This window comes from Oncorhynchus tshawytscha, linkage group LG12 (genome assembly GCF_018296145.1).
Source record: "Oncorhynchus tshawytscha isolate Ot180627B linkage group LG12, Otsh_v2.0, whole genome shotgun sequence".
NCBI lineage: Eukaryota > Metazoa > Chordata > Actinopteri > Salmoniformes > Salmonidae > Oncorhynchus > Oncorhynchus tshawytscha.
Window position 1 is genome coordinate 25,793,220 of NC_056440.1, and position 72,089 is coordinate 25,865,308.

The 72,089-nt window shown below is 42.7% G+C and overlaps 1 protein-coding gene and 1 long non-coding RNA gene across 4 annotated transcripts; one reads left to right on the forward strand and one right to left on the reverse strand.

The window, feature by feature from the left end:
• Positions 1 to 20,907: 20,907 nt before the first annotated feature.
• LOC112263984 lies at positions 20,908 to 23,175 on the forward strand. 2 transcript variants are annotated; one of them, XR_002955571.2, is made up of 4 exons: positions 20,908 to 21,270; positions 21,800 to 21,894; positions 22,262 to 22,436; positions 22,587 to 23,175. It is a non-coding gene; the product is annotated as an uncharacterized LOC112263984 (long non-coding RNA). The 2 variants fall into 2 exon arrangements; XR_002955570.2 differs by having other exon boundaries at positions 22,335 to 22,436.
• A 7,101-nt stretch (positions 23,176 to 30,276) lies between these two features.
• LOC112262802 (leucyl-cystinyl aminopeptidase) lies at positions 30,277 to 55,388 on the reverse strand. 2 transcript variants are annotated; one of them, XM_024438573.2, is made up of 22 exons: positions 55,046 to 55,386; positions 47,415 to 47,509; positions 47,102 to 47,295; positions 46,844 to 46,955; positions 43,189 to 43,446; positions 42,691 to 42,881; positions 42,371 to 42,509; positions 42,058 to 42,192; positions 41,790 to 41,910; positions 41,323 to 41,474; positions 41,055 to 41,168; positions 40,829 to 40,966; positions 40,566 to 40,697; positions 40,119 to 40,279; positions 39,888 to 39,976; positions 37,588 to 37,771; positions 37,031 to 37,187; positions 36,738 to 36,922; positions 36,405 to 36,566; positions 35,829 to 35,969; positions 33,881 to 33,962; positions 30,277 to 33,774 (listed from the first exon to the last, which is right to left on the reverse strand). In XM_024438573.2, the coding sequence occupies exons 1-22, from the start codon at positions 55,065 to 55,067 to the stop codon at positions 33,643 to 33,645; spliced, it is 3,096 nt and encodes a 1,031-aa protein (XP_024294341.1). In that variant the 5' UTR covers positions 55,068 to 55,386; the 3' UTR covers positions 30,277 to 33,642. The 2 variants fall into 2 exon arrangements, with proteins under 2 accessions (XP_024294341.1, XP_024294342.1); XM_024438574.2 differs by lacking the exons at positions 30,277 to 33,774; positions 33,881 to 33,962; positions 35,829 to 35,969 and having other exon boundaries at positions 36,429 to 36,566; positions 36,734 to 36,922; positions 55,046 to 55,388.
• Positions 55,389 to 72,089: the final 16,701 nt, after the last annotated feature.

Consider the following 72,089-nt stretch of genomic DNA (forward strand, 5'->3'; position numbering starts at 1 on the left):
ACCCCCTCTCCCTCTCTCCCTCTCTCCCTTTCTTTTTCTCTTCCCCTCTCCCCTCTCTCCCTTTCTTTTTCTCTTCCCCTCTCTCCCTCTCTCCCTTTCTTTTTCTCTACCCCCTCTCCCACTCTCTCCCTCTCTCCCTTTCTTTTCTCTTCCCCTCTCCCCTCTCTCCCTTTCTTTTCTCTACCCCTCTCCCACTCTCTCCCTCTCTCCCTTTCTTTTTCTCTTCCCCTCTCCCACTCTCTCCCTTTCTTTTTCTCTTCCCCTCTCCCACTCTCTCCCTTTCTTTTTCTCTTCCCCTCTCTCCCTCTCTCCCTTTCTTTTTCTCTACCCCTCTCCCACTCTCTCCCTCTCTCCCTTTCTTTTTCTCTACCCCTCTCCCACTCTCCCCTCTCTCCCTCTCCCCCTTTCTTTTTCTCTATCTCTCTCACTCTCCCCTCTCTCCCTTTCTTTTTCTTCCTCCCTCTCCCACTCTCCCCTCTCTCCCTGACAGCTAACAGTTGGAGACGTGTGACGGGGCCACCGAACCATTTATGCCTGATTTATGCATGTGATTGTTGAGGAGGCTATGAAGCTTCTGTCTGTTGTTAAACACAGAGATTTATGTGTGTGTGTGTGCGTGCGTGTGTATGTGTTGACATTGTGACAAACTTTTGCTTCGCTCTGAGAAACGCTTGCTAATTTACTACACAGCACATCTGTCCCACTCGTGTGATCTCATGCAGAGCGGAGGTGTCAGTAAATCCATGACAAAGTCACACTCCACACTGGCTCACTCTGAACACACAGACAGACACTGTTTCAATGATGTGTGTGTGTATGTGTGTGTGTGTGTGTGTGTGTGTGTGTGTGTGTGTGACCCAGATTCCTATGGTCTATAGAGGCCTTTCCATCTTTTCACTTTTCATCATTCCCCCTCCTATTTTTCACCCCTCCACCATCTCCTCAAATGTATCTATCTCTTCTTATCTAATGTATCTATCTCTTCTTATCTAATGTATCTATCTCTTCTTATCTAATGTATCTATCTCTTCTTATCTAATGTATCTATCTCTTCTTATCTAATGTATCTATCTCTTCTTATCTAATGTATCTATCTCTTCTTATCTAATGTATCTATCTCTTCTTATCTAATGTATCTATCTCTTCTTATCTAATGTATCTATCTCTTCTTATCTAATGTATCTATCTCTTCCTTTCTTCCAATCATCTCCTTTCCTCTTCTTCCTTCTCTCTCTTTCTCCTCTCTTATTATTTCAATTTCTCTTCCTCTCCTCTAAAAAGCGTATATACCTCTTAGTGCCCTCTGGTTGTCCTGTTGTCTCTCTCTCTGTCTCTCTCTGTCTCTCTCTGTCTCTCTCTCTCTCTCTCTCTCTCTCTCTCTCTCTCTCTCTCTCTCATATTCATTCATCTTATTTCAGTCTTGCTGTTGGATCTTTATTTCAGACTAGTCTCTAGTCTGATATTGTCTCTAGTAGCAGCCTATTCTCTAGTCTAGTGTTGTCTCTAGTAGCAGTTTAGTCTCTACTAACAACCTAGTGTCATGATGTTGGCCTGATGAGAGAGGTTTATGACCCCCATAAATACCCCCCTGTGTTTCTCTCTCTTTACTCTATAGAGTTGACTCTTGAAAAGCCCTTTGTCTGCATAGAGATTCTGGGAACATCAAAAGGTGGGAAACGGAACCATATTTCGGTAATCCAACCAGTTGAAAATATGCATTGGTACTTAATGACTATGATGTCAGATCAGTTGGCGTCTGAGACATGATGACGGATGATAGGACAACATAAACTGTGTCTTGGAAAATCTACACATTCTAGTTATCAGATGCAGATGGAATTGTTGTGCAATTTTAAATGTTTAAATATGAAACTATTTGTGAAAAGATTAAATGTAATTTTTTGCTTCTTACTGAGACAACGGTTTGTCATAAGAACACCACTCTGTTTACTCAGAGGCCCCGCCCAAGTGAACAGACATGGGTTGTAAACTATGAAACAGGCCCTTCTTTTCACCACTATATAAACCCGTTTACGAAAAATTCAACTTCCTGTTCCAAGGATGTGAGGACTTGCGGTCCCCACGTTGAAAGGACAAAGACCACCTACAGAACTAAGCTAACCTCAGCGTGAGCTCTGCTTAGACGACAGGAACCTAATGAAGTTAGCATCGAATCTCAACGTGAAGTTGACGACCTACACGCCGGAAGGAGGAATTTCGACTATACCAGCCAGAATATAGCATGAGCATATAGCATGGCAACTTCGTATGAACTTTTAACTCTTATTCACTAAAGAAGTGAAACCCCACTAAACATGGGCTAGGAGAGGACGGACAGAGTATCCATTCTACCACGCTCCAGTTCACCACTAGACATTCTTCAGAGGACCAGAGATCCATGCTGGACCACCCCGCCTTCTATCTACGACCAATCTACTGAAGCGCAGCTCAGAGTAAATATTTATAACATTTTCCTTTTTCAAATGGGCGGTTATTGAGAATGCATAAGATACTGTATTTACGATAGCATAGCTACCTACGGCCCAATAGAGACACACAATCTTTTTGTTCCTCAGTCTTCCCGCATTTTCATTCAAAACCCAACCCCCTTTTTTTGTGTAACCAGCCATCATATCTGTTCCGTCCGCTAGGGACCTTTTCCTTTATGACATTATTTGTAATCAATGTATGATCCATTCTGTGTAGATGTAATTCTGTGTGATTATTTAGGTATTTAGTAAATAAATAATTAAACCAAATTTTGTATTGCTGATTCAACTTGTTAGCCGGTGTTTGTGAATATAACCAAGAATTTACAATTTTCAGATGAGACTGAATAAAGCGACGATTAAATATTGACTTCTACTGATGTAAAAGATTACTAGGTCTTTAAGAGTTTATTCGAAAGATAACAGCTCTATAAACGTTATTTCGTGTTGCCCCGACTTTCTAGTTAATTACATTTACACGATTAGCTTAATCAGGTAATAGTAATTACAGAGAAATTATTTTATAGAATAGCATGTCATATCACTTAATCCGGCACAAACAAACACACCACACTAGTCTCTAGTCTAGTCTCTAGTAGCAGCCTAGTATCTAGTCTAGTCTCTAGTAGCAGCCTAGTCTCTAGTCTAGTATTGTCTCTAGTAGCAGCCTAGTCTCTAGTCTGGTCTCTAGTAGCAGACTAGTCTCTAGTCTAGTCTCTAGTAGCAGCCTAGTCTCTAGTCTAGTATCTAGAAGCAGCCTAGTATCTAGTCTAGTCTCTAGTTGCAGCCTAGTCTCTAGTCTAGTCTCTAGTAGCAGCCTACTCTCTAGTCTAGTCTAGTAACAGCCTGGTTTCTAGTCTATTCTAGTCTCTAGTAGCAGCCTAGTCCCTAGTCTAGTCTTGTCTCTAGTAGCAGCTTAGTCTCTAGTCTAGTCTCTAGTAGCAGCTTAGTCCCTAGTCTCTAGTAACAGCTTAGTCTCTAGTCTTGTCTCTAGTAGCAGCCTACTCTCTTGTCTTGTCTGTAGTAGCAGCTTAGTCTCTAGTCTTGTCTTTAGTAGTAGTCTAGTCTCTAGTCTTTAGTAGCAGCTTTTAGTCTAGTCTAGTCTCTAGTAGCAGCCTAGTCTCTAGTCTAGTCTCTAGTAGCAGCATAGTCTCTAGTCTCTAGTAGCAGCCTAGTATCTAGTCTAGTCTCTAGTAGCAGCCTAGTATCTAGTCTAGTATTGTCTCTAGTAGCAGCCTAGTATCTAGTCTAGTATTGTCTCTAGTAGCAGCCTAGTATCTAGTCTAGTACTGCCTCTAGTAGCAGCCTAGTCTCTAGTCTCGAATTGTCTCTAGTAGCAGCCTAGTCTCTAGTCTAGAATTGTCTCTAGTAGCAGCCTAGTCTCTAGTCAGAATTGTCCCTAGTAGCAGCCTAGTCTCTAGTCTTCAGTAGCAGCCTAGTCTCTCGTCTAGTCTCGAGTAGCAGCCTAGTCTCTCGTCTAGTCTCGCGTAGCAGCCTAGTATGTAGTCTAGTCTCTAGTAGCAGCCTCGTCTCTAGTCTAGTATTGTCTCTAGTAGCAGCCTAGTCTCTAGTATAGTCTCTAGTAGCAGCCTACTCTCTAGTCTAGTCTCTAGTAACAGCTTGGTTTCTAGTCTATTCTTGTCTCTAGTAGCAGCCTAGTCTCTAGTCTAGTCTTGTCTCTAGTAGCAGCTTAGTCTCTCGTCTAGTCTCTAGTAGCAGCTTAGTCTCTAATCTAGTCTCTAGTAACAGCTTAGTCTCTAGTCTAGTCTCTAGTAGCAGCCTAGTCTCCAGTCTCTAGTAGCAGACTAGTATCTAGTCTAGTCTCTAGTAGCAGCCTAGTATCTAGTCTAGTATTGTCTCTAGTAGCAGCCTAGTATCTAGTCTAGTATTGTCTCTAGTAGCAGCCTAGTATCTAGTCTAGTATTGCCTCTAGTAGCAGCCTAGTCTCGCGTAGCAGTCTAGTATCTAGTCTACTCTCTAGTTTAGTATTGTCTCTAGTAGCAGCCTAGTCTCTAGTCTTCAGTAGCAGCCTAGTCTCTAGTCTAGTCTTCAGTAGCAGCCTAGTCTCTGGTCTAGTCTCGAGTAGCAGCCTAATCTCTAGTCTAGTATTGTCTCTAGTAGCAGCCTTATATCTAGTCTAGTCTCTAGTAGCTGCCTAGTCTTGAGCTTAGTAAAATAATACATAATTAATGCAACTGATGACCAGGTTTGATAGGTGGTTGCATGAATCATAGATCAGTCTTGTCCCAAAAGTGTGGTGTCTTTATACTACAGTCTGAGAGCCAATTATAAACAAACACACATCCACATGCAAATGAACACAAGCTACCAGGCTGGAGTGTGTGCGAAGTCCAGTTTATTAATTGAAATCTTTTGCTCCTCGCTCTTTGCTCTCAGTTCAATTCAAAGGGCTTTATTGGCATGGGAAACATATTTACATTGCTAAAGCAAGTGAAATACATAATAAGCTAAAGTGAACAATAAAATAAAAAATGAACAGTAAACATTACACTCACAAAAGTTCCAAAGGACTAGACATTTCAGATGGCATATTATTGCTATATACAGTGTTGTAACGATGTGCAAATAGTTCAAGTAGAAAAGGGAAAATTAATAAACATAAATATGGGTTGTATTTACAATGGTGTTTGTTCTAGTGGTTGCCATTTTCTTGTGGCAGCACATCACAAATCTTGCTGCTGTGATGGCACACTGTGGTATTTCACCTAGTAGATACATGTATGTGAGTTTATCAAAATGTAATTTGTTTTCTGTATATTTGTGGGTCTGTGTAATCTGAGGGAAATATGTGTCTCTTATATGGTCATACATTTGGCAGGAGGTTAGGAAGTAAAGCTCAGTTTCCACCTCAGTTTGTGGGCAGTGTGCACATAACCTGTCTTCTCTTGAGAGCCTGGTCTGCTAACGGCGGCCTTTCTCAATAACCAGGCTATATTCACTGAATCTGTACATAGTCAAAGCTTTCCTTAGTTTTGGGTCAGTCACAGTGGTCAGGTATTCTGCCACTATGTACACTCTGTTTTAAGGGCCAAATAGCATTCCAGTTTGCTCTGTTTTTTTTGTTATTTCTTTCAAACCTGTCAAGTAATTATCTTTTTGTTTTCTCATGGTTGGGTCTAACTGTGTTGCTATCCTGGGCCTTTGTTTGTGTGTGTGTGAACAGAGCCCCAGGACCAGCTTGCTTAGGGGACTCTTCTACAGGTTCATCTCTCTGTAGGTAATAGCTTTGTTATGGAAGGTTTGGGAATCGCTTCTTTTTAGGTGATTGTAGAATTTAACGTCTCTTTTCCGGAATTTGATCATTAGCGGGTATCGGCCTAATATTGCTCTGGGTGTATTATTTGGTGTTTTCCGTTGTACACTGAGGATATTTTTGCAGAATTCTGCATTCAATATGGTGTTCTTTGCATTTTGGGAATTCTTGGTTTTTGATGGCATAGAAGGCCCTTCTTGCCGTGTCTCTCAGATTGTTCACAGCTTTGTGGAAGTTACCTGTAGCGCTGATGTTTAGGCCAAGGTACGTATCGTTTTTTGTGTGCTCTAGGGCAATGGTGTCTAGATGGAATTTGTATTTGTGGTCCTGGTAACTGGACCATTTTTGGAACACCATTATTTTAACTTTCAGGGCCCAGGTCTGACAGAATCTGTGCAAAATATCTAGGTGCTGCTGTAGGCCCTCCTTGGTTGGGGACAGAAGCACCAGATCAACAGCAAACAGTGGACATTTGACTTCAGATTCTAGTAGGGTGAGGCCGGGTGCTGCAGACTGTTCCAGTGCCCTCACCAATTCATTGAAATATACAGTTGAAGTCGGAAGTTTATATACACCTTTGCCAAATACATTTAAACTCAGTTTTCACAATTCCTGACATTAATTCCTGACATTTAATCCTAGTAAGAATTCCTTGTTTTAGATCAGTTAGGATCATCACTTTATTTTAAGAATGTGAAGTGTCAGAATAATCGTAGAGAGAATGATTTATTTAAGCTTTTATTTCTTTCATCACATTCCCAGTGGGTCAGAAGTTTACATACACTCAATTAGCATTGCCTTAAACAATTTACACTTGGGTCAAACGTTTCGGGTAGCCTTCCGCAAGCTTCCCACAATAAGTTGGGTAATTGTTGGCCCATTCCTCCTGACAGAGCTCGAGTGTAACTGAGTCAGGTTTGTAGGCCTCCTTGCTCGCACACGCTTTTTCAGTTCTGCCCACAAATTTTCTATGGGATTGAGGTCAGGGCTTTGTGATGGCCACTCCAATACCTTGACTTTGTTGTCCTTAAGCCATTTTGCCACAACTTTGGAAGAATGCTTGGGGTCCTTGTCCATTTGGAAGACCCACCTGCGACTAAGCTTTAACTTCCTGACTGATGTCTTGAGATGTTGCTTCAATATATCCACATAATTTTCCTCCCTCATAAAGCCATCTATTTTGTGACGTGCACCAGTGCCTCCTGTAGCAAAGCACCCCTACAACATGATGCTGCAAACCCTATGCTTCACGGTTGGGATGGTGTTCTTCAGCTTGCAAGCCTCCCCCTTTTTCCTCCAAACATAACGATGTTCATTATTGCCAAACAGTTATATTTCTGTTTCATCAGACCAGAGGACATTTCTCCAAAAAGTATGATCTTTGTCCCCATGTGCAGTTGCAAACCGTAGTGTGGCTTTTTATGGTGGTTTTGGAGCAATGGCTTCTTCCTTGCTGAGCGGCCTTTCAGGTTAGGTCGATATAGGACTCATTTTACTGTGGATATAAATACTTTGTACCTGTTACCTACAGCATCTTCACAAGGTCCTTTGCTGTTGTTCTGGGATTGATTTGCACCTTTCGCACCAAAGTACGTTCATCTCTAGGAGACAGAACGCGTCTCCTTCCTGAGTGGTATGGTGGCTGCATGGTTCCATGGTGTTTATACTTGCGTACTATTGTTTGTACAGATGAACGTGGTATCTTCAGGCATTTGGAAATTGCTCCCAAGGATGAACCAGACTTGTGGAGGCCTCCAATTTTTTTCTGAGGTCTTGGCGGATTTCTTTTGATTTTCCCATGATGTCAAGCAAAGAGGCACTGAGTTTGAAGGTAGGCTTTGAAATACATCCACAGGTACACCTCCAATTGACTCAAATGATGTCAATTAGCCTATCAGAAGCTTCTAAAGCCATGACGTTATTTTCTGGAATTTTCCAAGCTGTTTAACGGCACAGTCAACTTAGTGTATGCAAACTTCTGACCCACAGGAATTGTGATACAGTGAATTATAAGTGAAATAATCTGTCTGTAAACAATTGTTGGAAAATTTGTTTCATGCACAAAGTAGATGTCCTAACCGATTTACCAAACTATAGTTTTTTAACAAGAAATTTGTGTCGTGGTTGAAAAACGAGTTTTAATGACTTCAACCTAAGTGTATGTAAACTTCAGACTTCAACTGTATGTTGAACAGGGTGGGGCTCAATTTGCATCCCTGTCTCACCACACGGCCTTTCAGAAAGGAATGTGTGTTTTTCCCCCCAATATTTTGCCAATGTTTGTGTACATATATTCTATAATGTTATGTTTTTTCCCCAACTCCACTATTCATCAATTTGTATACCAGACCCTCTTGCCAAATTGAGTCAAAAAGCTTTTTTGAAATCAATAAAGCATAAGAAGACTTTGCCTTTGTTTTGGTTTGGCTACTCGTCAATTAGGGTGAGCAGGGTGAATACATGGTCCGTCGTATGGTAATTTGGTAAAAAGCCAGTACATTGTTTTCACTGAAGAAATGTATGATTCTGCTGCTAATGATGATACAGAGGTGTTTCCCATGGTTGCTGTTAACACATATCCCACGTTAGTTATTGGGATCAAATTTGTCCTTGGGGTCAAATCAGTCCTTGGTTTTTATTTTTTGTATTTAACCTTTATTTAACTAGGCAAACCAGTTAAGAACAAATTCTTAGTTACAATGATGGAAGATGCCAGAGCTGAGGATAATGTTAAAAAGTTTAAGTATAGCCAATTTGTGGTCTGTATATTTTATCATTTCATTTAGGATACCATTAACACCACAGGCCTTTTTGGGTTGGAGTGTTTGTGTTTTGTCCTGTATTTCATTCAACGTAATTGGAGAATCCAGTGCGTTCTGGTAGTCTTTAATAGTTGATTCTAAAATTTGGATTTGATCATGTTTAAGTTTTTGTTCTTTGTTCTTTGTTATAGAGCCAAAAAGATTGGAGAAGGGGTTTATCCATACATCTTCATTTTGGATAGATAACTCTTCGTGTTGTTGTTTGTTTAGTGTGTTCAAATCTAACCCAGAAGGGTTAGAATCTAACCCAGAAGTGGTTAGATTCTATGGATTATTCAATTACATTGAGCTGATTTCTGACGTGCTGTTCCTTCTTTTTCCGTAGTGTATTTCTGTATTGTTTTAGTGATTCACCATAGTGAAGGCTCAGGTTCTCGCACTCTCTCTCTCTCTCTCTCTCTCTCTCTCTTTCTCTGGTCATTAGTTTATATCAATGCTCTCTCTGTAGTTGTATGTGTGTGTTTGTGTGCATAAATGTTTTGCCCAAATGACAAAATACTACATTATACTATGGTATAAATACTATAGTATTCACAGTACTGTTTTTCTGGACTTTACTGTAGTATTCACTGTTGTGTTTTGTAATGTGAGGACTAATGACTGCAAAACACTACAGTGAATACAGTAGTATTTACTGTAGTGTTGAGGACATTACTATAGTATAGTATTTACAGTTTACTATAGTATTAATTATGTTGTAAAGAAAACTGTAGTATATACTAGGTATTTATGTTTTATTACCTTTGACCTAGAAGTGGGAGCTTTTTCCTTGAGAAAACCTACTAGACATATACTAAAAGAGCAAATGTCCATAACCTGTAGGTAGGACTGCGGTCTAAACAGAAAGTTCAGAGCTTCTACTCTTTTCTATAACCTGTAGAGAACACAATATGTGGTCTATACTTGGCTTGTAGATTTCTCACTTATGAGTGGCACAAAATGGGATTTGGGTGAGGGGAACGGGCAGGGTATATGCTAATGAAATGCTGCAGTATTACTATGGTAAAAAAAAACATTGTGTTTTTGCAGACATGCAGTGTTTTTGCAGTCTGTAGTATACTGTTGAATTTACCCTAGTATTCTAAGGTATACTACAACATTTGATAGTAAGTTCTTCACATGATTGAGGGATACTACAGTGTGTATGTAGTATAGAATTCTACAGCTTACTATATACTTACATAGTAAGTACTGTTGTATTCTATAGTAAACTGTAGTGTTTTCAGTTAAAACAATTTTGATGCACACACACACACACACACACACACACACACACACACACACACACACACACACACACACACACACACACACACACACACACACACACACACACACACACACACACACACACACACACACACACACACACACACACACACACACACACACACACACACACACACACACACACACACACACACACACACACACACACACACACACAGGGATGTGATTGGGCGTCAGGCCAGAGTCTCTCTCCAGGAGAAGGAAAGTCACATTCCTGTGATCGGAAGTCATGAAGTATCAGGTTCCATAGACTGTTGCAGAACTCCCAGATGAACACACACACACATTTTTGGGTGCTTTCTTCTGTGGTTCCCCATTGCTCTATGTGTGTGTGTGTGTTTGCACATGTGCGAATCTGTGAATGGGCTTTTTTTTTAGTTTACAGGCTGTTCCTGTGTCAGTGCCTGACATAGAGAGAGATGAGTTGTGGAGGATTGTACAACAGGACAGAGAGCACAGGAGAAAACAACTGGTAGTGTTGAGTAACACGCCAGTCACCTGTCAGTACAGCAGAGGGCAGCATCACTCCTACCCAGACTACACTAGACTGTAGTGGACAAAACATGCCTCTAACACTAACCCCAAATATTCCCACTCTCACCTGGATATCTCCACATTTGAATTCCATACTGTCACTGTCCCTTGTCCACTAAAGCTTAACATTGTTGTCATTCATCGCCCACCAGAGTACATCAATGGAGCTTGACACCTTGATAAGCTAATTTCCTGACGATGGCTCACTGCTCTTCGTACTTAGTGACTTCAACATCCAGACGTCTGCTTTGATTCATTTATTTCCAACTCTCTCTTTCCACTCCTTGCCTCTTTTGAGCTCAACATTTCCCAGTCCCCTCCCATTCACAAGGCAGACAATATGCTTAGCCTCATCTTTACTAGAGGCTGTTCGACTACTAATCTCACTGCAACCCCACTCTAGGTCTCTGATCACTACTTTGTTTCCTTACTTTGTCTCCATTTCCTCCAACCCTGGCCACTCAGCCCCTGCCCAGATGGTCATGCAACCGTTGCAATCTTCGCTCTCTCTCTCCCACTACTCTCTTCTCTTCTATCTTATCATCTCTCCCTTCTGCTAAATCGTTCTCCTTCCTGTCTCCTGATTCTGCCTCTTCAACCCTAGTCTTCTCCCTTTCCGCATCCTGTCATTTCGCACTGTCCTCTTTTCTCCCAGCCGGCTCGGCCCTCCCCTCCCCTCCTGCTCCGTGGCTCTGACTCATTGCGAGCTTACAGAGAGGGGCTGCGGGTAGCTGAGCGAAAATGGAGGAAAACTAAACTTCCTGAGGACCGATCATCCTTCCACTCCCTCCTCTCTACCTTCTCTTCCTCTTTATCTGCTGCTGAAGCCACTTTCTATCACTCTAAATTCCAAGCTTCTGCCTGTAACCCTAGGAAACTCTTTCCCATCTTCTCATCCCTCTATCTTCCACCTCCTCCCACCTCCCTCTCTGTGGACCAATTTGTCAACAACTTTGAAAAGGAGACTGACAACGTCCACGTCTGTCTGTCCGTCCGTCCGTTCGTTCGTTCCTGGGTATTTATTGAGCTTGGGAGGATGGTCAGTCTGAAAAATAGACAATGGAGAGAGCCATAACATACCGTACACACACTGCTCTAGCCACATTCCATTCAGGCCATTCCTTATAAATTAATACAATCAAACATTATACAGCTGTGCAGTTGAAGTATTTTATTCAAACAAAAGTCAAATCTATAATAAAATACAATAGAAATAATAATTAAAAATGACTTAAAGAGATGTTAAAAACACAACATAGACACTACTGAATTCTGGCTAAAATAAAATGCTATAAAAGGAGCTGCTCACTGAATCTTCTTAAAATATTGTAGTTCAACAGCTGAAGTCAAATGGACACTCTCAGCAGCCATCAGTGTGCGTGTGAGAGATACATGGGCCAAGGTCAATCTCCGTGTAACACTGTGATAGGTGGAAGACAACGTCATAAGAAGAGAATTGCCTCAGAATAGAATCGAACAAAGACTATTTGGTGGGACAGCAGATGTATGACACTAGAACCTGCATCACAGATCATGACATCTCTATTCACCTCCTGTCATTGTTACGGTGAACAGGAGATTCTTTTCCCCTGTCATCCCGTCATCTGTGAAAGTGGGGTAGAGAAGGTAGAAAGTGATGTCATTTGGACCAGATGATGATCTTAATGTGTAGATAGTGCCACCAGATACCCCGTCAGATGACCTGATATCCACCCTCTCATGTGGTTTTGGATGTGAATTGAGCATTAGAAGAAGGCCCTCTTTTCATTATCAGGAAAAGGTGGCTCTCTGGCCCACTTAGATCGTCATCTGGTCAAAGGGACTTTTATCTCATCATTGCGTACAAATGACAGACTATTATGCTTGTCTCTATTATGTCTATCCCTATTTACTGTCTGCCTCTATCACATCATCGGGTCAAAATTACATGAATGACTTTCTACCTTGTCACTTCCACTAATAACAGGATGACAGGGCAAAAGAAGAAACATATCTGATCAGACAGACAGACGGACAGATCTTGGATAAACGTCCCAGCTATGACAATACTTACACTTGACATATGATTTGAGATAAGAATGAGAACATAATCAAATCAAATTGTATTTGTCACATGCGCCGAATACAACAGGTGTAGTAGACCTTACAGTGAAATGCTTAATTATAAGCCCTTAATCAACAATGCAGTTTAAGAAACATAAGTGTTAAGAAAGTATTTACTAAATAAACTGAAGTTTAAAAAAAAACATTTTTTAAAGAAGAAAAAAGTAGGGGGCAGTATTTTGACATCCGGATGAAAAGCGTGCCCAAAGTAAACTGTCTGTTACTCAGTCGTAGAAGCTAGGATATGCACACTCTAAAGTTTCTAAAACTGTTAAAATAGTCTGTGAGTACAACAGAACTGATTTGGCAGGCGAAACCCCGAGGACAAACCATCCAGGGGAGAAAAAAAATTGAGGTCATAGGATTTTCCAATTGTTTTCTATGGGACTCCCTTATGGTTAGGAACCTGGTTGCAGTTCCTATGGCTTCCACTAGATGTCAACAGTCTTTAGAAATTGTTCTATGTTTTTCTTTTGAGAAATGAAGAAGTAGTGCTATTCATTGTAAGTGTCACTCCAGGTGGACTCTTTTGGTGAGTGTGAACTGGAGCGCACTTCACGTCTTTATCCGGTATTAGAAACAGTTTATTCCGTCTTAAATTTGATCGATTATTTACGTTTTAGGGTCCCTGAGGTTAGATTAGGAACGTTGTTTGAAATGTTTGGACCAAGTTTACAGGTAATTTATTAGATAGTTTGTAGGCATGATGGGCGAGTTGAAACCGGTCTATTTCTTAATCAAACACGCCAAATAAATTGACATTTTTGGGACATAAAGAAGGACATTATCAAACAAAAGGACCATTTGTGATGTTTCTGGGACATTTTTCGGGTACCAACAGAAGAAGATCTGGCTAGGCCACTCCAGGACCTCGAGATGCTTCTTACGGAGCCACTCCTTAGTTGCCCTGGCTGTGTGTTTCGAGTCATTGTCATGCTGGAAGACCCAGCCACGACCCATCTTCAATGCTCTTACTGAGGGAAGGACGTTGTTGGCCAAGATTTCGTGATATATGGCCCCATCCATCCTCCCCTCAATACGATGCAGTCGTCCTGTCCTCTTTGCAGAAAAGCATCCCCAAAGAATGATGTTTCCACCTCCATGCTTCATGGTTGGGATGGTGTTCTTAGGGTTGTACTCATCCTTCTTCTTCCTCCAAACACGGCGAGTGGAGTTTAGACCAAAACGCTCTATTTTTGTCTCATCAGACCACATGACCTACTCCCATTCCTCCTCTTGATCATCCAGATGGTCATTGGCAAACTTCAGACGGGCCTGGACATGCTCTGGCTTGAGCAGGGGGACCTTGCGTGCGCTGCAGGATTTTAATCCATGACGGCGTAGTGTGTTACTAATGGTTTTCTTTGAGACTGTGGTCCCAGCTCTCTTCAGGTCATTGACCAGGTCCTGCTGTGTAGTTCTGGGCTGATCCCTCACCTTCCTCATGATCATTGATGCCCCACGAGGTGAGATCTTGCATGGAGCCCCAGACCGAGGGTAATTAACCGCCATCTTGAACTTCTTCCATTTTCTAATAATTTGGCCAACAGTTGTTGCCTTCTCACCGAGCTGCTTGCCTATTGTCCTGTAGCCCATCCCAGCCTTGTGCAGGTCTACAATTTTATCACTGATGACCTTACACAGCTCCCTGGTCTTGGCCATTGTGGAGAGGTTGGAGTCTGTTTTATTGAGTGTGTGGACAGGTGTCTTTTATACAGGTAACGAGTTCAAACAGGTGCAGTTAATACAGGTAATGATTGGAGAACATCAAATCAAATTTATTTATATAGCCCTTCGTACATCAGCTGATATCTCAAAGTGCTGTACAGAAACCCCGCCTAAAACCCCAAACAGCAAGCAATGCAGGTGTAGAAGCAAGGTGGCTAGGAAAAACTCCCTAGAAAGGCCAAAACCTAGGAAGAAACCTAGAGAGGAACCAGGCTATGTGGGGTGGCCAGTCCTCTTCTGGCTGTGCCGGGTGGAGATTATAACAGAACATGGCCAAGATGTTCAAATGTTCATAAATGACCAGCATGGCCCAATAATAATAAGGCAGAACAGTTGAAACTGGAGCAGCAGCACGGTCAGGTGGACTGGGGACAGCAAGGAGTCATCATGTCAGGTAGTTCTGGTGCATGGTCCTAGGGCTCAGGTCCTCCGAGAGAGAGAAAGAAAGAGAGAATTAGAGAGAGCATATGTGGGGTGGCCAGTCCTCTTCTAGCTGTGCCGGGTGGAGATTTTAACAGAACATGGCCAAGATGTTCAAATGTTCATAAATTACCAGCATGGTCGAATAATAATAAGGCAGAACAGTTGAAACTGGAGCAGCAGCACGGCCAGGTGGACTGGGGACAGCAAGGAGTCATCATGTCAGGTAGTCCTGGGGCATGGTCCTAGGGCTCAGGTCCTCCGAGAGAGAGAGAGAAAGAAAGAGAGAAGGAGAGAATTAGAGAACGCACACTTAGATTCACACAGGACACCGAATAGGACAGGAGAAGTACTCCAGATATAAAAAACTGACCCTAGCCCCCCGACACATAAACTACTGCAGCATAAATACTGGAGGCTGAGACAGGAGGGGTCAGGAGACACTGTGGCCCCATCCGAGGACATCCCCCGGACAGGGCCAAACAGGAAGGATATAATAGAACAGGAATGCTTCTTAAAGAAAAACGAACAGGTCTGTGAGAGCCGGAATTCTTACTGGTTGGTAGGTGATCAAATACCTATGTCATGCAATAAAATGCTAATTAATTACTTAAAAATCATACAATGTGATTTTCTGGATTTTTGTTTTAGATTCCGTCTCTCACCGTTGAAGTGTACCTATGATAGAAATGACAGACCTCTACATTCTTTGTAAGTAGGAAAACCTGCAAAGTCGGCAGTGTATCAAATACTTGTTCTCCCCACTGTACATGTTATTCAATCATAGCACACACACACACTGCTCGCGCGAGCCAACAAGCGTCTGCGTTGCCAGGTGCTAAAATAGAAGTTGCTTCTATTTGCGACACAGAACGCAATGCAAGTCCTGCCTCTCCCATCTCCTCATTGGCTTTAAGAAGCATATACCCACGTGCCATCTCCTCATTGGTTATACCCACGTGGGTGATTGAAAGATGAACTGAGGTCGGTTGTGGTAATGCACCTTATTATGAAAGTTAGTTGCCAATAGCCATATAAAGTCCATAGAAGAAGCCTGGAAGAAGGAGAGATGACTAGAAACGATTCGGCTGACCATTTCATGTGTGGATTAATTGTCCGAGTAGAGGATGTTGTGCATTTCAGGTAAAATAACAACTCAATGTTTATATCCCAGGACAAATTAGCTAGCAACAACAAGTTAGCTAGCTAAATAGCATAAATTAGCTAGCAACTGCAAGCTAGCCAGCTAAATGGCCATAAATGTTTAATGCTTTTCGACCTGTCCCCAAATTAATATAATTGGTTCAATTTGTTTTGATATTTCAACCTGCGTGGCGTGATCGTGTCTGGTGTGGGGGGACAAAATCAATTTGCGCAGGATGCACGCTCGCGTCCGGTTTGGGCATGGTGTGAGTTGCTATCGGAGGCATATTCTATGCTCTCACCTATCGGTTATCACCTGTGGTGAGTTCACACTACAATGCCTACCGTGTACCTCTTGTCTGTGTGTCATATGACCAATTAAAGGAGAGCGAGGAACAAAGAAGAGAGAAGGAAAAGTGGAGGGTGAAGGAGCAGGAGCTGATGGGTAACTCAACGACAGTCTCCAGATGTTTTACTATGAGATGTACAGTACATAAACTCAGCAGAAAAAGAAATGTCCCTTTTTCAGGACCCTGTCTTTCAAACATAATTAGTAAAAATCCAAAAAACTTCACAGATCTTCATTGTAAAGGGTTTAAACACGGTTTCCCATGTTTGTTCAATGACCCATAAACAACTCATGAACATGCACCTGTGGAACGGTCCTTAAGACACTAACAGCTTACAGACGGTAGGCAATTAAGGTCACAGTTATGAAAACTTAGGACACTAAAGAGGCATTTCTACTGACTCTGAAAAACGGCAAGAGAAAGATGCCCAGGGTCCCTGCTCACCTGCGGGAACATGCCTTAGGCATGCTGCAAGGAAGAATGAGGACTGCAGATGTGGCCAGGGCAATAAATTGCAAGGTCTGTACTGAGACACCGAAGACAGCGCTACAGGGAAACAGGACGGACAGCTGATCGTCCTCGCAGTGGCAGACCACGTGTAACAACACCTGCACAGGATCGGTACATCCGAACATCACACCTGCGGGACAGGTACAGTATGGCAACAACAACTGCCCGAGTTACACCAGGAACACACAATCCCTCCATCAGTGCTCAGACAATAGGCCGAGAGAGGCTGGACTGAGGGCTTTAGGCCTGTTGCAGGCTGGTCCTCACCAGACATCACCGGCAACAAAGTCACTTATGGGCATAAACCCACCGTCGCTGGACCAGACAGGACTTGCAAAAAGTGCTCTTCACTGAAGAGTCACGGTTTTGTCTCACCAGGGGTGATGGTCGGATTCGCATTTATCGTCGAAGGAATGAGCATTACACTGAGGCCTGTACTCTGGAGCGGGATCGTCATGGTCTGGGGCGGTGTGTCACAGCATCATCGGACTGAGCTTGTTGTCATTGCAGGCAATCTCCATGCTGTGCGTTACAGGGAAGATATCCTCCTCCCTCATGTGGTACCCTTCCTGCAGGCTCATCCTGACATGACTCTCCAGCATGACAATACCACCAGCCATACTGCTCTTCTGTGCATGATTTCCTGCAAGACAGGAATGTCAGTGTTCTGCCATGGCCAGTGAAGAGCCCGGATCTCAAACCCATTGAGCATGTCTGGGACCTGTTGGATTGGAGGGTGAGGGCTAGAGCCATTCCCCCCAGAAATGTCTGGGAACTTGCAGGCGCCTTGTTACCCCACTCTTCCACCATCTCACAGCAAGAACTAGCAAATCTGGTGCAGTCCATGAGGAGGAGATATACTGCAGTACTTTATGCAGCTGGTGGCCACACCAGATACTGACTGTTACTTTTGATTTTGACCCCCCCTTTGTTCCAGGACACATTATTCCATTTCTGTTAGTCACATGTCAAATCAAATGTATTTATATAGCCCTTCTTACATCAGCTGATTGCACAAATTGCTGTACAGAAACCCAGCCTAAAACCCCAAACAGCAAGCAATGCAGGTGTAGAAGCAAGGTGGCTAGGAAAAACTCCCTAGAAAGGCAATAAATCTAGGAAGAAGGAGGAACCAGGCTATGAGGGGTGGCCAGCTGTGCCAGGTGGAGATTATAACAGAACATTGCCAAGATGTTCAAATGTTCATAAATGACCAGCATGGTCAAATAATAATAATCACAGTAGTTGTCGAGGGTGCAACAAGTCAGCACCTCAGGAGTAAATGTTAGTTGGCTTTTTATAGCCGATCATTCAGAGTATCTCTACCGCTCCTGCTGTCTCTAGAGAGTTGAAAACAGCAGGTCTGGAACAAGTAGGACGTCCGGGGGAACAGGTCAGGGTTCCATGGCCGCAGGCAGAACAGTTGAAACTGGAGAAGCAGCACGGCCAGGTGGACTGGGGACAGCAAGGAGTCATCATGCCAGGTAGTCCTGAGGCATGGTCCTAGGGCTCAGGTTATCCAAGAGAGAGAAAGGGAGAATTAGAGGTTGAATTTAAGTATGCTCACAGGACACTGGAGAAGACAGGATAAATACTCCAGATATAACAGACTGACCCTAGCCCCCCGACACAAACTACTGCAGCATAAATACTGGGGGCTGAGACAGGAGGGGTCAGGAGACACTGTGGCCCCATCCGATGATACCCCCCGGACAGGGCCAAACAGGCGGGATATAACCCCACCCCCTTTGCCAAAGCACAGCCCCCACACCACTGGAGGGATATCTTCAACCACCAACTCACCATCCTGAGACAAGGCCGAGTATAGCCCACAAAGATCTCCGCCATGGCACAACCCAAGGGGGGGTGCCAACCCAGACAGGGAGACCACATCAGTGACTCAACCCACTCAAGTGACGCACCCCTCCTAGGGACGGCATGGAAGAGCACCAGTAAAGCCAGTGACTCAGCCCCTGTAATAGGGTTAGAGGTAGAGAATCCCAGTGGAGAAAGGGGAACCGGCCAGGCAGAGACAGCAAGGGTGGTTCGTTGCTCCAGAGCCTTTCTGTTCACCTTCACACTCCTGGGCCAGACTACACTCAATCATATGACCCACTTAAGAGATGAGTCTTCAGTAAAGACTTAAAGGTTGAGACCGAGTCTGCGTCTCTCACATGGGTAGGCTGACCATTCCATAAAAACTGAGCTCTATGGGAGAAAGCCCTGCCTCCAGCTGTTTGCTTAGAAATTCTAGGGACAATTAGAAGGCCTGCGTCTTGTGACCATAGTGTACGTGTAGGTATGTACGGCAGGACCAAATCAGAGAGATAGGTAGGAGCAAGCCCATGTAATGCTTTGTAGGTTAGCAGTAAAACCTTGAAACCAGCCCTTGCCAAGGAAGCCAGTGTAGGGAGGCTAGCACTGGAGGAATATGATCAATTTTTTTGGTTCTAGTAAGGATTCTATCAGCCGTATTTAGCACAACTGAAGTTTATTTAGTGCTTTATTGATAAGAGAATTATGTTCTCCAGGTACATCACCCAATTTAATTATATTACTCTGTCTGCAAACCAGAATTTGTAAGATCCTGGTCGAATGAAAACAGACAGAGGCCAGGTCTACCACAGTTAAATGTTTATTCACGGGAATGTTCTGAAGTCAAAAATACAAATCAATTCATTTTATACTGACTTCTCACACCCACACATACACACAAACAGATGCACATACACACATGCACACAAACAGACGCACATGCGTCCTGCTACACACACACGTCCTGCTACGCACACACTGTCTGTCTCACCCAGCCGACAGAGATAGTGACCTTGTCCTTGAGACGTACTCCACGTTCTCTCCCAAATCTCTAGTCAGGTCGGCACCAAGCTCAGACAGTCTGTGTTTAAAATACCATAAAGACATATTGTTTTACCCTAATTCTGACTCGGACTACAAATGTATTGATTATGATTTTATACATTCTAATCAATTCCATACAATTATATGTTTCAGGGCGGAATATTCTAATCATTCAATTAACAGACAATTCTCACCTATTCTGGGTAGCCGGAAAGTAGAGCATTGCAGTAGTCTAACCTAGAAGTAACAAAAGCATGGATACATTTTACTGCATCATTTTTGGACAGAAAGTTTCTGATTCTTGCAATGTTAAGTAGAAGGAAAAATCTGTCCTTGAAACAGTCTTGATATGTTCGTCAAAAGAGAGATCAGGGTCCAGAGTAATGCTGAGGTCCTTTACAGTGTTATTTGAGACGACTGTACAACCATCAAGATTAATTGTCAGATTCATCAGAAGATCTCTTTGTTTCTTGGGACCTAGAACAAGCACCTCTGTTTTGTCCGAGTTTAAAAGTAGAAAGTTTGCAGCCATCCACTTCCTTATGTCCGAAACACAGGCTTCTAGCAAGGGCAATTTTGGGGCTTCACCATGTTTCATTGAAATGTACAGCTGTGTGTCATCCGCATAGCAGTGAAAGTTAACATTATGTTTTTGAATGACATCCCCAAGAGGTAAAATATATAGTGAAAACAAGTGGTCCTAAAACGGAACCTTGAAGAACACGAAATGTACAGTTGATTTGTCAGAGGACAAACCATTCAGAGACAAACTGATGTCTTTCCAACAGATAAGATCAAAACCAGGCCAGAACTTGTCCGTGTAGACCAATTTGGGTTTCCAATCTCCAAAAGAATGTGGTGATCAATGGTATCAAAAGCAGCACTAAGGTCTATCAGCACGAGGACAGATGCAGAGCCTTGTTCTGATGCCATTAAAAGGTCATTTACCACCTTCACAAGTGCAGTCTCAGTGCTATGATGGGGTCTAAAACCAGACTGAAGGATTTTGTATACATTGTTTGTCTTCAGGAAGGCAGTGAGTTGCTGCGCAACAGCTTTTTCAAATTTTTTAGAGAGGAATGGAAGATTTGATATAGGCTGATTAGTTTTTTATATTTTCTGGGTCAAGGTTTGGCTTTTTCAAGAGAGGCTTTATTACTGCCACTTTTAGTGAGTTTGGTACACATCCGGTGGATAGAGAGCCGTTTATTATGTTCAACATAGGAGGGCCAAGCACAGGAAGCAGCTCTTTCAGTAGTTTAGTTGGAATAGGGTCCAGTATGCAGATTGAAGGTTTAGAGGCCATGATTATTTTCATCATTGTGTCAAGAGATATAGCACTAAAACACTTGAGTGTCTCCCTTGTTCCTAGGTCCTGGCAGAGTTGTGCAGACTCAGGACAACTGAGCTTTGGAGGAATACGCAGATTTAAAGAGGCATCCGTAATTTGCTTTCTAATGATCTTTCCTTCAAAGAAGTTCATGAATTTATTACTGAGAGAGATGATGTAGGCGATCATGGCCCGATCCATGTGGAACGAAGAGGACTGTAGTTCGAACACCAGAGACAACTGAGTGAGGAACCCCTTGCATCCTCCCAGGTGGCCGTCATACCGCTCGGGGGCTGGAATCTTGGGTTCCCGGTGCAGGTTCCCTGGAGGAACTACGACGACGCCTGTAGAACTGGGTGATGAGACTTGGACATCGGCTCCTCCTGGGTTGAGGTTGGACTGTGGTTGGAGGGAGTCGGTAAGTGCCGGGAGGGTCTCTGATATTTGGGAGAGTTGTTCTTGCTGCTGCCCCAGGGGCCTCATTTATAAAACAGACTTACAATCAGTTTTGAAGTATGACTTACGCTGAAAAACCATGTATAAGTAGCTATTTATAAAACCTTACTTTGACGTGGAATTGATCTTATTTGCAGTCTATACTTGACGTAAGTGACTTTCCTGCTGGTTATGTAGGGGTATTGCAGTTTGGGACGCATTTGCATCCAAGCCTGTGGTGAATTTAGCATTAGCTTTATGAACAATGTGTTAGGAATGATCCATTAAAGGTGTGAGGAATGAACTGCCAGATGCTAGGTGTTTTGAATTAAAAACAGGATGCGATGTTCTATAAATAGTGTGTCAAATTTGAAAAAATTAACCATGGCTGTTCTTGCATTATTGGAAGACATTGAAAACCGTGCTTTTAGAAGGGAGAGAGTTTTCAGAGACAGAAATTACTTTTTTTGCACATGATGATCCATGGCTTAAATCAATTTTGCGCACGGCAGAACAAGGTCAGTTGTGGAGCGCACCATCGGACTGCTGAAGGGCAGGTGGCGTTGCATTGATTCATCAGGTGGAAAACTCCTCTACAAACCAGAAGGTAACTTCATTTAATAAAAATACAAAACTTACATTTATTTTTAAAATGGGTCAACTTAAAGCAACATCCAACATTTTATATTTAGCATTTTATTGAAATTGCAAAGGTTCTGTCCCAGTAACTGAAAACAGTTTTTAATTTTCGCCCTAAGGTTACTGAGATGTACCCTTGAAGCAATGCTAGTGTAAACTAATGGAATCAGCTGATCTATAATTTCTACTACCATTGCAACAAAATGCAAACAGATTAAGGGGACATCTCAGTAACTGTAGTGCAGGTTTGTTTGACAAGAACATTGGTGTGCAATTTCAAACCTAAATATAAAATGTTGGCCTGTTTTAAGAATGGTTTCCCTCCCCAATCAAAGGTGATACGCATAATACTGGCATGTGGTGTGCTCCACAACATAGCCCTGAAGCATGGTATTGAAATGTATGCAGAGATTAGAATGGACCCCCAAGAGCCTCCTAACCCACCACCCAATGGAGCACCTGCCCCGGCTGATGCAGTGAGGAAGAGGCGGCAGCTCATAGAGATTGGTGGTAAGGACAATATACATAGCATAGTTGTTTTACATGTTGTGGAAAACATTCAACAATTGCATAATGTAAATGAATCAAAACCCTGCGTATTTTTCCGAGTTCAGTCACAATCTGCCGAACCAATGTGTTCAACTCGTTCTGGGTTTGCAGGATGAGGCGGTGAACTGTGGACTCAGACGTGGAAGCACCCTCACTCCTGGCACCTGCTGATTTGAAAACCTCACGCACTTTATCCCTGGGTGTAGGGTGCACGGGCTGCAATGCAGCTTCCCTTGGTGGAGGGGGCACGGGCTGCAATGCAGCTTCCCTTGGTGGAGGGGGCACGGGCTGCAATGCAGCTTCCCTTGGTGGAGGGGGCACGGGCTGCAATGCAGCTTCCCTTGGTGGAGGGGGCACCTTCTCTTCATTACATTCTCTTAATTACTTACCGTGATCCAGTCATGCAGTCGTGGGAGTTTTGCGCACCGACTTTCCGATGTTACTGCTAAAGATGTAAAAGTTGGTATTAAACCATATGAAAAATAAAAAACATAATAGAAGAAGCTCGCCTTTTTTTAAACATTCACTGTCGCGGTCAGATCATGTGCCAGTGTATGTGCTTTCTCCGATGCGCTGGTCTATTTGGGAGCGCTCCGCCGTGATCTCGTCTTCCAATAAGTTTGCTTTTCTCTTTTGGTCCATGGCTTTTCCATTGCTCATCCATATTTAAGTATACATATTCATTCCTTTACACTTGTATGTAAAAGGTAGTTGTTGTGAAATTGTTAGATATTACTGCATGGTCGGAACTAGAAGCACAGGCATTTCGCTACGCTCGCATTAACATCTGCTAACCATGTGTATGGGGCGGCAGGGTAGCCTAGTGGTTAGAGCGTTGGACTAGTAACCGGAAGGTTGCAAGTACAAATGTCGTTCTGCCCCTGAACAGGCAGTTAACCCATTGTTCCTAGACCGTCATTGAAAATAAGAATTTGTTCTTAACTGCCTGGTCAAATAAAGGGGGAAAAAAAATGTGACCAATAAAATTTGATTTGTGCTAGCACTCTAGACGGGGAAAATCGCTGATTGTAAGGCACGTTCAGGTGCCGTTAATTTGACATAGATTACAGGTGTGTAAATTACAAATGGGCTTTATAGAACCTGCGTAAACAAGTTTTTTTATGCTCTGTATCTTATGAATCAAACGTAAGCAGTTTAAGTTCAAGTATAAATCTAAGAACATTTTTATAAATGAGGCCCCAACAGTGCTCCTTGGTGGGTTACCACATTCTTGATCTGGGGGATCTCTGCTGGGTCCATGTTTGGGCAGAAGCTTGCTGTGACATGGTAAGGTTGGACCCAGGTGCAGAGAAGAGACCAGACGAGGAATCTGTGGTTAAGGATAAACAACACTTCATTGAGAAATGGTAGCCGCAGGATCACAGTACACTTAACCACAACGTCTCGAAACCTCACTCAGGAAACAACCACACACCGTAAACAATTCAAGCTTCTGCAAAGGACAACTGAAAACACACCTCTTTTAACAGGGAAATCGTAATGAGTAAATTGGACAAACCTGAGTGTCGTTAATGTCTCTCGGACAGTCTCTGGAATCCTCTGGTGACAGGTGGACCCATGACAGTGTGTCCAAACTTTTGACTGGTACTGTACATAAAATGTACTGTGTATTCAAAGTATATTTGTTTTGCTTTTTATCTAATATACTAAGAATATACTTAAGTACAAAAAAAGTGTCCCAATTTAGATGATTTAAACTGTATTTAATATACATACCAGCATGGCTAACACAGCATTCTACAGTGATACGCCATCCCATCAAAACACATCTCCAGGTTGTGTAAGGGATTTTTGACCAAGGAGAGTGAAAAGCAGACAAGGGCTCAGCATATGTGGGAATCCTTCAAGACTGTTGGAAAAATATTCCTCATGAAGCTGGTTGAGAGAATGCCAAGTGTGCAAGACAAAGGGTGGCTACTTTGAAGAATCTCAAATATAACATCTTTTTATTTATTTATCACACGATTCCATGTGTTATTTCATAGTTGATGTCTTTACTATGATTATACAATGTAGAAAATGGTAAAAATAAAGAAACGCTTCAATGAGTAGGCGCGTCCAAACTTTTGACTGGTACTGTATATTTCTCATGAGTTTGAAGTATACTGAAATGGTATTTAAACTAGAATTCCTGCATTTTCTTTACAAATAAAGTGTATTTATAATGTGTTTCAAGTATATTTTTTACAGATGGACTTCTTCTCATTAACCACATTTGATATTGTAATTAGCCATGTAAAGGATACCTTGATTGACCAAGGCATCTTCTCAGCCAATGTTAACATGCCTGATGAAAATAAAACCTAATATAACACAAAATGAAAGCATTTGCATTTTTGCGCAGTCCAGGCAGTGCTGAGAGGGATAGTTTGGCCTGCTATTTGTTCTGGTTCTGGTACCCAACAATTGTAGCGGCTATTTAAAAGTCAAATTTGATAACTGTGCACAAGTGGCATTTCACACTTTTGTTGTTCACAATAAATAGTGATAAATTAACTTGTAAATAAAAGCACAACATAATTTGGTTTGAATAAGCTAAATATGAGGAACAATATTATAAATCAAAACTTCAGCTGCAGAAAAGGATGCATCTTCAAGCTCTATCAAGATGTTGGGGATCATGGATAGACAGCCATTTTCAAGTCTTGCCAAAGATATTCAAGCAGATTTCAGTCAAAACTGTAACTTGGCCACTCGGGAACATTCACTGTCTTCTTGGTAAGCAACCAGTGTAGATTTGGCCTTGTGTTGTAGGTTATTGTCCTGCTGAAAGGTAAATTCCTCTCCAAGTGTCTGGTGTAAAGTAGACTGAAGTAGGTTTTCTCTAGGATTTTGCCTGTGCTTACAGTAGCTCCATCTCATTTCTTTATACGGTTTGGCCTACAAACTATTACGACCCCTCTATGGAAAGATGAGACTCATGAACACGATGGTATTCTCCGTTTTGCTCTACGACTGAAGTTGGTACAGTCGATCTGCCAACTTGTGTCTGTGCTGTCCGAACTGTTTGGGCTACATACTAATATGACCTCTGTGGAGAGGTGAGACGCTAACGAAACACATACATGTTTTGCTCACAGGCCTCACAAGACTCCTCTGAAGGTCCTCCAGTACCAGGTGAGAAAATGTATGGAAGTATACAGTGGGGCAAAAAAGTATTTAGTCAGCCACCAATTGTGCAAGTTCTCCCACTTAAAAAGATGAGAGCGGCCTGTAATTTTCATCATAGGTACCCTTCAACTATGACACACAAAATGAGGGGAAAAAATCCAGAAAATCACATTGTAGGATTTTTTATGAATTTATTTGCAAATTATGGTGGAAAATAAGTATTTGGTCAATAACAAAAGTCTCTCAATACTTTGTTATATACCCTTTGTTGGCAATGACAGAGGTCAAACGTTTTCTGTAAGTCTTCACAAGGTTTTCACACACTGTTGCTGGTATTTTGGCCCATTCCTCCATGCAGATCGATAGACAAATATTGGCAGTAAAAAGGCCTTACTGAAGATGCCACCTTACCAACAAGTCAGTTCATCAAATTTCTGCCCTGCGAGAGTTCCCCCAGTCAAGTGTAAGTGCTGTTATTATGAAGTGGAAATGTGTAGGAGAAACAACGGCTTAGCCGCAAAGTGGTAGGCCACACAAGCTCCCAGAATGGAACCACTGAGTAGTGAAGCATTTAAAAAAATCATCTGTTCTCGGTTGCAACAGTCACTACCGAGTTCCAAACTGCCTCTGGAAGCAACGTCAGGACAATAACTGTTTGTCAGGAGCTTCATGAAATGGTTTCCATGGCCAAGCAGCCTAAGATCACTACTTACAATGCCAAACGTCGGCTGGAGTGGTGTAAAGCTTGCCACCATTGGACTCTGGAGCAGCCTCTCTGGAGTGATGAATCACGCTTCACCGTCTGGCAGTCCGACAGACGAATCTGTGTTTGGCGGATGCCAGGAGAACGCTACCTGACCCAATGCATAGTTCCAACTGTAAAGTTTGGTGGAGGAGGAATAATGATCTGGGGCTGTTTCTCATGGTTCAGGCTAGGCCCGTAGTTACAGCGAAGAGAAATCTTAGTGCTACAGCATACAATACAATGACATTCTAGACGAGTTTGTGCTTCCAACTTTGTGGCAACAGTTTGGGGAAGGCCCTTCCCTGCACAAAGCGAGTTCCATACAGAAATAGTTTGTCGAGATCAGTTTGGAGGAATTTGATTGGCCTGCACAGAGCCATGACCTCATCCCCATCAAACATTTTGGGATTAATTGGAACACCAACTGCAAGCTAGGTCTAATCGCCCATCATCAGTGACCGACCTCACTAATGCTCGTGGCTGAATGGAAGCAAGTACGTGCAGAAATGTTCCAACATCTAGAGGAAAGCCTTCCCAGAAGTGTGGAGGCTGTTATAGCAGCAAAGGGAGGACCAACTCCATATTAATGCCCATGATTTTGGAATGAGATGTAAAGGCCCCAAAAATATTTAAGCCCATAACCATGTGTGTGAAGTGTATACTTTTGTTTCAAAGTAGATTTGTTTAAGACTATCAAAAAACACAGTGTGACCCTGATTTAGCCCACTGCAGTAAAATTTTAATACATCATCCACAGCATAATTATTAACTTGACCATGCTTAAAGAGATATTCAAATGTATGATTTGACATTGTCACCTATCTACCAATCAATGCCTTTCTTTGAGACTTTTGAAAGGCTCCCTGGTCTTTGAATCTGTGGTTGAAATACAATACTTGACTGAGGGACCTTATGGGTGATGTACAGTATGTATGGGGAACAGAGGAAGGGTTAGTCATTTAAAGTCATGCCAACCCCTATTATTTCACACAGAGTGAGCATGTAACATATGTGAGTTAAGACAAATTTGGCACCAAAACTCTTCCTAGAGCTGGCCACCTGGGGGAGAAGAGCCTTGGTCAGGAAGGTGAACAAGAACCCGATGGTCACTCTGACAGAGCTCCAGAGTTCCTCTGTGGAGATGGCAGAACCTTCCAGAAGGACAGCCATCTCTGCAGCACTCCAACAATCAGGCCTTTATGGTAGAGTTGCTAGACGGAAGCTACTCCTCAGTAAAAAGGCACATGACAGCCCGCTTGGAGTTTGCCAAAAGGCACCAAAGGTCTCAGACCATGAGAAACAAGATGCTCTGGTCTGATAAAGTATACAACTTAATATATTAAAATTTTTCATTTTTTAACTTGGGCTGCTATACAGTGGATATTACCACAGTTGTGTACTTTTATATTAGCTTGGTTTATATTCTGCTAAAATTATATATTTTTTAAAAAAGCTCAGAGTTGTTGCTCTTTGAAAATGCCACCATCATATCTCCACCACACTAGTCCTCATACACCATTGTCCCTGTTCCTAAGAACTCAAAGGTAACCTGCCTAAATGACATGGTCATGGCACACACAAACACCATCAACCTAGACACCCTGGACCCCAACAGATTTGTATACCGCCCCAGTTGATTTGCATACCGCCTCATCAGATCCACAGATGCTGAAATCTCTATTTCCCTACATACTGCTCTCTCCCACCTGGACAATAGGAATACCCACAGTATGTGAGAATGCTGTTGTTGCTGACTACAGCTCAGTATTCAACACCATAGTCCTCACCAAGCGCGGGACCCTGGGACTGAACTCCTCCCTCTGCAACTGGATCCTGGACTGTCTGGCGGGCCGCCTCCAAGTGGTGAGGGTAGATAACACATCTGCCACACTGACCTTCAACACAGTGGGCCCTCATGGGTGCGTGCTTAGTCCCCTCCTATACCTGCTCACTAGCAACTGCATGGCCATGCACGACACCAACACCATCATCAAGTTTGCTGACGACACGATGGCGATAGGCCTGATCATTGACAAAGATGAGACAGCTTACAGGGAGGTCGTCAGAGACCAGCAAAACAAAGGAGCTGATCGTGGACTACAGGAAAAGGAGGGGCAGGCACATCCCCATCCACATGGATAGGGCTGTAGTGGAGAGTCAAGAGCTTCAAGTTCCTCGTTGCCCACATCACCAAGGACTTAACATGGTCCTCTTACACTAGCACAGTTGTGAAGAAAGCGCTACAGCGCCTCTTTCCCCTCAGGAGGTTGAAAAGATTTGTCATGGTAGGGGTGTGGATCAGAAAACCAGTCAGTATCTGGTGTGACCATCATTTACATAATGCAGCGCGACATTTCCTTTGCAAAGAGTTGATCAGGCCATGCATTATCATGCTGAAACATGAGGTGATGGCGGCAGATGAATGGCACTACAATGGGCCTCAGGATCGCGTTACTGTATCTCTGTGCATTCAAATTGCCATAGATATAACACAATTGTGTTCATTATGCCTACCCATATTATAACCCACCGCCGCCACAGGGCACTCTGTTCACAACGTTGACATCAGCAAACCACTCGCCCACACAACGCCATACACCTGGTCTGCAGTTGTGAGATCAGTTGGACGTACTACAAAATTCTCTGGCAACAGCTCTGGTGGACATTCCTGCAGTCAGAATGCCAATTGCACGCTTCCTCAAAACTTGAGACATCTGTGGCATTGTGTTGTGTGACAAATCTGCACATTTTAGAGTGGCCTTTTGTCCCCAGCACAAGGAGCACCTGCGTAATGATCATGCTTTTTAATCAGCTGTTTGATATGCCATACCTGTCAGGTGGATGGATTATCTTGACAAATAAATGCTCACTAAGGAATGTAAACAAAATGTGTGCACAACATTTGAGAGAAATTAGCTTTTTGTGCGTACTGATAATATCTGGGATCTTTTATTTCAGCTCATGAAACACGGGACCAACACTTTACATTTTGCGTTTATATTTTTGTTCAGTGTATACAGTCCCATAGCCAGCGTACGACAGGAGTTGATTGGTGCACAAACATGAAATAAATAGTTTAAGGTTGTGTTTTCATACAATATATCTATGTTGTATTAAAATGTGCCCTCATCCATAGATATGAGGAACAAGGCTAAGGACAGCAAGGCCTCACTGGGAGAGGGAAAGAGCATCCTCTGGTGGTCTAGTTGTGCAATTAACCATACACAATCCAATAACAGAACACCAGCTCCAAAACATTTCTTAGAACTAAGATAGACCACAGCCTGTCATTACCAATGGGACAAATGAGTCATAGTGGGCAGAACAAGCAAGATGGTTATAGCCAAGAATGAGCTAGCGAGATCATTTTGGCGCATTCTAGCATATATTTGCATATTTCCGTTAGGGAACGCCTACTCTGATGTGCGAGTGTGCAATAACTAAATTCGTATTTGCACTCCTAAACAATACATTTTTTAATCAACTTTGGCAAAGGGTAAAGTCTACAAATCTTTATCCACTCTGTTCTGCACAGATTTTAGTTTTGGGAGCAGAAAACCGTATTGAGATCAAATGTTTCATTGATGACATCATTTGGTAGTGAGTGGGAAACCCCACACGGACGCTTCTGTTATACGTCCAGTGAAATATCTGTGTCATTGTTATATCTGTGCTAGCTCTGTATATTCTACATTACCTTTATATCAATCCAATGTATTTAGAAAGCCCTTCTTACATCAGCTGATGTCACAAAGTGCTGTACAGAAACTCAGCCTAAAACCCCAAATAGCAAGCAATGCAGGTGTAGAAGCACGGTGGCTAGGAAAAACTCCCTAGAAAGGCAGTACATTTGGGTAAGCCTCAAGCGAACACTAACTGCTGAACACAGACCACGCTTAGCACACAAATACAGAACAGCGAAAGTCCAGAAAACATTTTATTCGTCTTTTTTTTCATGACATGAAGAGCCTGACAATATTCAGCATCATTCAACCCCAGTGCAAAACAGTTTAAAATGATGAGCAACAATCGAGGTGGACTTGGCATAGGAATACACTGACAATTCTGCACCCAAGATAGATTTCATAATAGACATATCATAACGGCCAATACGACCTAGCTGTTCAAATGTTTTCAACATGACATCACAACATTCAGAGTGAGAAGTAAACCCTCCTTCAGATTGAGACAGTACCAAACAGGAGACATAGCTACAGACCTCTGAGGCTTTAGATTAGAAGAGAAGCTACATTAGAAGCTCAGATATTCATTTGTCATGTTGTTATGTAATAGAAGAGCTCCTTGAGGACATTCAGTGGTTGCCAACATCTGAGCCAATGCTGCTGCAGCAGAGAGGAGGTAGTTACCTCTAGACCAGTGGAGGCTGCTGAGGAGAGGACGGCTCAAAATAATGGTTGGTACGGAGGAATTGGAATGGCATCAAAACACATGGAAGCTGTGTTCGATACATTTGATACCATTATTCTGGTCCAGCCATTACCAGAAGCCCGTCCTCCTCATTTAACTGTGCCCTAGACACTGATCCAAGGTCAGTTTTATATTTGATTAAGGTCTGAATTGTTGTGTAACTGATCATAGATCTGTTCCTACAGGGAACTTCTACCCAGAGTCAGACGGAAGGCTGATACAATCATCTTCTACCCAGAGTCAGACGGGAGGCTGATACAATCATCTTCCACACAGAGTTGAAAACAACAGGGCTACAATAGACATCGGAGTACCATAGAGCTCGCACATAGTGAGACAACGTAACCTAGCCCACTAAGCCAGGCTAACCAACGACAGAAGACTGTTGGACTACAGACACAGCTAAAACTGCACTACCCAGGTCTACAGACGCAACACTGTTAGGTCACTCACTAAACTCCTTAAATGGAAAAGACAGAAACAATCAGGCAACCCTGTACTTTAAAAACTTACATTATTATTTAAAGAAGTTGTTGATTTCATTATTACCACCATTTAAATTGAAAAGAACCATGGTGCAGCCACCCAACCCTAATATGGATCTACAGTTAGCTGTGTTTCATACAAGATCCTGAGCCCTTGAAGTGACCTCACATTCATCAGTACACTTTGTTCTTTAGTAAAAACAAAACCATTAAAAGAATTTGACCAGGACTCATACATCTGAGGCATCACACTACACACCATATATACAACCAAAACCAAACATCAAAAACGAAAGAAAAAATCTGCACGCACAGAAAACATGATCAAAAAGCAACGTAAGGATAGTAGTAGCATTACATCTTCACAAGCATTTGTGAGAGTGAAATATTCTGGACACAGATTGCAAGGGAAAAGCGGAAAGCGGTCTTAACTATACTCCTTCAATCTGAATAAAGTTAGACAGCAGGCCAGTTACTGAAACCATTGTTAGATAAACATGAATGTATGACATTAACTGTCAAAATATAACAATGACAGTTACTTCAACAGAAGTGCCGGGGTGTTTAGTTCACCCAACGTTTACACCAGGGGGGCTCAAACTCTTGGGCTTGGTGTACCAAAATATATTCTGAGTGATGAGCTGCAGCCCAAAAAAAGAAATCATTTATTTAGAAATATTTTTAAAAAGGTAAACAATAGCTTTTTAGGTTCTTGAAACATGAATCAAATCGTAGCCGTATAACTTGACACCTAACAACACATTCTGATTGCCAATATTTTAAAGCAGATTTTCAGCAATTCAACATTACTAATTTCATGTGATTGTACACATTTTTCCATGGGATGGTGAGACATTTTGCCACATTTAATGCTAATTCCCTGCAGTTCTACACAGTCTGCTATGGCTTATGCCATGTTCCTATGATATCTGTGAGAGTGAATAACAAAATTAAACGAGGGGCCCCCTGGAGGTCAGGGCCCCTGGGCCTTGGATGCCCAGTCAGTAATTCGGCTATGATTACTACAAGGTTTAGATAGCTGGCTAGACTAACTTACCTAGCAATCGATGTTAGCTGACATGGGCTAGTTGATTGACTGTCAGTGACTGACATAACGAGAGGAAAACTGCTGAGGCACTACCAAATTTTGAAATGACACATTATGTATTCTACTATGGTATCTCGTAACAGTAAGTTGTGAACCCGACTGACTTCCTAAAAAAGGAAGTCAGTCGGGGGCCCCCTAGTGGTCCTTGCGGGCCAAACCAAACGTTGTCCCCTGGTTTATACCAACAGACCAAAACACTTCTTGAGGTCTAACTAACAGACCGACAGTGGTAGAAATGTGGTAGAGTTTCACTTTGGGAGCATTTAAACCAGGTGTCTCAAACTCATTTTACCCTGAGGGCCACATTCGCTCTTTAAAAACAAATACTTAAAAAGTGCCAAAATCTGCAAAAAAAAAATAGTCCTCTATCCATTATTTTGAGAATTTTTGATGCTCCCCGACTGTCTAGTTTTCATTTCTGTTATTATTAGTGAGCTGGACAGTCAATAAACGCTATAAATATAGCGCCATTAGCATTTTTACAGTTTCAATTTGGTTTTAGTCATTTTTAGTCCCACATTTTTGGGGGGACACCACTGATCTAAACAGTAAGGTATTTTTCTTCAACATATACACGTTCTGGCTGTAGCCTGCTGAGCGTGTCTACTGTACACTGTCACCTAACCCCTTTGTATTGTGCGTCAGCTCTGTAGCCTTACTCTGGCCTTCAACAGACATTCTCCCCCTCCCCCAGACAGTAGGACAGTCATGTGGAGGCTGGAGTTGGGGCCAGGGCCTGAGAGAGCACAATTAGTCACTGAGCCATGAGAGTTTCACAGGTGACACATACTGATGACATGTTGCCAGCGCTGATTACACAGCATGTTCTCTTCCTGTATTCCTTGTCCTTTCTCAGGTGGATGCTACAGCACTAGGGGGTGGTGGAAGGGGTGAGTTGCCTCCATACAATGTGAAGCACGTTGAGTTTGAAAGATAGACACTCTGTTGTGTGTCCAGGCATGCTGTTGTGTTGAAAGCGGTGTGAAGGTTTGGTCGACAGCATAGAGAGAGAGGAGTTAGAGTCTGATTGATACGGGGTCAGATACACAATCTCTAGAGCAACCCTGAGCTGGCTACTACAACTCATAGGACCCTGTTCCCTATATAGTGAACTACTCTTGATCATAGTGAAAAAATAAAGTAGCCACTATATGGGGAATATGATGTCATTTGAGACACAAGCCCTACTATAGTGCAAACACGGTGGTTGCCATGGCAACATGCCCCTCGGAGCAGGTTGCCGGGAGTGACAGTTGCCAAGCAGCCATGTTAGAGCCATATTCTGAGTGTTGGGAGGTTCCTGTCCATCCAGAGCTGGTTCAGTCTGATGGTCTCTAAAGCCTCCTGGACGCTACGCATCTGAGACCCCCGCTCCTTCAGATTGGAGAAGAAACCCTGGACCTACACACACACACACAGTTGACATGACAGAAGACCAACATGCACTAGGCATCTGATACACAGACACATGATATAGAGTCGGCATGGTTCTGAGGTGTAAGCTCACCTCCTCCAGGTGTGTCTGAGTGGAGAACTGGGAGGTAGTGGACTTGATTATGCTTTGGATGGGATAGGACCCCACTGGGAACCTACACACACAGCCAATCAAAAACAGGCCATTACTTCACAACAGCCAATAGAAACTAGCCACTTCTCCACAAGAGCCAATTGAAACAGGCCCACTGATATTGATTGGGAAACTATTGTTTTTGGGCCCATTGTTCTGTCGGTTGATGCTGTAAGTATGTAAATGTGCACTGACTATACCAAACATTAGGAACACCTTCCTAATATTGAGTTGCCCCCCCTTTTGCCCCCAGAACAGCCTCCATTCATCAGGGCATGGACTCTACAAGGTGGCGAAAGCGTTCCACAGGGATGCTGGCCAATGTTGTCTCCAATGCTTCCCATAGTTGTGTCAACTTGGCTGGATGTCCTTTGGGTGGTGGACCATTCTTGATACACACAGGAAGCTGTTGAGCATACTCTGTCCCAGATGCATATTATTATTAGTATGGGATAGAAAACACTCTGAAGTTTCTAAAACTGTTTGAATGATGTCCGTGAGTATAACAGAACTCAGGCGAAAACCTGAGAAAAATCAAACCAGGAAGTGGGAAATCTAAGGTTTGTAGTTTTTCAACTCATTCCCCATTGAAGATACAGGGTGATATTAGTTATGTTTTACTTCCCAAGGCTTCCACTAGATGTCAACAGTATTTACAAACTGTTTTGGTGATTCTACTCTAAAGGAGGGGCTCATAAGAGCTTTTTGAGTGAGTGGTCTGTCAGAGTGTCACAGCCTCGGTCTGGCGCGCTCACGTGAAAGGTAGCTACGTTCCACTTCATTTGTACAAACATTAATGAAGTTTTATGTTAAAAACATCCTAAAGATTGATTCCATACTTAGGTTGGCATGTTTCTACGGGCTGTAACGGAACTTTTTGAACTTTTCGTCCGATGTTTGACGCGACCTGAATGCGCTTTTGGATTTGTTTACAAAGCGCCCGAACAAAATAAGATATTTGGATATAACTGATGGACATTATCGAACAAATAAAACATTTATGGTGTAACTGGGATTCCTGGGAGTGCATTCTGATGAAGATCATCAAAGGTAAGTGAATATTAAAAATGCCATTTCTGAGTAATGTTGACTACCCAATATGGCGGGTATCTTTTTGTCTGCTTTGTTGTCTCAAGGCTGTACTCAGATTATTGCATGGTTTGCTTTCTCCGTTAAAGTTTTAAAAAAATCTGACACAGCGATTGCATTAAGGAGAAGTTTATCTAAAGTTCCATGTATAATAGTCGTATCTTTATCAATGTTTAAATTGATGTGGCTCTCTGCAATATCACTGTGTGTTTTAGAACTACTGAACGTAACGCGCCAATGTAAACTCAGATTTTTTTATATAAATATGAACTTTATCAAACAAAACATACATGTATTGTGTAACATGAAGTCCTATGAGTGTCATCTGATGAAGATCAAAGGTTAGTGATGAATTTTATCTCTTTCTGCTTTTTGTGACTTTCTTTGGCTGGAAAAATGGCTGTGTTTTTCTGTGGCTTGGTGGTGACCTAACATAATCGTTTGTGGTGCTTTCGCTGTAAATCCTTTTTGAAATCAGACACTGTGGCTGGATTAACGAGAATTCTATCTTTAAAATGGTGTAAAATACTTGTATGCTTGAGGAATTTTAATTAAGAGATTGTCATTTTGAATTTGGCGCCCTGCACTTTCACTGGCTGTTGCGGGGGGTGTTCCACTAGTCCTAGACAGGTTAACCGGTCTCCTCCTCTTCATCAACACGTATTGAAGTGGATTTAACAAGTGACATTAAAAAGGGATCATAGCTTTCACCTGGTCAGTCTGTCATGGAACAAGCAGGTGTTCTTAATGTTTTGTACACTCAGTGTATAATTGCTCTTATGAATAAGGTGGCACTCACTTCTCTATGATCCTGTCCCAGTTCTCTTTGACAAAGTCCCAGACGAGCAAGTGGCCAGCGAAGCCGTCACTCATGGTGCTGATGACCAATGGCAGCTCCTGGGTCTGGATAATCCCTCCCTCGAGCCCCGTGCTCAGAATCCTGAAGGAGGAGGTGTTTAGAGTGATGCAGAGACACACACCATAGGCCGCTACAAACATATCTGGGCACAGCTTAGGCACATTATACATTTTAGTCATTTAGCAGACACTCTTATCCAGAGCGACATAGTTAGTCCATTCATCCTAAGATAAGTGGTTGTCCCACCTACCTATCTCAGTCATAGTAAGTGCACTTTTTCCCCAATAAAGTAGCTATCAGTAAAGTCAGATCTAGTAAGGGAGCAAAAAGTGAAGTGCGAATGTTAGTTCACGAAAGCCTCGGGCATGAGGGGGTGCGAGGAGGGGGTGCGAGAAGAGGGGAGAGGGTATTTAAAATACTCCTTGAAGAGGTAGGGTTTCAGATGTTTTCAGGAAGATGGGAAGGGACTCTTCTGTCCTAGCTTCAGGGGGAAGATCAGCTTGAGTACACCCTTACCATACGATGCTTTGTGGGTCCTGTGTGGAGGCCAGGGCCTGCAGTATCTTGCGTTTCTCAGAGTCATATGTGGTGGAACTGTATGCCTCCATGAGAGAAAGCCATCTGAGGTCAGACTGGGCCGCTGTAGAGAACACCACTCGCTGCAAATCACCTGGGATCCTGGAGGAGACAACAGAGCACCACAAGATCACTATAGAATAGATATCTAGCTTTACTACGGATGAAGGACCATGGCGGCCAAAAAACTTAAAAGTATATATATTTTTAAACCAGCAAAAATATATATATTCTTTATTATAAACTCTAAAGTCAATTGGTGTGTGTACCTACGGTTTGGTTTGGTTGGAGTTGGTCCACTGGTCGAAGAGGGCGGTGGCCTGGTCAGTACAGTTCTGCCGTCCCAGACTACAGGCCATCTCTAGCAGGACTGACCTCAGCTCCTGTTTGGACACACTCTCCTCCTCTCCCCAGTCCTGACTGTCCATCAGTTGGCCAAAATGACCCCAAATGTACACCTGAAACACACATTACAAAGTGAAAGCACAGTCAGTGTGTCCCAAATGGTGAGACTAGGCTCCAAAACAAGGTACCTGACAATCTAGTGTGTGTGTGTGTGCATTTACTTTCATGCGGGCCACCAGTCTTTGCTCCTGTCTCTTGTCCAGTAGTCTGTAGACAGAGCTGAGCTGTGACAGGGCCTCTGTCAGAGGAGCAGTCTCAGTCTCATTGGTGGCATAGTCCAACAGATTTAAAACTTGACGGAAGGACACACGACCCAGTCTGATGAGGGGAAGAGAAAAATAGACAATAGATCTGAATGAATTCTGTCTATTTGTGTCTGTGGAACTAAAATGCAGACATTCACGCAATTGTACAAGTCCAGGCAGAGTATTAAGACAGGCCTCCAATTATGACTTCTTTTTTTAAAAAGTGGACATTGCTGTTAAAATAATGTGTTCTCAGTCATCCTACCTGGTAAAATGAGGTTAAAAATAGATGAATCTATGTATAATCTATTTATAACCTTATTTTACCAGGTAGGTTGACTCAGAATATTATTTTTTACAGCATCGACCACATAAAGAAAAATGAATCGAGTCTTTCTGAGAGACAGACATCCATCTCCCAGCTACTATGATCATTGAGCGTACCATGCCACAGTACAAACACACACACTGACCTGGACAGGGCAAAGATGTTGTGTATGAGTGAAGCGCGGTCGTGGGGTGTGAGTGTGTTGATATCAGTCTTAAGAGCATCTATGAGAGTGGCCCAGCCCTCGTCTCCATAGTGAACTATATAGAAGCCCGTGTTCATGTAGTTGAACTTCAGCCACTTCACACTGTCCGACACATTCAGAGTCGCTAATTGGAAACACATAATAATGCACTTAGACACATGGTCATGCTTTTACCTAGAACCTCAGCGCATACAACCAGCAGGCTACTATATACAGTGCCTTCGGAAAGTATTCAGACCCCTTGACTTTTTACACATTTTCTTACGTTACAGCCTTATTTTAAAACGGATTATTACATTTTTTATTAAATCCTCAGCAATCTACACACAATACCCCATAATGAGAAAGTGAAAACAGGATCAAGACATTTTAGCAAATGTATTAAAAATAAAAAAACAGAAATACCTTATTTACATAAGTATTCAGACCATTTGCTATGAGACTTGAAATTGAGCTCAGGTGCATCCTGTTTCCATTGATCATCCTTGAGATGTTTCTACAACTTGATTGGAGTCCACCTGTGGTAAATTCAATTGATTGGACATGATTTGGAAAGGCACACACCTGTCTATATAAGGTCCCACAGTTGACAGTGCATGTCAGAACAAAAACCAAGCCATGAGGTCGAAGGAATTGTCTATACAGATCTGAGACAGGATTGTGTCAAGGCACAGATCTGGGAAAGGTAACCAAAAAATGTCTGCAGCATTGAAGATTCTGAAGAACACAGTGGCCTCCATCATTCTTAAATTGAAGATGTTTGGAACCACCAAGAATCTTCCTAGAGTTAGCCGCTAGGCCAAACTGAGCAATTAGGGGAGAAGGGCCTTGGTCAAGGAGGTGACCAAGAACCTGATAGAGCTCCAGGGTTTCTCTGTAGAGATGGGAGAACCTTCCAGAAGGACAACCATCTCTGCAGCACTCCAACAATTTTGGATGCAGTCTATCACAGTGCCATCCGTTTTGTCACCAAAGCCCCATATACTACCCACCATTGCGACCTGTACGCTCTCGTTGGTTGGCCCTCGCTTCATACTCGTCGCCAAACCCACTGGCTCCATGTCATCTACAAGACCCTGCTAGGTAAAGTCCCCCCTTATCTCAGCTCGCTGGTCACCATAGCATCACCCACCTGTAGCACGCGCTCCAGCAGGTATAGCTCTCTGGTCACCCCCAAAACCAATTCTTTCTTTGGCCGCCTCTCCTTCCAGTTCTCTGCTGCCAATGACTGGAACGAACTACAAAAATCTCAAACTGGAAACACTCATCTCCCTCACTAGCTTTAAGCACCAGCTGTCAGAGCAGCTCACAGATTACTGCACCTGTACATAGCCCACCTATAATTTAGCCCAAACAACTACCTCTTTCCCTACTGTATTTATTTTAATTTTATTTTTTTATTTTGCTCCTTTGCACCCCATTATTTTTATTTCTACTTTGCACATTCTTCCACTGCAAATCTACCATTCCAGTGTTTTACTTGCTATATTGTATTTACTTTGCCACCATGGCCTTTTTTTGCCTTTACCTCCCTTCTCACCTCATTTGCTCACATCGTATATAGACTTGTTTCTACTGTATTATTGACTGTATGTTTGTTTTACTCCATGTGTAACTCTGTGTCGTATGTGTCGAACTGCTTTGCTTTATCTTGGCCAGGTCGCAATTGTAAATGAGAACTTGTTCTCAACTTGCCTACCTGGTTAAATAAAAGGTAAAATGTTTTTTTTTTTAAATCAGACCTTTATGGTAGAATGGCCAGATGGAAGCCACTCCTCAGTAAAAGGCACATGACAGCCCACTAGGAGTTTGCCATGAGGCACCTAAAGACTCTCAGACGATGAGGAACAAAATTCGATGCCGTGATCGCTGCCAAAGGTGCTTCAACAAAGTACTAAGTAAAGGGTCTGAATACTTATGCAATAAATTGGGGGTTAAATAAATTGGCAACAATTTTGTTTTTGCTTTGTCATTATGGTGTATTGTGTGTAGATTGACGAGGGGACAAAAACAATTAATTCCATTTTAGAATGAGGCTGAAACGTAACAAAATGTGGAAAAAGTCAAGGGGTCTGAATACTTTCTGAATGCACTGTATAAATATGTATCACAAGCAATTAAAATCATAAAGGCTTGCTTGAATTAGACAATTCATGAAGTTAGTCAAGATCACTGACAACTACAGAGCTGAATGTACAGAGTTTTACCGGTCTTATTATTTTCCAGGCCTTATTATTTACCTGTCTTATTTCTCAGCGTGAAGATCTGTCTGCAGGAAGGGGCAGAGCTACAGCTGTCATTCACATACGTCACGGGGATATGCCACAGGCTGAGGAGAACACAAAGAAAGGTTGGTCTGAATGTGTGTGTGTGTGTATGTGTGAGAGAGTGTGTGATTGAGAGCGAGTGTGTGAGAGAGCGAGTGCGTGAGAGTGTGTGAATGTGTGTGTGCATGTGCGTGCATGTCTCACTTAGAGGTGTGTGTGGCGTTGTCTGCGGAGAGCAGGAAGTGTTCCTGCGTGAGCGTCACGTGACCACCCTTGCGGCTGACGGTGACTAATGGGAAGCCGTTTTGCAGCGTCCATGTTCTCATCATGTCTGACACACTCTCCTGCTGGGGAAGCATCTGGGCCTGCAGCATCCAGAACCAACAAACAGCAATAATAAATATAAAGAATCTACTAATTTGACTACTCATCACCATGGGAGAGAGATGGAGTATCAGCATCAGTAGTACTAATACAACAGACGCCCACTTAATACAACAGACAAGACACACACACTTAATACACAGCCAGGGTGACCATTGTGAAAAGAGGAAGGATATGGCGGCAGATTTTACAGCCGCAAAATAAGGAACCTGTGAAAATAACTAATCAGGAAACGGAGATAGAGTGTCTCAGACAGACCACACCTACCTGGGTGAGACTGTTCCAGAGATCTTCAGTAACAGTGTTAGATCCTCTGTATTTATCCAGGTATTTTATGAGTCCTTTCCTGAACTGACCGTCTGGCAGAGTGGTTTTCAACATCAGCAGGAGGGAAGCACCCTAGAGACAGACACACATGGACAGACAGTCACAGACAGACACATTACTGATGTGACTACAGCACCAATATCCTTCGCTCTACTAATCAATAAAATGTTAAGCACATTTGTGAGTAAAGCTCAAGACTGTACCTTCTCATAGGTGACAGAGTCAAACATCTCAGACACCTGCTCAGGTGTGGTCACCTGGGACGACACTGACACTGGGTGGGAGGAGTTTAAAGAATCTTTGGCCAAGGCCTTAAAGCGCACCCCCAGGAACACATTGCCCTGGAGACAGAGAAGAAGGATCATCAATCCACGGTTATCTAAACCTACACTGACACAGCACCTGCATGTGTGACCTGGTGCTGCTTACTAGGTCCAGCTGTGGGAACTCTGTCATTAGGGACGTGTACTGCCAGTAGGTGGCGAAGCCTTCGTTCAGCCACAGGTCATTCCACCAACGCATCGTCACCAGGTTCCCAAACCACTGACACACAACATTACAACGGAATTAGAACAGTTTTATGACCAAACATCAAAACAGCATTAAGACTGCTGAGATACATACACATATGTTCCATCACCTTATAGTAGCCTACACACACACACACACCAGACAAACACATCAGACAAACACACACCTGGTGAGCGAGCTCGTGGGCTACGACGTTAGCGATGAGTTGTTTGTCGAGAGGAGAGGACTGGTTTCCCACCAGCAGGCTGGTCTCTCTAAAGGTGATCAGACCCCAGTTCTCCATCGCCCCTGCCAGAAAGTCTGGGATAGCAACCAGGTCTGGAGGAGGTGGAGAGAAGGAAGGAAGAGTAGAGAGAGAGGGACGGAAAGGTGGAGGGGTAAATACCAAGGCATATTTTGTGTCTCATTATCGAAAATATTACACTTTTCTCACACATTTTCAAATGAATCTACAATACAAGTCAAGGATTCTGAATACATTCAGAAAGTATTCAGAACCCTTGACTTTTTACACATTTTGTTACATTACAGCCTTAATCCAAAATGGATTTTTTTTAAAATTTTATCCCTAATCGATGGGTTTATTGTGTGAAGGCTGAGTGTCTGTGTGTTGTGTCTTGAGTCACCTCCCACCTAGTTTCCTCAGAGGGTAGTCAATGTGAAAGAAGGTGTTGTAGAAGTGCAGCAGCGTGGAGGCTGTGTCCAGAGCATAGTGTGTGTGTTCCTTCTTCTCTGGCACAGAGTACACTGACACCTAGAACACACACACACCATAGAAATGGAATAAATACATTAGATCCCAAAATAGGGGGATAGGCACAGAGTAGACAGTTGCATTCCAGTGTTTTGCAGGTCATATAAATAGTGTGAATAGATTGTGAGGCAGCGATTCTGTACGTACCAGTGTATTGGAGACGTTTCTAGTAATGCTGGTGAAGTTGGCTACGATGAAGGCCACCAGGTAGGTGCTCATATTAACGCCAGTCTGCTCAAACTCATCCTCCAATAGGCCGCTGGGTAATGTAGTCGTCTTAGCCTGGGGAACACAACAACAGTTATATTAACAGGTTATTTAATCACTGGCATTCTTCATGTCAAGTGTCTCCAGTAATCACTTGATATCACGTATTTGATTTTGTAATGTATTGATGCAGGTTTACCACTTAAAAATACACTGGTGCAGGCAAACTCTCAAGCACACACACACACAGTACCTGGGGCATGTTGGACAGAGTGATGTATCCAGGCTCCCTTGTGATCCTGACCAGGAAAGTGGCTTTAAAAGCCGGCTCGTCAAAACAGGGGAAGGCCTTCCTGGCTGCCTGGGGCTCAAACTGGGTGGCAGCTAGGACCCTGAGGAGACGGTGACCAGAGTCACACACAGAGAGGCTCAAACTGGAGTTGTAGTTTACTACGTCAACAAACATTGTCAAGTTTACACACTATTACAGAATGCATCTCACTGCATTCACCTGGAGTTATGTTATTTTTAGAGCAAACTTTAGTACATAGTTTTAAAAATAATTTTGCTTACCTCTTGGCTCCAGTCTTGTCGTTGTAGGAGCTGTTGTAGAAGCCGTCATAGGTGTGTGAGAGGTTGGCTGCGTAGTCCAACGTTAACACACACACCTGGCCTACCTTCAGATCCTCTAGGAAGCTGACAGCTATCTGCTGCCATGGTTTATACTCCAACACCTTCACCTCAACACTCTTATCCTCTCCAACCTGGAAGGGTTATATTAAAAACAGCATTTAATAAGGTAAAACATTATCTAATAAATCATTACTGAGCAAGGAAAACATCACCATCTAGGGAAAACATCACCATCTAGGGAAAACCTCATTATCGAGGTAAAACAATTTATCTTCACAGGGGAAGCAAATCTTACTCTCTCTACACTGCTAGTGAGACAGTTACACACTGTGCATTAATATCAGAATAATTACAGTCAAAAATCGAAACCTATAAAGATTTATTTCTCTTCATATTATTTTCGAGTAAATAGCAATGGCACGGCTGATCATAGACTACCTGGAAGGTTGCCTTGGTGATAATGAGTTCAGAGCTGTGCAGAACTATGCGCTTGGTGTCGTGTAGTATTGTCATGTTGATGACAGTGCGGCCAGTGAAGGTCATGGAAGTCAGGTTAGGGGTCAAGGAGAGGTCATAGTTCACAGGCCGTACACTGGCTGGGAGTCGGATCTCATTCCAGGGAAACAGCTCCCCATTGGTGCTGTTAGGATAGGATGGCTCCATAGGAGTGGAGGAGTTAGCCTTACCACAGCCAGCCTGGGGAGAAAGAGGATCAACACAGTGAATATACACAGTTACTTCAGAAAGTATTTGTTGTGTTACAGCCTGCATTTTAAATTGATTCAATTGACAATGTGTGTCACTGCACTACACACACACACAATACCCCAGAATGTCAAAGTGGAATTATGTTTTTCAATTTTTTTACAAATTCATTCAAAATTAAAGCTGAAATGTTTTGAGTCAGTAAGTATTCAGCCCCTTCGTTATGGCAAGTCTAAATAAGTTCAGGAGTAAACGTGCTTAACAAGTCACATACCGTATTAAGATGCATGGACTCACTCTGTGTGAAATAATTGTGTTTAACATGGTTTTTGAATGACTACCTCAACTCTGTACCCCACACATACACTTATCTGTAAGGTCCCTCAGTCGAACAGTGAATTTCAAGAACAGATTCAACTACAAAGACCTGGGAGGATTTCCAATGCCTCGCAAAGAAGGGCACCTTCTAGGTGGGAAAAATAAAAAGAAGCAGACATTGAATATTCCTTTGATCATGGTGAAGTTAATAATTACACTTTGATGGTGTATCATTACACCCAGCCACTATACAGATACAGGAGTCCTTCCTAACTCAGTTACCAGAGAGGAAGGAAACCGCTCAGGGATTACACCATGAGACCAATGGTGACTTTATAAACAGGTACAGTGTTTAATGGCTGTGATAGGTGAACACTTAAGATGGATCATTAACATTGTAGTTACTCTAAAATACTAACCTAAATTACAGAGTGAAAAGAAGGAAGCCTGACCAGAATATAAATATTCTAAAACATGCATCCTAAGGCACTAAAGTAAAAGTGCAAAAACTTGGCAAAGAAATTAACTTTATGTCCAGAATACAAAGCATTATGTTTGGGGCAAATCCTACACATCACTGAGTACCACTCTTCATATGTTCAAGCATGTTGGTGGCTTCATCTTGTTATGGGTATGCATGTCATCGGAAAGTACTAGGAAGTTTTTTGGGGATAAAAATAAACGGAATAGAGCACAGGCACAACCTTAAAGAAAAACTTGGTTCAGTCTGCTTTCCAACAGACACTGGGAGATACATTCTCCTTTCAGCAGGACAATAACCTAAAACAGGGTTTGAATAATTTGTGAATAATTTGCAAATAATGTACAATCCAGGTGTGCAAAGCTCTTAGAGACTTACCCAGAAAGACTCACAGCTGTAATCACTGCCAAAGGTGATTCTAACATGTATTAATTCAGTGGAGTAAATACTTAGGGAAATGTGATGTCTGTATTTAATTTTTTGATAAATTTGTAAAATTTCTAAAAACTTGTTTTCCCTTGTCATTCTGGGGTATTGTGTGTAGATGCGTGAGGAAAAAAAATACATGTTTGAAATCAAATTATATTTATCAAATGCGCCGAATACAACTGGTATAGACTTGACAATGAAATGCTTGCTTACGAACCTTCCCCAACAATGCAAAAATAATCAAAAATAAAATAGTAACGAACACGAGAGGAATAAAATAAAATACACAAGAATGGAGCTATATACAGGGAGTACCAGTACCAGATCAATGTGCAGAGGTACGAGGCAATTTAATGCATTTTAAATTCAGGCTGTAACACAACAAAATGTGGAATAAGTCCAGATGTATGAATACTTTCTGAAGGCACCGTGTATACAGTTGAAGTCTGAAGTTTAAATACACTTAGGATGGAGTCATTAACACTCGTTTGTCAACCACTCCACAAAAGTCTTGTTAACAAACTATAGTTTTGGCAAGTCGGTTAGAACATTACTTTGTGCACGACACAAGTCATTTTTCCAACAATTGTTGACAGACAGATTATTTCACTTAATCACAATTCCAGTGGGTCAGAAGTTTACATACACTAAATTCACTATGCATTTAAACAGCTTGGAAAAATCCAGAAAATAACATCATGGCTTTAGAAGCTTCTGATAGGCTAATTGACATCATTGGAGTCAATTGGAGGTGTACCTGTGGATGTATTTCAAGGCATACCTTCAAACCTCAGTGCCTCTTTGCTTGACATCATGGGAAAATCAAAAGAAATCAGCCAAGACCTCAGAAAAAAAATTAGGGACCTCCCCAAGTCTGGTTCATCCTTGGGAGCAATTTCCAAATGCCTGAAGGTTCCACGTTCATCTGTACAAACAATAGTACGCAAGTATAAACACCATGGTACCACCAGCCATCATACCGCTCAGGAAGGAGACACGTTCTGTCTCCTAGAGATGAACGTACTTTGGTGGGAAAGTGCAAATCGATCCCAGAACAGCAGATGATGCTGGAGGAAACAAGTACAAAAGTATCTATAGCCACAGTAAAACGAGTCCTATATCGACATAACCTGAAAGGCCGCTCAGCAAGGAAGAAGCCACCACTTCAAAAACCCCATAAAAAGACAGACGGTTTGCAACTGCACATGGGGACAAAGATCACTCTTTTTGGAGAAATGTCCTCTGGTCTGATGAAACAAAAATAGAACTGTTTGGCCATAATGACCATCGTTATGTTTGGAGGAAAAAGGGGGAGGCTTGCAAGCTGAAAAACACCATCCCAACCGTGAAGCACGGGGGTGGCAGCATCATGGGTGCTTTGCTGCAGGAGGGACTGGTGCACGTCACAAAATAGATGGCATCATGAGGCAGGAAAAGTATGTGGATATATTGAAACAACATCAAGACATCAGTCAGGAAGTTAAAGCTTGGTCGCAAATGGGTCTTCCAAATGGACATTAACCACAAACATACTTCCAAAGTTGTGGCAAAATGGCTTAAGGACAACAAAGTCAAGGTATTGGAGTGGCCATCACAAAGCCCTGACCTCAATCCTATAGAAAATGTGTGGGCAGACCTGAAAAAGCGTGTGTGAGCAAGGAGGCCTACAAACCTGACTCAGTAACACCAGCTCTGTCAGGTGGAATGGGCCAAAATTCATCCAACTTATTGTGGAAAGCTTGTGGAAGGCTACCCGAAACGTTTGACCCAAGTTAAACAATTTAAAGGCAATGCTACCAAATACTAATTCAGTGTATGTAAACTTATGACCCACTGGGAATGTGATGAAAGAAATAAAAGCTGAAATAAATAATTCTCTCTACTATTATTCTGACATTTCACATTCTTAAAATAAAGTGGTGATCCTAACTGACCCAAGACAGGGTATTTTTACTAGGATTAAATGTCAGGAGTTGTGAAAATGTATTTGGCTAAATGTATTTGGCTAAGGTGTATGTAAACTTCCGACTTCAACTGTATACACATACCATCTTGCCCTTTTGGCACTGGTACCACTTCCCGTACCTGTGGAGGCCAATGCAGGAGCCACACACTTTTCACATACACAAACCCCCGACACTCCAACACACACACCCCTACCTTAGTGAAGGTACAGCCAGGCAGGAAGTAGAGAGCCATCGCCATGGATGCGACCAGTACCAAGATGAACACGCCCACCACCAGCATACGAGCCGAGGGGCAGGAACATAACCTGGCCAAAAAACAAAAAACAGTATTTACAAATCTATAACTATAATATTACTGTTTATGTTTGTTTTTAAATTTACTGTAAAGTGTACTGGGATGTTTAAATTCACTTTAAATAAAGTTTGATTGGGTTTGAAAAGTAAAAATGACCTGGGTGGAGCCTGTCTGTTGTAAGGGGAGGAGCTAGGATTGTGGGTGGAGCTTCTGTTAATGAAGGACATGCCGAGTAGGCGGGCTGACGACTCATAGTCCTCCTCCTCATCGTCCAGGTCGTTCTCTCCCAGACCTCGCACCAGCAGACGGGAGCTACGGGGCTCGTACACCACCTCATCTGGTTCCAACGCCTGGAGGGAGGTGGAAGAGGGGGGACAATGTGAAAATCTGGAAAAAGTCAAACAGTTAGAAGAGACGATACAACTGATGGGTGGATGGGTTAATGTCAGTGCTGTATAGTATGTATTACCGGGAAGGCTGTAGAGTCTTTAGCCAGGTCCACCACGTCAGGTTCCTCCTCAAACATACTGTTCTCTATCATGTTCCTGGGCAGGGATGCTCGCTCTGGTTACACAAATAAACAAAAAGGTTAACACACACACATGTTCAATAAAGTGTGTGTGTGTGGCTCCATTTCTATTGATTATCCCCTGTGTCTCTACAGACAAACGCTCAACTCTCTAATTCAAAAATAACAACAGTTGTCAAACTGTATAAAATGTCCCATTCTCTCCTGTAATAAGAGCAAGTATTCTGAAGTCCCAGCGTGTGTGTGAATAGTGGGTGTACCGTGTAGGCTAAGTGAAGAGCAAGAACAAAGCCATCTCATACACCTAGTACGTTCGTTCCATTGTGTTTTCCATTGTGAGAAAGCGTGCGTGTTGGTAGGGCTGAGCTGCCTACACCAAGTTAACAAGAGAATGAAGCCATCAGTTTCCCCTAATCCTTCCTGCAGCAGACATAGTTCTGATTCAGAGGTCAACTGGTCTGCAGCACTGCAGACAGTCTTGCTCCTAATAATATGGAGCTGAATATCTTTCCTATGTAAATAATACTCAGATCAAAAGAAGAACCATAACAACCTTAGATTTTTCTGACTCACACCAACCCGACAGACCTAATGCCATGTTAGAACAACTAGTATTATAGTGTCAAATGAGGTGTTCTATAAATATGGTATCTGTTATTCAGACCAAAATGACAGCACCTCAAACTGAAACAGCAAGGGCTGTAACGGAAGCAGCAGTGAAATGGAAAGTGTCAGCAGCAGCTCACCACACTTTTCCTGTTTTCACCAAACATACACAGACATATGTTTATCCTATAGCCTACACCACTTAGCTAGAGCCACGCAGACCTGAAGTTTGAGGCCAGTGCAGGGTATATAAGGCCAAGTAGGTGAAGCTGTGTTTGAGTGAAAACAACCTGACTGTCTGTCAGCTGAACAAGGCATAACCTCTGGACATTTCAGCTCCATACATAGGCCTACTAGTGCACTCACAATGTCCAGGACAGGACTCCCCCCATCAGTTAGGCTTTTCACGAAGGCCTTGTGCATTCTGAATTGCGGCAGGCTAGGCTAATGAAATAACATACTTGGAATATTTTTCAAATAGTCAATTAAGCTTTAATGAAAAAGCCCCCACAGAGAAAGACAGCTGTGTCTATTGACTAGTAGTGTGTGTGTCTGTGTTCTAATCCGAAAAGACAGAAGTCCTTTATTTGCTCTAATAAAGCTGTTGAGCCATAAACCAGACAGCACAGAACTAGAGCAGGAAAGTACAGTCAGTGCTACTGAGCCGACAGAAAGAACCTTCTGGTCCTTATTTAAGCACACACACACACACACACACACAGCCAAAGACACGACAGGTGTGTGTGTGTGTGTGTGTGTATGTCGGATTAAGTGATATGACATGCTATTCTATAAAATAATTTCTCCTTCATTAATATTACCTGATTGAGCTAATCATGTAAATGTAATTAACTAGAGAGTTGGGGCACCACTAAATAATATTTATAGAGCTGTTATCTTCCGAATAAACTCTTAAAGACCTAGTAATATTTTACATTAATAGCAGTCAATATTAATCGTAATCTTAATTCAGTCTCATCTGAAAGTTGTAAATTCTTGGTTATCTGCACGAACCCTGGCTAACAAGTTGAATCAGCAATACAAAATTGGGTTTAATTATTTATTTACTAAATACCTAACTAATCACACAGAATTACACAAACATATTTAAATCAAAACTTGATTACAAATGACGTCATAAAGGAAAACGTCCCTAGCGGGCGGAACAGATATGACAGCTGGTTACACAAAAGAAAAGGGCTGGGTTTGAGTGAAAGAGCGGGAAGACTGAGGAACAAAGGGCGAATCTGTGCTATCGTAAATACAGTATCTTATGCATTCTAAATTACCACCCATTTGGAAAAGGAAAATGCAATAATTATTTACTCTGAGCTGCGCTTCGGTAGGTTGGTGTTAGATGGAAGGCCGTGTTGCCAAACCGAGTCCTTTGTCCTTTGAAGAATGTCTCTGGTGGTCAATTGGATATGTTATAGTAACATCGTTGTGTGATGGATAGGATACTCTGTCTGTTCCTTCCTAACCCTCATTTGCAGCGGCTGTTGCTAACTCAACGGCTAGGAGGTATCACTTCTGTAGTGAATAAGAGTTCAAAGTTCATACCATTCGCAACCAAAGCTCATGCTGATGTTGGCTTCGTTCTGTAGTTATTATCTGAACCATTCTGACATCGGACAGTCGTCCTCACATCCTCGGAACAGGAGGTTATATTGTCGTCAAGGCTTTATATAGGAAGAGAGGGGAGGGCGTGTTTGAATTTTGTATAGCCCATGTCCCTTCACAGGGGCGGGCCACTGATTGAGCAGAGCCCTACCTTATGAAAACCCAAATCTCACATTTTAGAAGCTAAAATCACATTTCATCCCATCACGAATAATTTCATATTCAAACATTTAAATTGAATAACAATTCCATGTGAATCCGATAACTCTGATGTGTAGACTTTCCACTGTAGAGTTTATGTCATCTTATCATTGATGAGAATGTCTCAGATGACAACCGAACTGACATCATATTCATTAAGTACCACCGCATATGTTGAATTGGTCGGATTACCAGAATATAGTTAATTTCCCCCCACCTTCTGATGTTCCCAGAATCTCTCTGTTAACCAAGGGTTTTGCAAATGTAACATCAGTAGGGTAGAGAGAGGAAAAAGGGGGGGAAAGAGATATTTATGACTGTCATAAACCTACCCCCAGGCCAATGTCATGACACACCACAGAGATGGGATAAGGAGCCCAATCAAATGTACAGGCCTGAACAAGTAACCAGTTGACTGAATTAAGAGGAAAATAAAATATGATTGAGTTGTGTAGGATAAACTCAACTGTGACATAATGGAGCCTGCCTTCTCGGGTGTGTCACTTGCAGTTGCTAGTGCGTATGTTGAACAGGGCTTGGCGTGTCTCCAACAGCTCGATGTGCTTTTAGAACAGATAAACAAATGCACTAAGCTAAAACAGTCACAGACTGTCAATAACACTACACACTGCTTGGCCTAGGCTGGCCTGAGTAACCAAAACAAGAGGAGATAGCATCTTTGAGTAGCAGAAAATTGTGGACTACATATCCAATTCTGACTAATTTGATCAATGATTGTTGTTATTTACAGGAGATACATGTAACATCTCCACCTGCAACTAACACCAAATGTCTATTACATTTCACAGGGATAGACATTAAGGTCTGAGAAAGGCACTTGCCCATGAGGCGAGTCAGAAGTATTTTTGGGACAAAGATTAAGATCGCCTGCCCAAAAATGCTATTTTCACCTACACACAGGAGAGGAACCAGAAAGACCAAACTACTGGAATTATTTGCATTTTGTTGTTATCAGTGAGCGATAGCAGTAGTAGCAAAGGAATAGAAATCCACAAGAGTAAAAGAGATTTTAGAATGCTGGCACACATACAACGGTCCTCTGATGACGACTGGAAGAAAAAAAACCATCCAGCTTGCATCACATTAGAAATAAACTCAACTCAGACAGGCTTTACCTTGGCATATAACCCAGTGGGCTAAACCAATCTGAGTTGTGTTTCCTCACTTTCCTGAGTAGTAGGGTTTAATATTTTCCTGGTATTTTACAAATGTTCCATGCATCCCGAGAATAAATCCCCTTTCACCCGGGATAAACCGGTATTTTCAGCCAAAATCGTTAGTGTCATTCTAAAGCATATAAATATGTCTGGATTTCATTAGAGCTTTGATCGGCATGAAAATTAAAGTCTGATGCTACCTGAGCCATTCATAAAATACATTTTATGACCCCTACATTAAATACATTTTATGAGCCCAAGCCCAAATGATTGTGCCATCATTCAATACGTCACCTATGATATGATATATAGGATACCACACATTACGCACAACAGAAAAACATAAAAGCCCATAGATGTAGCTATGCTCTCTTGGGTAAATAAATTAAACAAGTTCCAGGAGGCTAATCTTTTTTGGTCTGGACTGTATTACGTTACTGTATTATACAAACTGGAATTACGCACGTCATTCAGACCATGAAGCTGGGAGAGAACATGCGATGCTGGTACAGGATATGCAGCCTACAAAGTTAGCATTGTAGGCTAGCGAATTTGATTAGAATTTAGAAATATAATAGGGCCTATTTAAAAAAAATTATAATAAGAATTAAGTATTAGTAGGTTTGGGGTCACTTAGAGATGTCCTTGTTTTTGAAAGAAAAGCACATTTTTTGTCCATTAAAATAACATCAAATTGATCAGAAATACAATGTAGACATTGTTAATGTTGTAAATGACTATTGTAGCTGGAAACAGCTGATGTTTTTATGGAATATAGGCCCATTATCAGCAACCATCACTCCTGTGTTCCAATGGCACGTTGTGTTAGCTAATCCAAGTTTATCATTTTAAAAGGCTAATTGATCATTAGAAAACCATTTTGCAATTACCTTAGCACAGCTGAAAACTGTCGTGCTGATTAAAGTCTTCTTTAGACTAGTTGAGTATCTGGAGCATCAGCATTTGTGGGTTCGATTACAGGCTCAAAATGGCCAGAAACAAAGAGCTTTCTTCTGAAACTCGTCAGTCTATTCTTGTTCTGAGAAATGAAGGCTATTTCATGCGAGAAATTGCCAAGAAACTGAAGATCTCGTACAACGTTGTGTACTACTCCCTTCACAGAACAGCGCAAACTGGCTCTAACCAGAATAGAAAGAGGAGTGGGAGGCCCCGGTGCACAACTGAGCAAGAGGACAAGTAGATTAGAGTGTCTAGTTTGAGAAACAGATGCCTCACAAGTCCTCAACTGGCAGCTTCATTAAATAGTACCCGCAAAACACCAGTCTCAACAGTGAAGAGGCGACTCTGGGATGCTGGCCTTCTAGGCAGAGTTGCAAAGAAAAAGCCATATCTCAGACTGTCCAATAAAAATAAAAGATTAAGATGGACAAAAGAACAGACACTGGACAGAGGAACTCTGCCTAGAAGGCCAGCATGCCGGTATCGCCTCTTCACTGTTGACGTTGAGACGGGTACTATTTAATGCAGGACTGATTCACTTCATTGAATATATCTATTGTTCCCTGGACAGCAAATAGATGGCATTATAGCACAGCTGTTTACCAGAAAGGCCGAAATGGAACGCAACTGCTCAGCTATGGCGACTGACACATATCAGTTTGCTACTAGCTAATTTTGCAGTCTGGTCGACATGGATCATTGTAAATTTTTTTTTACTTAAATCTATTGACAATGAAAATGAGGGGGAAGAGCTGGAGAACAACGTGACAGCTATGATAAAACAACCACCAGAAAATCACAGGGGGGATAACGGGGGGGAAACGCAGCTAGCTAATGTGGCTCCGGTGGCTAAAAGAAGGATACGGTCGATTCAAGAACACAGAAAGTTCCAAGAGAAATGTACAACAAAAATCTTCTGTCCTGCATGGTGGGACTAGCTCACTTTGTCTTATTTGCCAGAAGGCAGTCAATTGTTTTAAACGAGCAAATTTATAGCGACATTTCCAGTCACACCATGACAAAAAATATCTGCCACAAAGCAACCTCCGAAACAACAAGCGCTACTCAAAGGACAAAAACAAATAAACAGATCTAACGCTGTTGCATAGAAAACGACAGAGGCAGCACATGAGATTGCTAGGATACTCGAAGAAACAAGGTGGCCTTCACAGACACGACAATGTAAAATAATGTTTTTTGGCCTCAGCCTAAATATTGTACGCTGATTTCACAAACAGGGAAGCTATTTTAAAGCAAATTAAGGGACTGCAACTCTGCAAGAGAGAGGATATTCCCGTTTCATTGAATCATTCATCAGGAAGCACTTGTGGCTAAACTCAAAGTGTGACGCACAGAATTTGATGCAGCAAATTTGATGCAGCAAATTTGTGCGCGTGGTGAACATTATTATTGCGAGGGCACTGAATCACCGGCAATTCTGCCAGTTGCTGGAGGAAACCCAGACAGAATACAGCGACATATTTTATAATGCGGTGATATGGCTGTCTGGTGGCAGAGTTTTGGAAAGATTTTCCCTCAAATCCGTGAATTTGTTGCAAGCAATGCCAGAGGAGCCTGAGCTGGATGATCCACAGTGGATATTAAAGCTGGCTTTTTGAACTGACTTCACCTGAACAATGAATCCCCAACTCCAAGGGAAAGCTAAACTATGCAGAATGCTGCGTGTGATCATAGCAATTCAAAATAAAATCCCCACACAGTTCATACCTGACAAGACTATTTCTTAATTTCCCATTACTCAGAGCAGTCACCACATCCGACCCAGACATACTGCAACATTTTAGCTATGATGCATTTGTGCATGTGTTGGAAGAGTTGGAGTTTGAGTCTAGATTCAAAGATAACGTCATTAAGAACCCATTTCATGTGCCAGTGTCATCTCTGACCCCAGTCATTACAGCCCTCTGTCCTGACCGTGCTGGACTAGAGAGTGAGATAGTGTCATCTCTGACCCCAGTCATTACAGCCCTCTGTCCTGACCGTGCTGGACTAGAGAGTGAGATAGTGTCATCTCTGACCCCAGTCATCACAGCCCTCTGTCCTGACCGTGCTGGACTAGAGAGTGAGATAGTGGAGGCCAATGACACATTACAAGGTGAACTAAGATCAGATGTTTCTGGGGCCTTGTGTCAGACTCATAGTATCCACGTCTGAAGCAGTGTGTGCAAAGGGTGACAATTTTTGTCAGCACTTATTCATGTGAAACAACATTTTCAACAATGAACATTGTGAAATAAAAACATAAAAACAGACTGGCCAATGCATACCTGGTTTGCCTCGCAAGGATAGCAACAACAGACTATACATTTAGAATGAATTCAGTCAAGGAGCAGAAGGGACATTTTCACTCATCCAACTTATGGGTCTTATACACGTGATGTAGCCTATTTGGTGTGTGTATGTTTATATTTACATGTGCTCAATTTCTCTGAATTTGCTCTGAATTGATCATTGTTAATATTGGAAATAGAAGTACAACAAATGAAAGATGTGTGCAGCCCTCTGAATGATTGTCTCAACCCCAAGTAGCCCCCTTACAAAACAATTGTGAGCAACACTGCTTTAATGGGTTAAATATATAGGCCCTCGGCTGAAAAGAGTCAAAAGTTAACTCTGAGCTCAGCCTGACTGGGGAATGTGTCCCCAAGTGAATGTCACACTGAGAATTAAAGCTACAGATCACAGTCTACTCAGGCAAACTCTGTCAGAGATACACTGGCTATTTTAATTTAGCTGTACTCCAAGGCCTAGTCATGTTTCTATCAGCTAACGTACCCATCATTACAAGTGTATGAATGCTGATTAGTTCGACCCAAAACTGCTGCCTGGCTGTCAACAGCCTGACACTTGTTGACTTGGAACGTTATGTAGGTAACCGTCCGCAAGCTAAAATGCTAGTTAGCCAACTAACTAACGTTACTACAGAAATTGTGGCTGGCTGGAAATTATGGGGAGCAGCTAGGAAGCGTCATCATTATTCCTTACCACTGTCAAATGGGTCCTCCATGACAAGATATCTGAAAGAGCCGAGCTGTCCTCACTTCTGGCTGGCTGGCTGAGCTATCAGCCCCGATCAGTCCACTGTGTTGCTGCAGTCTGTGGGCTAACTTGGCTGGTAGCTACGTATGACACACTAGCTAACTGCCACAAACACGGTTGGTGAAGTTATTAGTGTGTGCGATCAAATTAATTAAATATGATCAACCATCCAAACGACATTCTGTCACCAAACTGTTCGCCATGCATTTAAATTACTGCTTCCTTCCTTCGTCTCCGCCCGGCAATGACTGTAGGGAAGAGAGGCCCAACTCAGCGGAAAATCTGTCTCCCTCCAGCAGGTGGCGTTGTTTTGCCCACCAAGCAAGGGAGTTTTTGTATAGAGAACAATGAGAGTGTCGACTTTGGTCAAAAACAAAACATTGTGGCTTATTTCATACGTGAGGTTTAGTTGATCGAATATACGTTTCGTAATGCTTAAATTCGTACGAGTGTACTGACAATTCTGAGCAAAAACACTATATCGGAGTTGTTTGGAGATGGCTAGGCATATTCTAGGGCTCCTGAGCGGTGCAGTGGTCGAAGGCACTGCATCTCAGTGCACGAGGTGTCACTACAGTCCTCGGTTCAAATTCAGGCTGTATTATATCTGGCCGTTATTGGGAGTCCAATAGGGCGGTGCATTATTGGCCCAGGTTTGGCCGGGGTAGGCCGTCATTGTAAATAATGATTTGTTTCCTAACTGACTTGCCTAGTTAAATAAAAATGTATAATAATTCATGGCATGAGGAAAGTAGCATCGCATCTCTCTCCATTGAATACATGCGATTGACGTCAACAACCCTCATTGAATATTCAATAAATATTACAATAATATGCTGCTTTGTGAACAACTCCTGTTGTTTGAGCAGAGAGACATGTAATCTTGTCAGTTTATCCATACTCTCTATCTTTCTCAATTTCAATATAAGGGGCTTTATTGGCATGGGAAACATATGTTAACATTGCCAAAGCAAGTGAAACAAAAGTAAAAACTAAATGTAAAAAAGATTACAGTAAACATTACACTCAGAAAAGTTCCAAACAAATAAAGACGTTTCAAATGTCATACTAAGTCTATATACAGTGTTGTAATGATGTGCAAATAGTGAAAGTACAAAAGGGAAACTAAATAAACATAAATATGGGTTGTATTTACAATGGTGTCTGTTCTTCAGTGGTTGCCCTTTTCTTGTGGCAACAGGTCACAAATCTTGCTGCTAAAAATGGCACACTGTCGTATTTCACCCAAAAGAAATGGGAGTTTATCAACATTTGATTTGTTTTCGAATTCTTTGTGGGCTTGTGTAATCTGAGGGAAATATTTGTCTCTATTATGGTCATACATTTGGCAGGAGGGTAGGAAGTGCAGCTCAGTTTCCACCTCATTTTGTGGGCAATGTGTTTGTATTTTGTTATGGATACCCATGGCAGCAGCTACTCTTTCTGGGGTCCGGCAAAATGTACGCAGTTATACAATTTTAATGCATGTGTCTGTGCCTATGTTTGCATTGCTTCACAGTCCCCGCTGTTCCATAAGGTGTGTTTTAATCTGTTTTTTAAATCTGATTCTACTGCATCAGTTACCTGTAGTTACCTGTAGTAGTCATGACTCTATGTAGTACTGTGTGCCTCCCATAGTCTGTTCTGGACTTGGGGACTGTGAAGAGACCTCTGGTGGTATGTCTTGTGGGGTATGCATGGGTGTCTGAGCTGTGTGGTAGTCATTTAAATAGACAGCTCGGTACTTTAAACATATCAATATCTCTCGTAAATACAAGTAGTGATGAAGTCAATCTCTCCTCCACTTTGAACCAGGAGAGATTGACATGCATATAATTCATGTTTGTGCTATGTGTACATCCAAGGGCCAGCCGTGCTGCCCTGTTCTGAGCCCAAAACTTTGTGGCACCTGACCACACGACTGAACAGTGGTCCAGGTGTGACAGAACTAGAGCCTGTATAACCTGCATTGTTGATAGTGCTGTTAAGAAGGTAGAGCAGGGCTTTATTATGGACAGACTTCTCCCCATCTTAGCTACTGTTGTATCAATATGTTTTGACCATGCGCATATCCTGTCTTCTCTTGAGAGAGGTCTGCCTACGGAGGCCTTTCTCAATAGCAAGGCTATTCTCACTAAGTCTGTACATAGTCAACGCTTTCCTTACGTTTGGGTCAGTCACAATGGTGAGGTAATCTGCCACTCTGTACTCTGTGTTTAGGGCCAAATAGCATTCTAGTTTGCTTCTTTTTTTTAAAAATTCTAGTTATCTTTTTGTTTTCTCATAATTTGGTTGGGTCTAATTGTGTTGCTGTCCTGGGGCTCTGTAGGGACTGACGAGCGGCTCTGGAGCGTCCGGACTGGAGGGAGGCTCTGGAGCGTCCGGACTGGAGGGAGACTCTGGAGCGTCCGGCCTGGAGGGAGACTCTGGAGCGTCCGGACTGGAGGGAGACTCTGGAGCATCCGGACTGGAGGGAGACTCTGGAGCGTCCGGACTGGAGGGAGACTCTGGAGCGTCCGGACTGGAGGGAGACTCTGGAGCGTCCGGACTGGAGGGAGGCTCTGGAGGGTCCGGACTGGAGGGAGGCTCTGGCAGATCCGGACTGGAGGGACACACAGGAGACTTGGTTCTTAGAACAGGCACAGTGCTCACCAGGCTGGAGAGATCTACTGGAGGCCTGGTCCTTGGAGGAGGCACAGGATAGACCGGTCCGTGGAGGCGCACTGGAGGTCTCGAACTAAGGGCCTGAACAACCCGTCCTGGCTGGATGTTGATTTTAGCCCGGCACTTGCATGGCGCAGGCACAGGACACACTGGGCTATGCAGACCCACGGGAGACACAGTGCTTAGGGCTGGTGCCATATAACACGGACCGAGGAGACGCACTGGAGACCAGATACGCTGAGCTGGCTTCATCCCTCCTGGCTCGATGCCCACTCTAGCCCGGCCTACCTGGCCTACCTGACAGAAAACAACTACCCACAACTCAAGGGCGAAACCAGGCTGCCTAAGTATGGTTCTCAATCAGAGACAACGATTGACAGCTGCCTCTGATTGGGAACCATACCAGGCCAAACACATAGAAATACAAACATAGAATTACAACATAGAATGCCCACCCCAACTCACACCCTGACCAACTAAAATAAAGACATAAAAAAGGAACTAAGGTCAGAACGTGACAGGGGTCTGTTTGTGTTTGTGAACAGAGCCCCAGGACCAGCTTGCTTAGGGGACCCTTCTCCAGGCTCATCTCTCTGTAGGTGATGGCTTTGTTATGGAAGGTTTGGGAATCACTTCCCTTTAGGTGGTTGTAGAATTGAACTGTTTTTTTCTGGATTTTGATCATTAGCGGCTATTGGCCTAATTCTGCTCTGCATGCATTATTTTGTGTTTTACATTCTACACAGAGGATATTTTTGCAGAATTCTGCATATAGTCTCAATTTGGTGTTTGTACGATTTTGTGAATTCTTCGTTGGTGAGCGGACCCCAGACCTCACAAGCATAAAGGGAAATGGGTTCTATAACTGACTCAAGTATTTTTATCAAGATCCTAATTGATATTTAGAATGTTATGTTCCTTTCGATGGCATAGAACGCCCTTCTTGCCTTTTCTCTCAGATTGTTAACAGCTTTGTGGAAATTATCTCTGGCGCTGATGTTTAGGATGAGGTATGTATAGTTTCTCGTGTGCTCTAGGGCAACTGTGTCTAGATGGAATTTGTATTTGTGGTCGTGGAAACTGAACCTTTTTTGGAACACCATTATTTTAGTCTTACTGAGATTTACTGCCAGGGCCCAGGTCTGGCAGAATCTGTGCAGAAGGTCTAGGTGCTGCTGTGGGCCCTCCTTGGTTGGGGACAGAAGCACCAGATCATCAGCAAACAGTAGACATTTGACTTCAGATTATAGTAGGGTGAGGCCGGGTGCTGCAGACTGTTCTAGTGCCCTCCCCAATTTGTTGACATGTACAGTGGGGCAAAAAAGTATTTAGCCAGCCACCAATTGTGCAAGTTCTCCCACTTAAAAAGATGAGAGAGGCCTGTAATTTTCATCATAGGTACACACAAAAAATCCAGAAAATCACATTGTAGGATTTTTTATGAATTTATTTGCAAATTATGGTGGAAAATAAGTATTTGGTCAATAACAAAAGTTTATCTCAATACTTTGTTATATACCCTTTGTTGGCAATGACAGAGGTCAAACGTTTTCTGTAAGTCTTCACAAGGTTTTCACACACTGTTGCTGGTATTTTGGCCCATTCCTCCATGCAGATCTCCTCTAGAGCAGTGATGTTTTGGGGCTGTTGCTGGGCAACACAGACTTTCAACTCCCTCCAAAGATTTTCTATGGGGTTGAGATCTGGAGACTGGCTAGGCCACTCCAGGACCTTGAAATGCGTCTTACGAAGCCACTCCTTCGTTGCCCGGGCGGTGTGTTTTGGATCATTGTCATGCTGAAAGACCCAGCCACGTTTCATCTTCAATGCCCTTGCTGATGGAAGGAGGTTTTCACTAAAAATCTCACGATACATGGACCCATTCATTCTTTCCTTTACATGGATCAGTCGTCCTGGTCCCTTTGCAGAAAAACAGCCCCAAAGCATGATGTTTCCACCCCCATGCTTCACAGTAGGTATGGTGTTCTTTGGAGACAACTCAGCATTATTTGTCCTCCAAACATGACGAGTTGAGTTTTTACCAAAAAGTTATATTTTGGTTTCATCTGACCAAATGACATTCTCCCAATCTTCTTCTGGATCATCCAAATGCTCTCTAGCAAACTTCAGACGGGCCTGGATATGTACTGGCTTAAGCAGGGGGACACGTCTGGCACTGCAGGATTTGAGTCCCTGGCGGCGTAGTGTGTAACTGATGGTAGGCTTTGTTACTTTGGTCCCAGCTCTCTACAGGTCATTCACTAGGTCCCCCCGTGTGGTTCTGGGATTTTTGCTCACCGTTCTTGTGATCATTTTGACCCCATGGGGTGAGATCTTGCATGGAGCCCCAGATCGAGGGAGATTATCAGTGGTCTTGTATGTCTTCCATTTCCTAATATTTGCTCCCACAGTTGATTTCTTCAAACCAAGCTGCTTACCCATTGCAGATTCAGTCTTCCCAGCCTGGTGCAGGTCTACAATTTTGTTTCTGGTGTCCTTTGACAGCTCTTTGGTCTTGGCCATAGTGGAGTTTGGAGTGTGACTGTTTGAGGTTGTGGACAGGTGTCTTTTATACTGATAACAAGTTCAAACAGGTGCCATTAATACAGGTAACGAGTGGAGGACAGAGGAGCCTCTTAAAGAAGAAGTTACAGGTCTGTGAGAGCCAGAAATCTTGCTTGTTTGTAGGTGACCAAATACTTATTTTCCACCATAATTTGCAAATAAATTCATTAAAAATCCTACAATGTGATTTTCTGGATTTTTTTCTTCTCATTTTGTCTGTCATAGTTGAAGTGTACCTATGATGAAAATTACAGGCCTCTCTCATCTTTTTAAGTGGGAGAACTTGCACAATTGGTGGCTGACTAAATACTTTTTTGCCCCACTGTATGTAGAAGAGGGTGGGGCTCAAGCTGCATCCCTGTCTCACCCCACGGCTGTCACGCCCTGATCTGTTTCACCTGTCCTTGTACTTGTCTCCACCCCCTCCAGGTGTCGCTCCAGAACCCACTGGATTCTCCAATTACAGTGAATTAACTACAGGACAACCGAAAAAGGCCTGTGGTGTTGATGGTATCTTAAATAAACCACAATTTCCAATTGGCTATCCTTAAACTCGTTAACATCATCCTTAGCTCTGGAATCTTCCCCAATATTTGGAACCAAGGACTGATCATCTCAATCCACAAAAGTGGATACAATTTTGACCAATAACTACAGTGTGATATGGTCAACAGCAACCTTGGGAAAATCTTCTGCATTATCATTAACAGCAGACTCGTACATTTCTTCAGTGAAAACAATGTACTGAGCAAATGTGAAATTGGCTTTTTACCAAATTACTGTACGACAGTCCACATATTCACCCTGCACACCCTAATTGACAAACAAACAAATCAAAACAAAAGCAAATTCTTCTCATGCTTTATAGATTTCAAAAAAGCCTTCGACTCAATTTGGCATGAGGGTCTGCTATACACATTGGTGGAAAGTGATGTTGGGGGAAAAACAAATGACATAAAATCCATGTACACAAACAACACATGTGCGGTTAAAATTGGCAACAACACACACACATTTCTTTCCACAGGGCCGTTATCAGGAATCAAGGTAAGACCCAAGTGCCGACTGTGTGAAGCAACAATGTTTATTGTAACAACAGGGGCAGGCAAACGACAGGTCAAGGCAGGCAGGGGTCGATAATCCAGAGTAGGAGCAAAGATACAGGACGGCAGGCAGGGTCAGGGACAGGCAGAGTTCAGTAATCCAGAGTAGGAGCAAAGATACAGGACGGCAGGCAGGGTCAGGGTCAGGCAGAGTTCAGTAATCCAGAGGTGGAGCAAAGGTACAGGACGGCAGGCAGGGTCAGGCAGAGTTCAGTAATCCAGAGGTGGAGCAAAGGTACAGGACGGCAGGCAGGGTCAGGGTCAGGCAGAGTTCAGTAATCCAGAGGTGGAGCAAAGGTACAGGACGGCAGGCAGGGTCAGGGTCAGGCAGAGTTCCGTAATCCAGAGGTGGAGCAAAGGTACAGGACGGCAGACAGGCAAGGGTCAAAAACCAGGAGGGCGAGGAAAAGAGGCTGGGAAAAAACAGGAGCTGACAGGACAAATGCTGGTAAACCTGACAAACAAGGAGAACTGAACCAGACAGACAGAAAACACAGGTATAAATACACAGAGGATTCAATGTAATTGGAGAATCCAGTGGGTTCTGGTAGTCTTTCAGAGTTGATTCTAAGATTTGTATTTGATCATTAATATGTTTTTGCTGTTTGTTCTTTGATATAGGGCCAAAAAGATTGGAGGGGGCGGAGCTAGCATGTTGGAGTGAACGGCTGTGCGTGAGAGGCTCCTGCAACTCTTTTGCGAAATAATCTAATTTAACCTACTTTATGGCACTTTTTACAACAAACGTTTCTTTCTAATACAAGATTGTAACTTTTTATATGAAAATGCCGAGTAATAAGCGACCAAAGGACAATAAATCCACAGCGGAGGCCTACTCCCCACTAAACAACGAGACAGACATGGCGGGAGGCACATGCAACAACGTGACACTTACAGAACTTACCCGGGCTTTGGGGGAGCTACGTGTTGCTATAGCTGAGGATCTTAAGGCCACTATTGCTGAACTGGACACCAAAATCGAGAGCATCATTCGAACGGTCGCTTCGCATGGCCAGAGTATTGTGGACCTTGAGAAAGCTTCTGAATTCAAAGCTGGTAGGATCGACGAGTTAGAGAAGCTATGCACGTCATTGCAGGATACTGTGCAGAGGCTTTCTGTGAAAGTGGTGGACCTGGAGGGCTATTCCAGACGTAATAACCTTCGCGTTGTTGGTCTGGCAGATTGGGTAGAGGCGGGCTCTCGCCCCACCGACTTCTTCGCCAAGCTATTGAAGGATGCAATGGGATCGGATGTTTTGGATTCGGATCCTCAGCTGGACCGAGCACATCGCTCCCTTGTCCCAGTGCCTGGACCGGGCCAACGTCCTCGCCCAGTAATCATCTGTTGTCACAGTTTCAAGACCAAGGATCTTATCCTGCGTGAAGCTCGAATGAGGGGCAACCTGTCACATAAAGGGCATCCATTCCATGTCTATGAGGATTATGCGCCCGATGTGGCAAAGCATCGCACCGACTACAGAGATGTCATGACCAAACTCTACAAACTCCATCTTCGCCCAGCCTTGCTCTTCCCTGCAAGACTAAGAATTACCCCGCCTTCCGGTGAGAAGATTTGGCTCTCCTCGGTTTTGGACGCAGAGAAGTTTATTCGGGGATATACACCAATCCCCCGTACAGGTTAGAGTGCCTTGTTATTGCGTGTTAGGGTCTGCTCATGGACTCGAATTCATACTATACCATATTGGGTGAAAACGTATTAAACGGGCTCAACAAGGGCTACCGAACATGTAAGACGCTGAGCAGACCAATGGATGGCGGTTAGAGCTCTCATTTAATGTTAAATTCACTTTCATCCCGGCTGTGCTCAGAGCGATGCATATTTTTTACTTCCAGGTTTGATCACTGACACCTTCGGACGGATATACTTATATTCCCCCACTTTTGTTTTGTTTCGTTATTTATTTTACAATCCTTACATTATTCTTACTACCATACCATTTATTTATTGCTTGCAGGGGACTGGGGGTGATGGTTGGGAGGGGGCAGACACCTGGTTAGCAAGTTGATGTTTTGTGCTGTTCTACCTTTGTCTGACCGTGGGCCTCTCTCCCGACTAGAGTCCCACCAGCCCTCTGTAGTGCTTATGTCTGTGTAGGTGTGCGTACATATAATTACTATTTGTACTTTATTACTATTTTCTCTTAGCATTTTAGTATTATGTATGTGTATATTTTAAATCAGTGTAGATTGTTATTCTGGGTATGAATGTTTGTATGTATATATGTGCATATGGATGTATGTACATATTCTTTAAATATATATATGATTTTTTTGTGTGGGTATGTATACATACATCTATATGTATGTACAGTATATGTGTGTGTGTGTGTATGTGTGTATGCATGTGTGTATGTATATATAGGTATGTGTATGTATATATGTGTATGTGTGTATGTATGTATATATGTATGTATGTATATATATGTATGTATGTATGTATGTGTATATGTGTGTATGTGTGTGTATGTATATGTATGTATGTGTATATATGTATATATATATATATGTATATATATATGTGTATGTGTATATATGTGTGTATGTATGTATGTGTGTATATATATATATATATATATTTTTTTTTTTAATTTTAATTTTTTTATTTTTAATTAAACATATTTTTTTTATGGGGGAACGTTTAATTTAACAAATCCTTGTTCCGATCTCCTGACCCACTGTATGTAAAGGTACGGCTGACAATGTCGGTTGCGGATGGTTTATTTTTTGACCGGCAGTGCTTAGCAATATAATCTTGAGGCTATATCTTGCTTATCTCTGGGATTGACCCAGGATGACGCTTAAATGCGCAATGTGTTTAAGTTGCAACTTATTCGGTTTAGGTTTATTAGATGCTAACTGAACACTTAACTCGCGGGAGCCTCCTCAGTTCATATGTTAGTAGAAGTTCTAGGATAGTGAGAGGTGAACGTATAGTTGGGATTTTATTTTTGTTTTACCTCTTGTTCGAGGTCGCGCCGTGCTTTTTTGGCATCGGCCAGACAATGTGTTTATTATTTTTATTTTTCCTTTTTTTTTTCTCTCCTGTTTGTACATGCCTGTTAAATGTGGGTTGATGGGGGGGGTAAGTGTTGGGGAAATTAGGGGAACAGGGTGGGAAGTAAAGGTGCTTGCAGGGGGTGGGGTGGGTTGGCTACTGCTCGGGTGTAGGTGCTACATATGCTGATCGTGATGGTTTGGTGCGCTTTCTTACCTTTTTATCAAGTTACATGGTATGCAGGCCACCATAGGAACTACAAACGAGAGGAGGGTGGGGCTTACATTCACTTCCTGGAATGTCAAGGGTGTAAATGAACCAATTAAGAGGGGCAAGGTCCTAGCCCACTTGAAAGCACTCTCGTCTGATATTATATTTTTGCAAGAAACCCATCTGAAGAATAACTCTCATAGCAGACTTAAGTGTAGGTGGGTGGAGCAAGTGTATCACTCTAACTTCTCTGCCAAAACGAGAGGCACAGCGATTCTGGTACGGAAAGGAATTCCCTTTCTACATAAAACCACTATTGCGGATAAAGAGGGTCGGTATGTGATCGCAATAGGAGAAATCCACTCTACCTCAGTAACTCTACTAAATATCTATGGGCCAAACATTGACAACCCCTCTTTTTTCAAAAGAGTCCTTGCCCTGATTCCAGATATCCCCCATACTAACCTGGTCATTGGAGGGGACCTTAACTGTGTGCTAGACCAATATTTGGATAGATCCTCTACCTGGCGATCCCCTACCTCCTATTCAAGCGAATTCTTGAATACCTACATAAAAAATGTGAACTTATTTGATATATGGAGGATCGCTAACCCTACGGGTAGGGAATACTCCTTTTACTCTCATGTTCACAAGGTTTACACTCGAATTGACTACTTTTTGTTGGATGCTAGACTACTCCCCTATACCTGTAATGTGAGGTATCATGATATTATAATCTCGGACCACAGTCCACTCACCTTCTCCCTGAGATTGGGTGACATTGTACCAAACGAGAGGGTCTGGAGGTTGAATCCTCAGCTATATCTTAAAGACCAAATTACATTTTTCTTTGATACCAACGACAACACAGAGACCTCCCCAGCATTATTGTGGGAAACACTGAAGGCTTATCTGAGAGGCTGTATCATCTCCTTTCAGGCTGCCAGGAGTAGGCAAAACAGAGGAAAACTGGAAGAACTGGAGGGACAAATTCACTTACTGGATAGGGAGAATGCTAGCCATCCATCTATGGAGAAACATAAAAAAATTACCTCTTTAAAATTTGAATATAATCAGATTCTCTCAGCTAAAATTGCTAAATCTTTTCTCTATGCCAAGCAAAAATATTTTGAGTTTGGTGACAAACCACACAAATTACTCGCCAGACAACTTCGAAAAAATGTGAGTGACCGAATGATTCACAGGGTTAAATCTGCATCTGGGGAATTACTCTCTTCCCCCAAAGACATCAATGACAGATTCCGGCAGTTTTATGAGACTCTATATACATCTAAAGCGGATCCTAACCCCTTAATTATGCAAACATTTTTGGAGGACTGTAATCTTCCTGCCCTGAACCAGGAAGATTCTAACTTCCTGAATAAGGAAATATCTCTTGATGAAATTCGAGAAACAATTAAATCTCTAAAGAGTGGCAAGACCCCAGGCCCAGATGGATACCCTGGTGAATTCTATAAAACATTCAGCAACATGCTCTCTCCCTACTTGCACAAAATGTTGGTTCAGGCCAATGAGGATGGAGCTCTCCCTTCTACTTTGGATGAAGCGTTCATTACAGTTATACATAAGAAGGGTAAAGATCCAGAAGAGGTAGGGTCATACAGACCAATATCTCTCCTTAATACCGACCAAAAGATTTTAGCAAAAACTCTGATCAGACCGGCTTTATCCCTAACAGAAACTCATTCTTCAATCTCAAGCGCCTCTTCAATATTATGTATTCTCAGAGGTTACCCAACGTGGACCTTGCCGTCATATCTCTTGACGCCGAAAAGGCCTTTGACCAAGTTGAGTGGCCCTATCTATTCAAGGTCCTACAGAAATTTAATATTGGAGATAGGTTCATAAATTGGATCCAGCTTTTATATAGGAACCCCTGTGCCAGAATACTCACTAACCAATCATTGTCGCCCCGATTTAACCTCAACAGGGGGAAAAGGCAGGGTTGTAGGCTGTCGCCTATGCTCTTTGCCCTAATTATCGAACCGCTCGCTCAGACGATTAGATCTCATGCAGCAATACACGGCTATAATACTAAAGATACTCTAAATAAGATCTCCCTATACGCAGATGACATCCTTCTCTATGTAACAGAACCCCAGGCTAGTATCCCAGCTATTCTTGATGTGATCAATTTGTTTGGTACCTTCTCGGGATACAGAATAAATTGGAACAAGAGTGAATTAATGCCCATACGGTCGCAAAATACCTCCTGGCTAGAACATCTCCCATTTAAGTTATCTTCAGAAAAATTTACCTACCTAGGAATTGTAGTTACCAAACAATACTCCTTACTATTTAAAGAGAATTTCCCTCTCTGATACAAAAACTCAAAGCAAACATACTATTTTGGAGAACTCTCCCAATTTCTCTGCTCGGAAGAATTAATGCCATTAAAATGGTCTTCCTCCCACAACTTCTCTACCTATATCAGAACATCCCAGTATTCATACCTAAATCCTTTCATAAACAACTGGACTCAATTATCAATCCTTTCATCTGGGATTATAAAACACACAGGATAGGTAAAAAACACCTCTGTAAATCCAAGATGGAAGGAGGATTGTCTCTCCCAAATTTGATATTTTATTACTGGGCCGCTAACCTCCGCGTTGTTACGTTTCTGTTGGATGACGTACTTCCGGCATCCAGCTGGCTTAGTATGGAGCGTGAGGAGTGTCACCCCTTCTCTATTGGCGCTGTGATTTTGTCGCCTGTCAATCTGGAGATGTCACTTTATTGTAACAATCCTATTATACATAGCACAGTCCGAATCTGGAAGCAAATTAAAGTCCACTTTGAGCTTAGACCAATGTCATTCATGCTCCCTGTCGCCAGGAATTCCTCCTTTGCCCCTTCTAACCTTGATAACACCTTTGAGCGATGGGGAGAGTTGGGGATAAGTACCATAGGGGATTTATACATAGAAGGGACCTTTGCTTCCTTTGAGTTGCTGAGGGAAACTTATAATCTTCCCAGAAGTAATTCTTTCAGATACCTACAAATTAGAGACTACGTTAGAAAACACCTCCCAACATTTGGGAATGCTAAACCTTCCATGTTTGACGGATGCATAAAAATATGCCCCACCTCAGATAAACTGATATCGCGTCTATATGATGCTTTTCAATCTGTTAGCACACCTTCTACTGATGCCATCCAGGCAAAATGGGAGGAAGAACTAGGGACTGACATCTCGGTGGCAGACTGGGAAGAGAGCTTGGAGTATATCCACACATGCTCCATTAATTCCAGACATCGTCTCATACAATTCAAGGTATTACACAGATTACACTATTCCAAAACTAAACTGCATAGGATATTTCCTGACACATCCCCTACATGTGGAGTGGCAGGGTAGCCTAGTGGTTAGAGCATTGGACTAGTAACCGAAAGGTTGCAAGTTCAAATCCCCGAGCTGACAAGGTACAAATCTGTCATTCTGCCCTTGAACAGGCAGTTAACCCACTGTTCCTAGACTGTCATTGAAAATAAGAATCTGTTCTTAACTGACTTGCCTAGTAAAATAAAGGTTAAAAAAAAAAAAAATGTGATAAATGTCAGGCTATGCAGGGTACACTGCTTTGCCCTATGCTCTAGCTTGCATGGTTATTGGTGTGGAATTTTTGGGATCCTCTCTGAAGTTTTGGAGACGTCAATAGATCCAGACCCGCTTCTGATAATCCTGGGAGTATCTGAGTCCCTAAACGGATTAACCAACCCCCAAAAACAACTAATCTCGTACGGTCTCATCTCGGCAAAAAAACGAATCTTGTTGTTTTGGAAAAGGAGGGAAGCGCTGGGTCTTGTTGTTCCTGTCTGCTCTTTTATGTTTAGATAAGAATTGTATACCTGTCTTGTATACCTATACACCATTCTTGTGTGTGTTTAATAAAAAATATTTGAAACAAAAAGATTGGAGAAGTGGTTTATCCATACATCTCCGTTTTGGATAGATAAGTCTTCGTGCTGGTCACGCCCTGACCTTAGAGAGCCGTTTTATTTCTCTATTTGGTTAGGTCAGGGTGTAATGTGGGTTGGGCATTCTATGTTTTGTGTTCTATGTTTCTTTATTTCTATGTTTTGGCCGGGTATGGTTCTCAATCAGGGACAGCTGTCTATCGTTGTCTCTGATTGGGCATCATACTTAGGTAGCCCTTTTTTCCTCCTTCAGTGTGGGTAGTTAACTTTGTTAGTGGCACTTAGCCCTGTAAGCGTCTCATTTGTTGGTGACATTTTAAAATAAAAGGAAAATGTATGCTCACCATGCTGCACTTTGGTCCACTTCTTTTGATAGCCGTGAAAGTGTTTAGTGTTTGCCAAATTTCCTAGAAGTGGTTTGAGTCTATGGATTCTTCAATTACATTGAGCTGATTCCTGACATGCTGTTACTTATTTTTCCATAGTGTATTTCTGTATTGTTTTAGTGATTCACCATAGTGAAGGTGTAGGCTCAAGTTTCTGGGTCTCTATGTTTTTGGTTGGGTAGGTTTCTCAATTCCTTTCTTAGGTTTTTACATTCTTCATCAAACCATTTGTCATTCATTTTCTCTCTGTATATATATATATTTATATATATATGAAGGTCTCTGGCAGTAAATTGACAAGAGTTTTTTATCACATATTTACCAGCATTCTATTGGTCGCTGCTGTGACAGGGCGGGGCTAGGAGTGGAGGCTCGTAAGGAAAAGTCAGAACCCTTGCTGTATTTTATGAAAAACAAAAACGTGTACGTGTCAAATGGGAAGATTCTTTCACAAATCTCTGGGGGAAAAACTTGATTGTGGTGTTTCAAACCAATGGTGATACAGACAGACGGGTCAGTAATACATTCATATATGCATTGAAAGACAGTTCGACCTCTGTGTAGGACCCTGACCGTCTCTGTGGCTACTAGTCCATTAGGAGAGGAATCCATACACTCAGCATTCTGAGTTGCATGGGCAGGGGGGGGGGCTGTTTGTCTCACACTGACCTGTCTCTCTCTCTCTCTCTCACACTCACACTCACACACAGTACAGGAGGTCAGGAGTCACATGCTGTAAGATGATGTCCCCATGGCCCAAAGCCAGCATGTGACTGAGCTTTGGCTAGTTCCCTGTCATTAACAATGAAAATAATGTGTGAGTTGAGATAAATCAAAGAGATGATTTGGACAGCAAAATTTACATGATATTGTTATGAGACGCAGTGATAATTTATGAGATGGAACTGTTAAGCAGCCTATAAAGGCCAATACAGCACGGCTAAGAACGCTGCCTGTCCAATCAGCATCGAGGATCCTAACAATCAGTTTTATAACAAGCGATAGCTAACAGTCAGTCACCACACACAGTTTAGCATGTCACAGCACTTCAGAAACATTACATGTGTATGCATCTGCAAATGTGCATTTGCTTGGAAGTTCATTATTGGTCAGTGTAGCCAAGATATTTGAATTGCTAGAGCGCTGGAGGTAGTGCTCCTGCCCTGCAACTGTGTGTCTGATTTCAGGAAGTAGTTGTTTTTGTGACCAGAGATGGAAGAGGAAGCGAGACATTCACTAAGCAGACCAGACCCAGCTGCTATTGCATTTGTGCCTATGGGAGAGCCACCGCATTAAGCAAACCGGAACTGCTTTTTATTCAATAGTAAACCGTCTGAGTGGGACATCTTAATTTATCCACAATCTTTGGCTGTACTGTTCCAATAGCTTTTTCATATTTTTCAGGCCCATCCACTGGTTTCCTGGCTATTGCCACGACAAGAGAGAAGAGATTGAGGTTCTCATCGCCTGTTCCTCCATCCTCCATCCCTGATCCCTGATGACTGTGTCATCACGCTCTCTGTAGCCGATGTGAGTAAGACCTTTAAACAGGTTAACATTCACAAGGCCGCAGGGCCAGACGGATTACCAGGATGTGTACTCAAAGCAGGCGCTGACCAGCTGGCAAGTGTCTTCACTGACATTTTCAACCTCTCCCTGACCCAGTCTGCCCAAGAACACAAAGGTAACCTGTCTAAATGACTATCGCTCTGTAGCACTCACATCTTTAACCTTAAAATGCTTGTAAAGGCTGGTAATGGCTCACATCAGCACCATCATCCCAGACACACTGTACCCACTCCAATTCATATACCGCCCCAACAGATCCACAGATGATGCAATCTTTATTGCACTCTACACTGCCCTCTCCCACCTGGACAAGAGTTTGAGTTTATTTAATTTTTACAGGGACAGTGCACATTAATCAACGTTTCAGTAAAAGTGCCGGTTTTAGCCAGCCGGCTAATTTTCAACCGCAGTCCCTGGGCAGGTTATTAAAAACAATTACAATATAGACAATCATTGAGCAGTGAGCACACGCAGAGCAACATAGGACAAGCAAGACATAGCATACAGACAGAGCAACATAGGACAAGCAAGACGTAGCATACAGACGGCGCAACATAGAACAAAAAGCAACAAGACAAGGGGAAGACCTATGTGAGAATGCTGTTCATTCACTAAGCTAAGGACACTGGGACTGAACACCTCCCTCTGCAACAAGATCGTGGACTTCCTGACGGGTCACCCCCAGATGGTGAGGGAAGGCAACAACAGATTCCGCAGGCTGACCCTCAACACGGGGGCCCCTCAAAGGTGTGTGCTTAGTCCCATACTGTACTCCCTGATCACACACGACTGCGTGGCCATGCACGACTTCAACACTATTATTATGTTTGCTGACGTCACAATAGTGGTAGGCCTGATCAGAGACAACAATGATACAGCCTACAGGAAGGAGGTCAGAGACCTGGCAGTGTGGTGCCAGAACAACAACCTCTCCCTCAATGTCAGCACGACAAAGGAGCTGATCGTGGACTACAGGAAACAGAGTGCCAGTCACGCATCCATTCACATCAATGGGGCTGTAGTGGAGCAGGTCGAGAGCGTCAAATTCCTCAGTGTCTACATCACTAAGGATCTATCATGGTCCACACACACCAACAGAGTCATGAAGATGGCACAACAATACCTCTTCCCCCTCAGGAGACTGAAAAGATCTGGCATGGTCCCTCAAATCCTCAAACGGTTCTACAGATGCATCATTGAGAGCATTTTGACTAGCTGCATCACAACTTGGCATGGGAACTGCTCATCATCCGACCGCAAGGCGCTGCAGAGGGTAGTGTGTATGGCCAAGTACATCACTGGGGTCGAGCTCTCTGTCAACCTGGACCTCTATACCAGGCGGCGTCAGTGGAACGCCCTAAAAATGGTCAAAGACTCCAGCCACCCAAGTCATTAGACTGTTCTCTGTGCTACCTCACGGCAAGCAGTACCGATGCACGTCTGGAACCAACAGGACCCTGAACATATTGTACACCCAAGCCATAAGACTGTTAAATAGTTAGTTAAATAATTAACCAAATAACTGCCTGGACTAA

Coding starts and splice junctions, on each gene's coding strand:
- LOC112262802 (XM_024438573.2), bottom strand. CDS start 55,067: ATGGAGGACCCATTTGACAGTG. Junction 43,447..46,843: donor CTGGCTGTACCTTCACTAAG/GTAGGGGTGTGT, acceptor CTTTCTCCCCAG/GCTGGCTGTGGTAAGGCTAA. Junction 40,698..40,828: donor ACTCTGTCACCTATGAGAAG/GTACAGTCTTGA, acceptor GTCTGTCTCTAG/GGTGCTTCCCTCCTGCTGAT.